Here is a 72,089-nt window from a genome sequence, read left to right as displayed (position 1 = left end):
GAGAACTTTCTCGATGTACTTCTCTTGAGACAGCCACAACTTTCTCTTTTTCCTGTCTCTGGAGATCTTCATTCCGAGTATCTGTTTTGCCGATCCCAAATCCTTCATGGCAAAGGATTTTCCAAGTTCCTTTTTCAAGCTCTCAATTTTCTTAGCATCTTGGCCCACAATAAGCATATCATCCACATATAACAAGAGAATAATAAAGTCGCCTTCTATGAACTTTTTCACAAATACACAGTGATCAGAAGTAGTTTTCTCATACCCGTGATTTACCATGAAAGAGTCAAACTTTTTGTACCATTGTCTTGGAGCTTGTTTGAGGCCATACAAGCTTTTCTGCAATTTACACACCAAGTGTTCTTTGCCTTTGACTCTGAACCCTTCTGGTTGCTCCATATAAATTTCCTCCTCTAAGTCACCATGGAGGAAAGCGGTCTTTACATCAAGTTGCTCGATCTCCAAATTCAGGCTAGCTGCTAAACCGAGCACAACTCTGATAGAAGACATCTTGACTACGGGTGAGAAAATTTCTTCAAAGTCAACTCCTTTCTTCTGACCGAATCCCTTCACAACCAGTCTCGCCTTGTACCTTGGCTGTGAGTTGTTCTGTTCAGTCTTCAACCTGAACACCCATTTGTTCTTCAATGCTTTCTTACCTTGAGGCAGTTTCACCAACTCATAAGTCTGGTTCTCATGTAAGGACTCCATCTCATCTTGCATGGCTTTCAGCCACTCATTCTTTTTACAATCTTCCATTGCCTCCTGGTAGTTCTCTGGTTCTCCCCCTTGAGTCAACAAGTCATATTCATTAGGAGAATATCTTTGGGAAGGTATCCTGCCTCTCGCAGATCTTCTCAATTGAGGCAGTTCTTCTATTGGAGCTGGTTCAGCATCATTCTGAACAGGTTCATCATCATCTTCTTCATCATTTTGTGGTTCTATATGAGGTTCTGCATCAAGACTAACAGGAAACTCATTGATAGACTTTGGCTTTTCATTTTTCTCAAAGTCTTCAATGGTTTGGTCTTCCAGGAATACTACATCTCTGCTTCTGATGAGCTTCTTTTCAACTGGATCCCATAATCTGTACCCAAAATCATCATTTCCATAACCCAAGAAGATACAATGTTTTGACTTCGAATCAAGCTTGGATCTTTCATCTTTTGGAACATGAGCAAAAGCCCTGCAGCCAAATATTCTAAGATGATCGTAAGAAATATTTTTCCTTGACCACACCTTTTCTGGAACATCTCCTTTGAGGGAGGTTGAAGGTGAAAGGTTGATCAAGTAAACTGCAGTATTCATTGCTTCAGCCCAAAAGGTTTTAGGAAGTTTAGCATGAGAGAGCATGCATCGAACCCTTTCAACAATGGTCCTGTTCATTCTCTCTGCAACTCCATTCTGCTGTGGAGTTTTGGGAACTGTCTTCTGAAGTCTGATGCCGTGTTCTGAGCAATACTTCACAAATGGACCTCTGTACTCACCACCATTATCAGCTCTAACACATTTTAGCTTTCTTCCCGTTTGTCTTTCAACACTGACATGAAAGACTTTAAACATATCCAGCACCTGGTCTTTTGACTTTATTGGGAAAGCCCACACCTTTCTAGAATGGTCATCAATAAAGCTAACATAATATAAGCAGCCACTCAAAGATTTGTCACCCATTGAGCAAACATCAGTGTGTACCAATTCTAGAATACCAGGTTTTCTAGATGGAGAAGGAGATCTTTGAAAGGAAACTCTATGTTGTTTACCAGACAAACAATCAGTGCATATTTTCAGAGGCAAACCTTTCAAAGATAGCATTTTCTTCTTAGTGAGAGTCTCCATTCCTTTCTCACTCAAATGCCCAAGTCGTTTGTGCCATAACTCAGCAGATGAATCTTCAACTGCATTCACTACTCCTGTGCAAACTTTAGCCTGGGTGTAGTAGAGGGAGTTGAACTTTCTTCCTCGACCGAACACCAAGTTGCCTTTGGAAAGCTTCCACGTTCTGTTGACAAACAGATTTGTATAGCCCAATTCATCTAGACAGTGAACTGAGATCAGATTGAAGTTTGCTGTAGGAGTGTATCTCACATCTTCCAACCAGAGATCATATCCAGCATTGGTTTTGATGCATACTGTTCCAATGCCGCAATTTTCCACATATGTGCCATTCAAAGTCTTGACATGGCCGTAATCTCCGAGGGTAAGTGATGAGAAATATTCCTTATTTGAAGAAATATGATAAGAACATGCAGAGTCAATAATCCATAAAGATTGTTGACTAGTGGAACACTCACTAAGACCAGCATGAGAAATCAGCGCACTACCATCACCAAGTGCGTCAGCATCAATAGCTACTGAAGCTACCTCCGTATCGTCTTTTTCTTCATCACTTTCTTTGGCTCGTTCCTTCTTCCACTTTCTACAATGCCTTTGGATGTGACCGGGCTTGCCACAATGATAGCAAGTGACACCTTTTCTTGACTTGGATCTTCTCCGTGAATTGTCACGTTTGTCTGGATTTTGGGGGTATCTTGTTCTGCTTCTCCCCCTCCTTTCTGTAACTGTAACGAGTGCATCTGAGTTGCTACTCGTAGCATTCTCCTTACGTCTGGTTTCTTCATTCAGAATGCTTTCCTTGACTGTGGTTAAGGTCAGATTCCCCTCCGACACATTACTGAGCGTAACAGTCAGTGTCTCCCAACTGTCTGGCAAGGAACTCAATAAGAATAGTGCCTGCACCTGGTCGTCAAACACTATCTTTGACGTCGTCAGTTGGTTCACTATTTCTTGAAATTTGCCCAAGTGATCTGAAGCACTTTCGCCATCTTTGTACTTTAGATTTACAAGCTTTTTAATTAAAAAGGCTTTGTTCTGGGCATTCTTCCGCTCGTACATGTCCTCCAACTTCTTCCAAATTGAATAGGCATCTTTCTCATGAGCGATATGATTTATGACGCTCATTTCAACAGACTGCCTAATAGTTGCGACTGCTTTTCTGTTAATTGACTTCCAATCGCTTTCATTTATTGAAGCTGGCCTGACCCCCTTCAACTCAATCGTTTCAAACAGATCTTTACAGCATAGAAGATCTTCCATTAATATCTTCCATACTGCATAGTTTGATGAGTTGAGTCTAACCATTGTGCCTGTTGTTCTGTCGTCCATTTTTAACTTGTGCAGAATATTATCACCAGCAAAAACCGTATACGTGAATAGTAGTATACGTGAATAGTGACCGTATAATTGAATAGTAACAGTATACGTAAACAGTACCTGTATGCGTGAATAGTAACTGTATATGTGAATAGTACTATGCGTGAATAGTGCTGGGCTTATTTGAAACGGACTTAGCAACAGTAACGCCAATAGTACTGTTCACCATCAACTTTGAGTTACTATTTTACTATTCATCACTAAGTCGATTCTGCAACGTCTTTTCGAACGGACTGCACTAATGGACTCGGCGTAATTTTCTCGTCGTCGTGGTATATTTATTTTTAAAATATATCCACGGATCTGGTAAACCTTCGGCTCTGATACCACTTGTTGGGTCCCGGCAATAAGATTACGAGAAAAATAACACAGCGGAAAAATAAAAATATGACACAGATATTTACGTGGTTCACCCTTTAACTGTTAGGGCTACGTCCACGGGACAAAAACCGAATAATTCTTCCACTATTAAAAATAGTAGGCTTACAAAGAGAGTAATACAAAATAGTGGCACTCACACAGTGTTTCCCAAATTATCCTCACTATTCTCTCGACCCGAGTTTTAGAACCCAATTCTAAAACTCAAATTCTCTCAAAAAAAAAAAAACTCTCTTCGCTCGTTTGGTCTGTGTGTTATGAAGCGTTGTGCCATCTCCTATTTATAGGAGGGATGGACGCGGGATTAGGAGAGGTGGACGCGTTAATTACGCGTCCACCGAAAAACGGATCACCTACCAAGAAGAAAATTCTTATTTTCTTATTTCCATTTTCAACTACGTGTGGGTCCTACCACGTTTTCTTTTTTTTTTTATTTGTTTCAAATGTGGGTCCCATTGAGTGGGCACCGCACAACATATTTGACTTGAAAATATTTTTAATTATGTTTTATAATATTCAATTAATACGTGTTAAACATAATCCTTATTCTAAGTTATGTTGCATTTTTGTTTCTTTCCTTCTTCAATAGCTTAATCAGTATTCAGTAATCAAGGTTTAGTGAATGAGCTCAGGCTCAGCTTAGCGCCGCTTAAAATAATAGGAATAATAATGCACATATATTAAGAAAATATGTAAAATTCGAAGTGGAGCACCTATAGGCTATAGAAACAGAGCGACGACGGAACATGCCAGACAACAATAGACCTGCTTCTAGAACCGAGGCAAAAATAATAAAGTGCCTAGTCAACGACAACGACAACGACATTGAGGTATGGCTTGTGGCCTTGTGCACGGGGACCAATGACCACAATTTGTGTATAGGGAATGCGAAACTCGACGAAACGACCACCCAACATCCAGACATCGTTTGGCATTATAAGTCACTGTTCCACGGCATGCAAAATCGTCGTTTCCGCTTGTCGTATGCACTATCTGGTAGACAAAACTGTCATTTTGTACTAGGCAAGTTGTGTTTGGTCGGCCTAATTAACAAGTATGAAGCCGACAGAGACAGCCAAAGGTTTTGGAACCAAATTCAAAACCAAATGGGGGATTCCATTTCGTCTAAATAATATTCCAGATTGTTGATAAGAAAGTTTAAAGAAAATTTTGGAATAAATGAGAATTAAAAATTTATTTACTTTTATTTTTTAAAATATATCGACAATATTAATTTAATATTATTTTATTCCTATTAGTCACTATTTGTATGAAACCATACAAAAATATACAAAATGAACATTAATTTTAATTATGAAACCAGGAATTTGCTTTTGATGATGACATATGTATTACAAGATATAAACTAGGGTAATGCATTGATGATGATATGTACAATGAGATAAAATTAAATCCGTGAGATAAATAATTGAGTAAGAGGTTAAGACCATGCTATGCTAGCAAGCTAGTAACATTTATATGTCCATCTAGAGGATGTTTGATTCAACTGATTCATGCAGTTCATAGCTGATTCGTACACAACAGCTATGTTGTTAGTGTTTGGTAAGCATTTTAATCAACATCAACTCTTAAACAACTATTTGATTCCATCATCTACATTGATAGTTGATTCGTATTTTTATCATATTAGTCGTTAACTCGAGTTTCACGTGTGAATATTTATATATTGTTTCAACAATTATTGTTTTTACAATGCATACTAAAAATAAGAATAAAAAATTGGGAAAATATTTAGAGAAAATCTCAAAAAATACATATCCCTGAATTCTAGTGTTATGCACAAATAATCATAAAAATTTATAATACTTTAATGAGAAAATAATATTACTTTATCTTTAGTGATTGTACATTGCTAGAAATACTAAATATAAAGTAAAATCAAATATAAAACATCTATTATCTTTACTATACTTTGAATTGTTCAAATAACATTCTATCAAGGGATAAACAAAAACAAAAATATAAAATATATATTTTCAATAAACCATTACAATTAAAACAAGTCTATTGAATAGTAAAAATTTGAGAAATTAAAAATTTCTAGTAAATACATTTGTTCAAGTAAATTCAAAAACCGAATATTGAAAAAGATAATTATGCAAATAAAATATTAATTTTTAAATAAATATTATTTAAATAAATTATTTGATAGTTAAATTATTTTATAATTTATAAATTAATGAAAAATAATATTTCAAAGAAAATAATGAAATATGTATATATTAATGAAAATAAAATCTGAAAATGAAAAAAGTAAACAAAATTTAAAGAAAACAACTATTTTTTTAATATTACCTTGCAACCAATTGATGATCTACTGATTCGATCATCTATTTTGAATTCCCTACACTTTCGTAGATAATAAAAAAGAAAAAACAAAAACAAAAACTTACATGATCAATGTAATAAAAAAAAAAGGAAAAGAAAAAAAAAAAAAAAACTAAACAAACCAATCTCTATTTACCTTCTTCTCAATGGTAATCCTGTTTCCTATATTTCCAAGGTCCATGGGCAGTTGCAATTTGTCTGAAATAGTTGTTTTTCTTAAATAGTTATATATTATTTAAAATTATTTGAATTATTTTTTTTTTTTATGGTTTTATGTCCAACCAATTCATAATTCAAAAGTTCACACATTTGATGAGTTTGATTGAATAAAAAATTATTGACTCATTAACATAAATTGAATATTTTAAATCAATAAATTTGATCCACGTATATCCCTAGATCGAAGCTTGCAAAGGACCGGGTATTTCAAAGTTTATTAAGCTGGTAGTTGTTTGACAAGGCTCTGTTTGACAATAATTTTTTAAGTGACTTTTAGCTTTTGACCGGTCAAAATGCTAAATATTAGTATTTTTTATAGTATTCGATAACATAATGTTTGAACTAGTTTTTAGATATCAATGTATCGTCTTATAAAAAATTAACTCATTTAATGTTTAGCTTTTAATATTTTATGAAAAATTAGTCAAATAGCGAACAGTTAACTCGAGACTGGACTCGGTAAAAGCTCGCTCGAGCTTATTCATAAACTTATTGAGCCGAGCTATTGACCTCCTTTAATAAACGAGCTGAGCTCAAGCTTGGGTCGCAGCTCGCAAGCCAGCTTTATCAAGCGAAGCTCACAAGCTATCCTTATCGAGCCGAGTCGAGCTCATGAGCTAGCTCAATAAGATAAAAATTAATTAAAACCTATATTAAAACGACGTGATTTTAGTTAATAGATTTCGAGCTCGAGCTCGAGCTTGGTTATTTTTAAACGAGCTGAGCTCAAGCTCTGATTTCTGAGCTCGCCAAAGCTCAACTCGATTTGGCTCGTTTACAGCACTATATATACACACACACACGCTGATTTTCAATGCAGATTGGCTAGCAAAGTGTGGAAGTGGTCTTGATGTGGTATAATTTCCCCCTTCTGATCTCTCGCTTTGGATGGATCATGTTATAGGTAGATGGACTAACTTTGAATCTTCTTTTTTTTTTTTTTTTTTTTTTTTTTTTTTTTACTACAAAAGGGAATAGGTGTAAAGTGTTCTATTTATTTTACTATTTACTCATTATCTGTTTGTTACCTCTTTTAGTTTTAGTCAATAACTCATCACTGACAGCTCATCAACCCACTTAGTTATCCTTCTATTTCAGCTTGTATAAATATAGAGCACTATGCACCGTTACAGCATCAATAGAATACAAGAGATTTTTCCAGATTTTCTTTTATTTTCTCTATCAATTGGTAGAACGGCTGAAACTCTTCAAGAGGGCATACCTTCTAAATACAGATTTTAGGGTAGGTTACTCCACATCCATTTATCTAATCTACAGGAAAATTAATCAAAATATGCACAAGGAAACATTAATCCATTCATCTAACTTTTAATTGATTTTGTTCTAACTAATCTTGCTTGTTTACTACGAGCCTTTGCTTTCCTTTCCTTTTGTACCAAAAATATACATACTAAATTATGATTAAACCATTTTAATGAAGTAAAGAATAGATTCATGTTATGTTACTGTATAGAGACATAATCAATTGCCTAACACTCTGTTTCGATGGAGGTATTTTTTTTTAAGGAATTAAAATACCTAGGAAAATAACTGTGAAAAGCAATTTTACCTTGAAAAAAAAAAAGAAAAAATAACGAAGGAAAAATTAATTTCTTTTCCTTCCCATCTCACAAAAATAGAATCTCTCTATTTACAGAGAAAATAATGGTGGAATGTTGAGGTTTTTCCAATTTTTACATAATTACCCAAATACCTAAACTACTTTTAACTAAATATTAAAATTCATATCGGTATTAACAATTTTTTTTCACTAAAATTTTGTCTTTTTTAAATAAAAAAAAATAAATTTATTTTCTTTCCTTCGTTATCTAAACACAATGGTGAAAAATAAAAATGAAAAAAAAATTAACAATTTATCATTATTTTTCTTCATTTCTTTCGAAATAAAGTGTAACAGTTCAAACTTAAGTTGTGTATTGTGGATTATAGGCGGTGAACAAGATAAGCAAGAGGTATTATGGATATGGGCTTAGTCAGGCTCTATAAACTGAGCTTCCATTGTCTACCAAAATGCAGGCTTTTCCAAGATCATATTATAACCAAGCCTGCATTTTGGTAGACAATAGAAGCTCACTTTTATACCAAGCCCATATCAAAGATTTACATACTATATCATAACATCAATTCGGTTATAAGATTTGCTATCCGCAGTATAGTTGAAGTTCAGTGGTTGATATCAGCTGATAGTTGACGACGGTTGCCGATAATTGGTGACTAATTATTGATAATAATCATTTGATGTATGTTCATGTTGGACAAAATTTGGGTAACAGTTACTGTAAAATATAAAATGACCATTAAGAACATAATCATTTATATATATTATAATGTATAACGTGTGTTGATATATATTTTTAATTTAAAGTGAATATATATATTATTTCTTATTTTAATGTATAATATAAATAAAAAATATTAATTAGAATTTTTAAAACAATATCTGATAAAATTTTTTTATTTTTAAATAATTATAATAAAATGATCATAAAAAAAATATTAATTGCAAAATAGTTTTATTAGCCATTATTATCTGAATCAAACCCTTACTCTTTATTTTAAATTCTTAATTCTTTTTTAGGAAATAAATAGTCTTATTTTTATTAAAATAGACTCCGTTTCTCGTTAAAAAATGAAAAATATTTATATTTGAAACAAGTAACATTAGGAAAAAATATACAAACTTTATGTTTAAAAAGAAATATGTCAATCAATCATCAGAAATTTATTTTAGAAGAACATCTCAATCAATAAAACAAAAGGAAATAAACACATGAAACATGAATCGTGCATGCATTTTATAGACTTGTTACATTCAATTTCCAAGTGAAAAATATTTTCACTATGGCATCCTATAATGAGATGATTTGAAGGCAAGTTTTGCATTTTTTTATTTTTTTTAAAAAACAAAAATTATCACTCTCTTGTCTTAATCAATTAATAGTATAAATGAAAAAAGGAAAAGAAGATGAAAATTGCAAACTCTCTATATATTATGCAGTATCTAGAAACTGACAATCAGAAGAAGTCATAGAAAATAATAGATGACAGTATTTTCGTTCCTTGCCGTGTTAGTTAGCGTTGAGAAATGAAAAGTATTTTCTTCAATTTAATTTAATTTAATTTATTATATTAAAATATCAATCAATATCAACCAAAGTTACCTTCACAAGCAATGAGCTTTTCTCTTCTCACATATTATTTAATTATTGATTAATCATATTTTATTAAAAGAAATATATATTTTTTAAAGGACAAAGATGGTGATATGCAACCAAATTCCGCTCCTAGGTATTCTTTAATTATTTTATAAATATACTGACATTAGATTTTAGTTGAAAATTACAAACCAGTCAAATGGGTTGAATCAATGTCTTCCTAAAAACATTTTGAGTCTTCAAAAGGAATTGTTATATTTACTGGTCAAATTAATTAATATCTGTCAAGCAAGCAAATGCCTTGATTGGATATGCTTCTTCTTCTTTTTTTTTTTTTTAACAATAAAATTTATATACATGAAAAAGAAAATTATCCTGGAATAAGAAATAAATTCGAGTAAGCTTGAATTATATATTCAAATTACAATATATGAAGTTAACATTAATACATTATAGTCATCCAGTGCATTGATTACATCATTATCCTTTTTATCATAATCCCATTTTATAATATTGGTACTTCGGAGATTTATACCACATTAATACTTTATTAAAATTAAATTAATAGTAATTTTAATTTAATTAATAATTTATACTAGTATAATAGTATAACTATTATACTACTACAATACTGTAGTAATTTTTTATATTAATAGTGTATTATAGTAGTAGTATATTTTTGATAATTGATATTTATAAAATATTACTACCTTCATTCTATAATACTTGTCAAATTTGAGAAAATAGTTTATTTCAAAATACTTGTCACATTTGTAATTTAAAGAGTAATAAATAATTTTTTTTGCATGTTTACTTCAATTTAATGGGTTTTTTAGAGAATGAATATTAAATTAAATGTAATATAGTCAATTTATTCAATAATTTATTGTAATTTAAACAAATTTAATGATTTACTTAAAAAACGTGAAATTTCAAATATAAGAAATATTATGTAACAGAATTAGTAATTATAGTAATAAATATAGTTTATACTTTATAGTTAGAAAGCTGAAGATTTTGAAACATCATCAATCATTCATTCATAAGCATCATTAATTATATTAAATTGTGTAATTTTTTTCTTTTGAAATATTAAATTATGTAACTTATTCCTTTAAAAAAAAATATGTAACTTATTTAATAATCCAATATAATATTCTTTCCTAAAAAAATGTCATATTTCCAAAAAAAGATATTCACATAATAGAATAAAGTTTGAAGATTGCATCGTTAAGCTTTTCACGGTTGATATCAACGTGCCAGTTAAATTAATTATTAATTAAATACAAATATACGTGTGATGTGAAACTTATAATATTAATTTACAAGTGCTAGTTGCACCAGCATTTGTCCTTATTTAATTTAATTTTTTGTTTGCCACTGTCCTTTTTTTTATATTTTAAAACCCACAAGTACTCTTCGTATGTATATATATACATATGCCGACACGTCTTCCCCAAAATTTAAATCAACTCAGTATATAAATTGATAACTGAATTTTACAAGAAAGATTAAATGATAATTTCAACTTTAAATTAAATGCTTAAATTTGTAAAATTATATACTCTTATTTGAAATAAATGAGTTCTATGAATTTTATAGAACTCATTTATAAATCTAAATTTTTGAATTTAGTATGAAAAAATGAATAACTAAATTTTACGATATTAATTTTATGGATTTAAATATAATAAAATCAAATTTTATATAAAAACATAATTTTTCAAATAAATTCTACAAACTTAAATAACTTAAAATTTTACGACAAAATTCTCCACCTCCTAGCCTTTTAAAATTATTATGCCAAAAGTATTTTAAGACTAAAATTAATGAATTTTTATTTTAAAATTTATTTCAAATATGAAAAATTCATTTAGAAATGAATTCTAGATAGAATTCATTTATAATTGAATTTTATATTTTGAGTTGATTTATATAAAATAGAGTTTAAAAATAAATTAAAAATATAAAATTATTAGATATTTTATTTATTGAGTAAAATATTATAGATATAACATTTTTTTTTTAATTAGAAAGGAGGGGATGATACCCAAGAAACTAATTGGCACGAGGCCAAGCCACACCAACTGAGTAAGCATAAAGCACCAGAGAGCAGGCAGCATGAGGATTATCAAATAAATGAAGGCCTCGCCCACCCACAATAGCAGATGTTGCAAGACAATCTGCTACACTGTTAGCTTTCGGAAAATCTTCACCAAATGCACATTCCATTGACAATCCAAGAGCGAAACACACGCTGCCACTAAGTTTCTGTACTTATTTTCCGACGATCATCTGTTTGAAAGCATATCCACAAGCGCATGCGAGTCCACCTGAAGTTGGAGCTTAACCCAACACTTTTCCCTAGCCAAAGACAAAGCATAGAAGACTGACCATAGCTCTGCCTCAAGAGCTGTACAAGTGCTCAATGGAGCAGCAAACCCCAGAATCCATTGCTCATCCGAAGACGGAAACACCAGCCATAGATATAACATTATTAAACAATGATCTATACATTTTGAATATTTCTTCAGCATCAGTATAAGTTTAAATATTTAATATGTAGAACCACAATAAATTAAAGTATTTAATAAGTATAATTTTATAAATTAAAAATTAATATATCAATATAAAAATGAAGGGTGTTATTAATTTTTTTTATATAAAATTCAGATATGAGTTTATACATTTTGCTCTTATAATTAGTAAGAGAGTTACATGGAAAGTTAACACATAAAAATCATCAACATTTTTGTATAATTTTCTACGAAACAATATTATGCTTCTTTATTAGGGAGATTTGAAACCTGATAGCTCCTAGGACTAGGAGATGGTTTGTCTTTATAGTGATAGTAACATATAAACATAATTTTCTATTTGTTTTTTTTCAAAGAAAAAAAATATTAGAATAAGAATTAAACATGTATAATGGTTGATTTCAACAATATTTGCTGTCATCTGTCATGTCACACACAGCAAATATCCTTTTTGTATCCCAATAATTAATTGATTAATTTCTTAACCTTCATTATCAACACTAAGTTGTTATTTTTTCCTTTGGAAGCCAGTTGGAATGAAAGACAATTTTTTCCGCTATATATCGGACAATTTTTCTATTATTTTTTTATGAAAATTAGAAATCCCAGTTTTCTTTATTTTTTTTTAATAACTCATGCAAGACGATGATTATTATTATTATTATTATTATTATTTTTTTTTTTTTTCATTAAGGGACCATTGGGCATAAGCTATATGAGTAATCAATTGCCAGCGATTAGAGGTTAGTTGTTAGAGAATAGGGGTGAGTTCTGAGAGTAATCAATGGTTATAAAACATTCAGTAACTCATAGGTGACGGTAGTGATTTTTTATTTCTGAAAATGACAAGCCAAAAATTATTTTTATATGTTATAGTACATTCTAACAAATAGGTATACTATTCAAAATAAGAAATAGTATTATTAACAAAAAAAAATGTCAATCAGATGTGGTCTGATTGGTTTTTTCACTTATGTGAGAAGTAAGAAGTCTCATCAGTTTAATGATACTCTGATGTTCATGAACCTGAATACAATAATTTTAATTTAAAAAAAAGATCATCTAAAAAGTATTTATAATTTTTACTAATATGTTTTATTAGTTTTTTTTAAACTAATATATTTTATTAGTTAGAAATATTAAAAATTATTGTTTTATTTTATTCTTTATAAAAATTTGTCTTTTTTGATCATTTTGTGCAAGTTCTAAGAGTAAAATAAACATTATTCCATTTATGTTTGCCTTGAGCAGCAAAATCGAAATTCTAATTATATAAAAAGTAAATTTTTCGGAAATCCTATTCTTCAAATTCTAGGGTAAATCGAACATTGTTTCTAAAAATAATTGAATATACAATTTTTATAACTAAAATTTTTTAATTATCTTTGATATATTATAATGATAATAAAAGTATAAAATTGTGTATATTCTTTTATATATATGATTAGTATTTTTATAATTTCGAGTTAGCTTTTTTCGCTGTACAAATACGTACAAATATTTAAATACAATTTAATTAATAACAATATGTTTTTTAGTTATTTTAAATTCTAAAAGTATTTATTTATTTACAAAAGCTAGCTTTTGAGCTCAAAAGCCAATGTTTAGTTTTATATTCCAAAACCTGAGATTTTTCAAATTTTCTTTACATAAAGCCTAAATTAGTTGGACATCTAAACTACTATCCTTCAAAAATCAAACCAAACAGACACTGGAGAAGATGCCGTCCCTTCTCCCTAATAGTAAATTCCAACAACTTGTTAAACTCTTCTTATCTATACTACTAGTAGACATTATCCGTGATTTCTTAATTTTTAGGCCCCTTCGTCTCCAAAAAATAATTTGCATTTAAAAATATTTTCCAATGATTGATTCTGCATTATTTGGTTGCAATATTAAAAATTAATTAAAAGATATTAAAATTTTTAATTCATGATAAGATTAGCAGCCAGCAATTCTCGGTTTCTAACCAAGAAAGACGAACTAAATTGACTCATTTCGATCAGATTCGGATAGTTTTAAAATTTTAATTACCAATGGGTTCAGGTACATAAAACTATTTGGTTTTCGATTTTTTGTTCGATTACTATATATATATAACTAATCGAATTTATTTTTAAGCTTAAAATAGCTAATTTAATTTAAAATAACCAAATCTAAACTAATTTAATTCGTTTTGGATCGGTTATTATACTATTTGATTTCAGATTTGGATAACATAAAAATATATTTGGATAAATCGAAATCGACGTAATTCAATTTAGTTAACTGAATGCTTACCCCTATATAACATAAAAACATTTATAATAATAGAAATTTTGTATTTTAAATTGTTAAATATGACAAAAAATGTAAAAACAAAGAAGTAAATTACGAGTCGGTAACAAGTAGTGGTAGCTGGTGGTAAACGGTTAGTGGTGGTGGTGGCTGGTGGAGGATGGTTATTAGTATTGGTGGCTATCGGTAAAAGTGTAAATGAGCCGAGCCGACTCGCTAATTGTTCTAATTGATTTCAGCTCGAAAAAAAGTTTGAAAAAATTCTGATCAAATCGAGCTCGAGCCTAGTGATATTCAGCTCGAAAACTCATCGAGCCCTATTAAATTTAAATATATATATATAATATTTAAATACATGCTTACCCCTATATAATAATATTATTCTGGGCATTGGACAACCTCCCAATAAATAAATATTTGTGTATGTACTATTGACAAGACAAGAAAGAATTTGATAAGTGTTTTCTCATTATTTGAAATTTTGCTAAAGATAACCTCTTTTGCTTTTGCCATTAATATGTTTATTCAAAACTTATAATTCATTAGAAAGAAGGGATACAATAATTTCATAATTTACTTTTATTGAAATTGATGATATTCAACTAAATATAGTACTGTGACTCTGAGGATATAGGTTTGTGTAAGAATCATTTATAGCAAAACAAGTGTATGGGAAATTTAGGCAAAATTACTTTACATAATTAAAATTTTCTTTACTGGTAAAGAAGTACATATAAATCGATAGATTTAACACTTTGAATATAAATCATAGATTTAAAAATATTTAAATGACTTTCTACTTTTGAAGCAAATTATATTCATTCGTTATTATTATTTTTGAAATTTAAAGAGACATCGATGCATTATATCAATTACTTTTTAATGAACAAATGAAGAATAAATTTATAGAAACTAATTAAAAACTTCAATATCCATATATAACTTTTTATTGTGTTTTTATTTAAATATTATTTTTTTGAAGAAGTATTTAAATATTAATTTTATGCATCTATTAAAAATTTTAATTAATTAAATCATTTAAAATAGTTTAAAATATAAATTCTTAATTCAAAACTAAATTTACTTTCAATTTATAAAAGAGTTGCATTATTCTAAAATTTCAATTATCAACTTTCTAAATCTCTCTTTATATATACATATTATATGTCTATATTTTTGTTTAATCTATACATTTTGTTAAAGTCCTAATTTTATGTTATTTACATTTAATTTTTCAATCATCTAGTTTGAAGTAAAACTGATTTTTATATTTTTATATGTTGTTATATAATTATAGAGTATTTCATAATCTTATTTTTAATATTGTGTATGATCTTTTTTTTTTTTTTTGAATAAAGAATAAATTTAGAACTATATTTCAGTCAAAAAAATATTAGAATATATATGTAGTCTTAAAGATAAATTAAAGGTATTCTAAAGTAACTGAAAGAAAAATTAATAACATAAAAAATTATTTTGTTTGGAAAAAAAAAAGAAAAGAAAAGAATAAAACACTGTTAATGGTAACTTGATATTACAAATTGATATGTTGATGTGTCACTTAAATAAAATTCTGCATCTTTACAGAATTTTAACCTCTGTACACTAGTAAAAGCCGGGAAATTTTACATGGAAATTTACAACAGCAAAAGCATTTTGAAATTCTAAAAAAAAAAAAAAAAAGAAACGGACTGATTATTAGTGATTTTAGTCAAATGGAAATGAAAATCAAGTGATTTTGTGAAATGTAATAATATAATTGCTGAAATCATGATAAGTGTGAAAGTGTTGACAAAATATGATGATTTTGAAATTGTCTATTTCCAGGCAGTATTGAAAAATATTCATCAACTCTATTGTAAAACCTGAGATGATTTTGACTGTTTAGGATTAAGTGTTTACAGCAAATATTTTTTTGGAGTATAAACAAATATTTACGATGGGGACACGGAAGCCAAGAATTCAAGGTTATGATAAGAAGCAAGCCATTGTTTTTGGCCCCCGAATTCCGCCGCTAACGGAATGTTTGAACGAGATGAAACAGATAGAAACGCGTTTCATGGTCAAGACTACTCAATCTTCTTCCTTTTGTTTTTTTTTTTTAAACTCATTATTTAATATATTTTGGCTTATGGAAAAAAAAAAATCTTGTGGAGCATGCAATCATAATTATCTTTTCTCTGTTTTTATTTTTTTATGAAATATTCTATATTTGCTCTCCAACTAATGGAAAAAAAATCCATCTCATTTTTAACTTTTTATTTGAGGTATTTTAGAACTTGTAATTTTAGGATGACGTTCAATTTTTTATTTTTTTGATTTAAGGATAACTTACTATTAGTCACTACATTTGGTTCTAATAATTACTTGGGCCTTATATTTTAACTGAATGATTAAATTGTCACTAATATTTAAATCTGTTAAACTATTTAATTCTTTTCATAAAAAAAAAAAAAAACTATTTTTAACGTTAAATCAGGGATTCCATTATAAGATTATATTAAATGTAAATGACTAAATAATCAAATATTATAAGATATTTAACATAAAAATGATACTACTTAAATTGAAGGACTAAATAGCTTAATAGATCAAAAAAGATGTAATAGCAAAAAAGTTTAAACTTTGACCTTTTTATCTATATTAATTAATTTGTATCAATTTAGCCTCTATTAGCCATCCCTCTAAATTAAGTTGATGTGTCTATTAACCTTGATGAGTGAACCTCATAAATGACGAATCAGTGCTGATTAAATAAAAGAACACGAAGGTGTTTGTTCCATACATTTTTCGTATAAATTACAAATTAACTATGAAGGTTATAAAGAAAAAAAAAGAAAGAAAATTTCTAAAAATATTAAAGATAATTAACGGACAAGTTAGTTTAATTGGAAGGGACAATTAACGGAGGCTAGAATTGATACAAATTAATTAGTACACGGTATCAATTCATAAAATTAAAAAAAAATTGACTAGAATGATAAAAAAAGTTAAAATTTTGGGTTTTTTTTTTCCTATAAGGTCATCTTAGTCAAAATACAGAAACCGAAAAATAATTAGGAATCAAACCTAAAGGATTAAATAGTAATTTACCCTTTATTTCAATCAAATAAATTCAATTTCACATAAAGTGAAAAGATTTACTTAAATGAACCAATTTCACATTTTCATATAGGCATGTAAATCATACTTAAATGAACCAAACAAGCAAAACAGTGCGAAAACCAATTCAAATCTCAAATTTACAAATCATGACAGCTTTAATGCAGTTGGAGTTGATTACAGATCGCCTGAATTCCAACTGATGTAAATCAAATTTTGCATGTTGAATCAAAATATACAATTTCTTAGATCTAAAAATAAATATTTACCAAAAACAATTAGACGAACATCTTTCTTTCCAATCCTTAAATATTAAATCTGATTTTTATACATGAACACTGCATATGATTTACAATAACAACAATCCAAGTAAAATCTTTTGCACCTAATTAGTTTTTCCCTTACTGTCGAAATGTAAAATAAATTGCATCAAGTTAATTACTTTTATTTATTTATTTATTTATTTTTTTGAAAAAGTTCTTTGTATCCACAAGACGACACATCGAAGCATATTATTATTATTTTTTTAAGTTTCAATTAATCGTAAATTCTGTGTATACAAGACATTTAAATGACATCACAAAAGAGAACGATTGCAAATTTGTTTATGCACATATTGCAGAGCCATCTAATCAGTCAACTTATGGTCAAACATACGTTTGCATTTAATTAATTCATACGTTTGTATTGTATTCATAAAATAATATTTATAGTATTCTTTTTATTCATAAAAATACATGGGCACATAATATTCTTTCCAAATTCAGAGAGGGAGGCTTTCTACCTCATATGAAATAATTAAATTAGTAGTCTATTAAGACTGATTTAAAATAATCAACCAAAATTTCATTTGCATATTCTGGGCGCCTAATTTTATACCCTTGAATGCTTCAATAAGAGAATATATACTACTTATGGAGGAAAAAAAAAAATTGGAGGTTGTTGGTGAATGTATGAGTTTCTATCTTGGCTATTTTGTCTCGTTTTGAGTTTCGTTGGATCTCGACGCATTGCAACCATACACGGAAGGATGGAGGGAGGGATGTCAAGGGTGGCCTCTGCCCCTAACTAAAATGTTTTTAAAAAAATTTATATAAAATGTTAAAATTTTAAATTTTATCTATACAAGAGTTAATTTTTCAATTTTATCCTCTTATATTTTGCAATTTTTTTTTACCTCTTTTATCTTTTATTTTTGGCTCCGTCGCTTGATACACCTCTCTCGGCAAAAGTTCATACGTTTAATTATAAATTACACCAAAAATAGAATACTATAGCCTAAATAATTTTTGTGGGTTATGCATACAGAGCCAAAGGAAGTGTCAATAATACAGCCTAAATACTTGCACATTTAAAGCATACTTGAGGTTTTCAAGGTGGATCTCTCCAATTCAGTGAGGCATAATCTGAGTTTGTCATTAAGCACATATACACTGCGCATAAGTTAGGGTTATAGGACCCACGCCAATGTATTTTCTATTTATACATTAATCCTTTCCTTTCCCCTTCCATAATTATTTAGTAAACCATAGCCTGGAAGAATAAAAATTTCAGGGATTTCTACTACTCCCGACAGATACGTTGTCGTACTTGAACATAGTTGCTAAAAAATATTCTAATGCTTGTTGCTATTTTTTTTTTTTTTTTTTGAACAGCAAAACACATTTGAATTGTTATTAAGAACTACAAATCCTCAACTCTAATGTTCTATATAACCCAAAAGATCTATAACAAATAAATTCTATACCCGATATGGACTACAAAATGTAATGAAAAAAAAACCAACATTTTATGCAAATTTTTAACAGTGTGTCAGACCATGCTACCAAATGTTTATGGTAGTGCCACCAATGACATTAGATTACGGTGCCAAGTTTAGCCGCATGGGTTTCTAGCCAAGTGGGATATTTCATCCTTTATGGTTGAATAACAATTATTACTCATATGAATTTAAATAACTCTATATTATAAATTTTATTTACTTAAGTGATATTAAATTTCTATATTTTAATAGCTTGTAGATTTTACTGTTAGAAGGAATGCTGTTTTGTAGTGTCAAATTTAACGTTAATTCAGTATTTAAAAAAAAAAAAAAAAAAAAAAAAAAAAAAAAAAAAAGAAACAAGCTACCTTAGCTTATATTACTAGAATCAAAAGAAAGAATTTGGTACAAATACTCGGGAGGGCATACTCCCATTCAAAATCAGGCATAGAAACAACTGCATGAGCTGACTGATTCGCCGAATATTTTGACAAATTCACACATAAGGCAAACTCAATAAACAAGACTTACAATCAGCTACCATCAAATTAAAATAAGACATGTCTAATTTATGGATAATATGTATTTTATACATGATTTGGATCATATCATGCAGTTCTAGTTTTCATTCCTAACTTATGGATAATGGAAAGCAGGAGATATTAGGTCCATAACATAGACTGAGAATAAACAGATTATGGACGAATATTTAATTCATTTCCGAAACATATATTTTCATTACAAGACTAATATTTAATTTGGTAGTCTTGTATATTTGTTGTAAGAGTGGAATTTATGTTGCATCAACTTGGTTTCAATATGGATAAATAGCATATACTAATAAATATTAAGATAAATGGTTCAGCACACTTTTCTCAAACGAGGTTAAGGGTTTGATCCTTTATAAATGTAATAAATACTTGTTGGGAATATTTTTTTTCTTAGTGGACCGACATCAAGAGTTGCTGCAGGTTTAATTTCACTTCAATTTGATATAGGGATAGAATTAAAACAAAATTATAAAATTGCCATAAAATAGAAGTTCATGATCCTGAATTGTCAAAAGCTTTAAATGGAAATCTAATTGGGGAAATCTGAATGTAACAGTGATAACATCACCTTTCTTTTCTTTTTCTTTTTTTTTTTTTTTTTGGGGGGGGGGGGGGGGGGTGGGGGTTTAATAAGCCTATTTTCTGAACATTTGATTTCGTTTACTAAATAGTAGACTGTGTTAGACCTACCATAGATAGATAGACCAAGAAGTAGTTACAGTAAGACAAATAAGGTAGGGTATCCACCAATATTCTCATACCTAAGTCCAAATCATTTTCCCTTTCTCTCTTTCACCTCTTCTTTTTAATCTCTCTATGCTTTTTTCTTCTTCATCTTCAATACTTATATGGAGCAAGCAAGGTGCTGGATGTTGACTAAGCGAAAACACAGTATGACTTCAAATCATCATCTTCAAAAATCAACTAATTCTCACCCTCCATACGAAGATTCATGGGAAGAACAAGCTTTTGCAGAAGATGCAGCTGCTTCTTTAGGCGGTTGCGTGTGGCCACCAAGATCTTATTCTTGCAGCTTTTGTAGAAGAGAATTTAGGTCTGCTCAAGCTTTGGGCGGTCATATGAATGTCCATAGAAGAGATAGAGCTAGACTAAAGCAATCTCCAGGCCCTAACAATGAACTTGTTAATCATCATCATGACCATCAAAATCATCACAATCTCTTTCAGAATCAATTTTCTTCTTTGGGTAATTATCAATATCCATCTCAGATTTGTACTCTGGTTTATAGCCCTAACCCTAATTCTAATCCTTCTGCTATCAATAATATTGCATCACCTCCTTCACCTACTCGTCAACTGAATTGCAATAATGAAAAGAATTTTTTCCCTCCTTTTTCTTCTTCTTGTAATATTAAACAAGTAGATGGAAGAAAATCCATACCTCCTAGATCTTCCCCTCCAATCTCCGTGACCGACGGATATTACTGTAAGTCAGATCCCAGAAGCAAAGCAGAGAAGAATTCAAGAATTGTAGGATCTACAGAATGTAGTGCTAAGGTAGATTGTGTGAAAACTGATTTGTCTGTGAGCTTGAATTTAGTGGTTCGACGAACATGCCCAACAATAACAGACAATAATGATGATGATGTAGAGGGGAAGGAGGCTATAGTTCGCAAAAGAAGGAAACATAACCATGTCCAGTCAGAGGTATTTGAAATTAGCCCTTGTTTTAGAGAGGAATTGGATCTTGAACTCAGGCTTGGTGACCGGCCGTCTAAGGTAAAGTAGTAGTTGCCGAAACCCTCAGGAACTACATATTGATATATTTAGTACTACTGGTTTTCTCTTGTTCATTTTTCTTTTTTCCCTTTGAGTTTGATCACTTCTACTGTCCTGAGTGCTTATGAATTCGCAAGATCATGTAATAATATAACAAAATATATACTATGACAGAAAAAAAAAAAATATATATATATATATATATATGAAATCTTCATCTATATATCTTGAAATATATATCCTAATCTATTATAAAGTAGTTAATTATCTGTTCCATCAATCATTACTAAGCTTACTTTCATAGGATCAAGCTAATAATGGTTATAAACACTGAGAATATTTATGCCTTGAATTCTATTTTTTTTTTCGTGTTTTTTTTTTCTGATTTATTCCATTTTCTTCTCAAAATTTATTCATGAAAATGTATCTTTCTAAATGAAACATTTATGCAATCAAGAAATAGGTTTGTTTCCATCTTAAACAAATTTTCATTTTAATATTATTTGTTACTCGTGAAAAAATTTCCCTGTAGCATGGATAATGCATGTGTTCCGGTTTAAGGCTAAACAAAAAGAAAATTACTTGTTTGTTTGTTGTTAAAAGAGCACGGTTGAGTCCAGCGGATGAGCTGTTAAGGTAGGGTTCGATCCATGGAAAAACAGTTATAGAGAGGGATAGTCACCCACCCAGGAACAAGATCAATGCCATAAGACGCTAGCATATTTTGGATTATTAGACTTCTCCTCAAAAGTATATAGTATAAGAAGTTAAAAGTTCGAATCATTACAGTTTTTTCTTGATTAACAGAAGTCCTTAATTTAGTCTAAGGTAGCAAGTCGGGTAGTGTTTGCATTTGAGGTAGATGAGATGTCAATTATGGCGGTTAAGAACAGAGAGTGATCGATGAGATTAGGGTATATGAGTCGGGTTTAAGAGGAAAAAGAAACTGACTAAAATTGCATGGAATAGAGTGAAGCACTATTTCCCATTGAGTACATGACTGACATTCCATCAGAAGCAAAACTAAACTAAACAAAAACCCGTAAAACACACACAGATAGGTTAATTTCAAAGGACACAAAAGTCAGATATATCAAAACATCGATTCCCTTTTCTCTTGTACTATTATCATCGTCATCAGATCTGTTTGATCAGTTTGAATATCTTCCTCATATAAGTCCATTTACTTGTGTTCTCTTCTATCACTTTTTATTATCTCTTTATTGTTCATAATCCTTCCAAATTCTCTACCTACTCCGGGAATCACTCCATTTAAGTATTGCACATGATATAGTATATTAATTATTATTATGTCTTTTATTTTTAATTAATTGCTAAGAGAATATTATCGCATCATGATGCATAGCCATTATCTATGCGTCTTTTTGTTTCTTCCTCTATATATAATTAGTTTATGTATATGTACATCCTCTTGATAACATAACCCTTGTGCCTAAATAATTACAGAATAAGATATATAATTCTATATATAGAAAACAAATTAGTTAAAGTATATATGAATTCTTGTAAACAAACTCTAACCCTCACGCTAGATAGGCTGAAGAAACGAAAAATGTCCAAGAATCAAATTAAGAAAAAATAAAGAAATGGGTTGTTTTTCTATGAATGGGACATTTAATAGAACAGGGCATTGACTTTAATGGAATTTCAGGGAAAGTCTGAGGGAGAGATGCAGAAGGAATTTAAGACATAGACAACAAATAACTTGTAGTAAAGAGTAGGAAGTGAGGTTGTTTTAATGATTTGAGGTGTTTTTTCATGTGGGTTATTTGTCTTGTACGATATACATATGGTAAAGAGGGAAACTGGGATTATTTGCATCGGTTTCTACGAAGGGATACAAATCTGTGTAAGAGAGTTTTAAAGTTGATTGGTTGGGATTTGTCTTGATTAGGGTTATGAGTTGGAAACAAACACAGCGAGCTAAGTTTCAAAGAAACAAAGTAAAGGAGGGAAGCAGTGAGAGAGCAGAAGTGCACATGGGCATGACATGTCGTTTTTCTGTTTCTTTAAAGACTTAAAAATGGAATTAAGTGACAAGTTATTCTCTGTTTTAGTTGCGTGGTTTTCTCTGTTAAAAAGGGTATTTTGTAATTCCAAATTATTGTTTAAAGAATATAATTTCAGTAGGTAGAAATAATTCCATTGCAAGTGGGTTGGTTGTTTGGGAGTAAATGTTTATTATTGTTTTGACAACTAAAGGGTATATTGCATGGGAACAAGTTCCGCTTCACGAGCTTACTTCACACTGTCATATATTGCAGCGTATATGCCCAAAAATAAATAAAAAAGAAATCTAAGTTTCAAAATATGAATTACTTATTCAAATTTAATTAGCTGGTGAGACAGAATTTGATGTTCTCAGGCTTAACCTAATCCAATTGGATTGATGTTCGCCAGAGCCCCCTAACTAGTGGCTATTCCCAAATAAACTAGGCTTGAGATCAATAGTTAAATATACCTCACTCAGGGACAAAGCTCTAGGCTTTAAGTATTGGGAGGTAAAAATTAAAAGTAAAATTGTGGGCTAATATGGATATTTTGAAAAAGTATATAACATGCACAGGGAAAAAGTCAATTTGACAAATTTTCAGAGAGTCAATATGAATAGTTTTTAAAATATATATAAATTTTAAAGGGAAAAGCTGAATTTTAAAATTTTGATTGGTAATGAGTATTGACTCTCCAATCAGATAACTCCACCCTCGATCAACTTAACTTGGATCGGATTGCTTGAAATAAGTATTAACATTTCAAAACACTTTTGTTTGAGAAAAATATTTCAAATACATTTCATTGAAAAGATAAAGATTATAATAAATTGAGTTGTTTTTCCTTATAACTTAAGATGATTTTAAAAGCATTCAAGAACATTAATATTCTTATAGTACTTCTCAGTAACTAAACTAATCCAATTGGATTCCGGTCAATATAGATCTCATAAACTATAATTGAACGCATGATACCCATGCTCAAATTGGGCAATTTTTCAAAATGAAGTAAAAATAATAATTCGTTCTAAATGGTGTGATTTTAAAATAAAAATACTTACCAAAAGAGTGAAAAGTTAGATTTTTCTAATGGCAAATGTTACGGTCAAAGTGTAACAAATTAAGGCATCATTTGGGTTCAAAATTCTCTATTTCAAGGAAAGTATACTTCCCACAAAATTATCTTACAGGAACTATAATTTGAGTATGTTTAGTATACAAATCAACATTCTAAAAAGTAAAATATTCGCTCATTACAAAAGATAATAATATCCATAATATAAATTTAAGTGTGTTTAGATAATATGACAAATTGGTAAATTTATTGCACTTAATTAGGGAAGTATAAACTTCTCTAATCATTTTTTAGAAAGTTACTTCCTCTGTGAAAGAGAAATTAGATGTTCTACTTCTCGAAAAGTAAAATTAGAAATGCAAACTAAATACAAGTATTTTACACGCTTTTCGGAAAATTATATATCTCTAATTTACTTACCCCAATCAAAAATCACATAAGATGTACTATTTGTTATGCTAAGACTTTGGTATTAATAAAAATAAATAAATAAAAATTCTACTCAAGAAACCGCCAGTTATATTGCTGAGCATTTTGATCTTATGAATTATGGCAATAGAAATTATAAAATAAAATAAGAAAAATTGTTTCTAAAAACTACCAATTGTTTTGGTGGTTTCTTAAGCGTTTCATAGTTCTACCTTGCAAAAACTGTAAAATAAAAATAATTAAAATTTTTGCTCAAGAAACTACCAACATTTAGGTTGGTAGTTTCTTGAGTATTATGATCTTTTGGCATAAAAATTATAAAAATAAAAAATCTTGCTACAGAAATGTGAATTCCTTTGGTCCTAAGCATTTTCAAATATGAAATTTTCTTTGCCCGTTAATAGAAAAATTAAAAATAAAATAAAATAAGCTCAAGAAACCGCCATTTGCCTTAGCGATTTCTTAAACATTTCGATTTTATGACATGAAAATTATTTTATATATATATATATAATTTTAGCTTAAGAAACCACCAATTTTTTCGGTAGTTTCTTGAGTACATTTTCAAAACTCCTTTTAAAATTAGCAAAAAATTGAAAAAATAAATATAATTAGCTCAAGAAACTGCTAGTTACTCTAGTTGTTTCTTAAGCATTTTTTTGATGTAATACAAATAATATAAAAGTTAATTTTTTGTTCTATTCTTAATATAATAAATAGTACCTCTTAATTTGTCACGCTTTGTCATTAAAAATTGAACTTTATACTCTTTTTTGGCAAATATTTTTGAAATCAAACAATTTAGGATTTTTTGTTTTGCTCCATTTTGACAAATTGCCGCTATAATTGACTGTATTACAGGACAAAAAAAATGTATTTTTAACAGTTTTTATCCAATGATTAAAATATTGATCAATATAAATTGAGAAATAAATTTAATTATAATTAAATTGACCTCTTTAATTGGAATAAGGAATTATTTTTCTACTTACAATATAGAACTTTACCTTAACTAGTTATTTTCATGAGAATATTGCGAGCTGCTACCGAGAAATCCAAAGAACGTAAACTCACGGCTCTACTAGTAATAGCCTCGGGGTCCATTAAGTCAAAGAAATTAAATGATATATAACGATTACTCTTTTCTTAGGTTCAGATCTGAATTTGAAACATACCAAATTGTCAAAAACTTCATCAATGAATAGGTTTACATAAAATAATATCAGACAACTGTCAAACCATATGTCTGTAGTTATTATTTCTTAGGTTAGTGGTTCGATACAAAATTATTGAGTGAAATAATGTTAAAAAGGGAACAAGCATCGCACTTAATTTGAGCGGATAATTTTTGTAAAGTCAAAGATTCAATATCTGAAAAATTAATTTATAAAAAGAGGTAATTACAAATTACAAAATGAGATTAGTCTCGTAAAAAAAATGTGAGAATAAATACGTAAAAGGAAAAGCAGTCTGACCTTATTATTATATATTCATATTGCTAAGGCTATTGGGCCTTAAATAAAATCTGAAAGGCTTAATCTATTTCTGGAACAATAACATAATCTGAAATATCCATTTAGATCTTCTTCTTTTTTTTTTCACATTTCAATAACCAAAATCTAATGAAGCCGGATTGAAAATGTTGCATGTAGTCCGAAATTGGGTCTGGAATGTATATCTTGAAAGCCCAATGAATTGCACTCCCATGGCCATGGCAAAACGGAAGCCCAATAAAAGCCCAAGTTTTTTTCCTTTATTTTCCTTTATTTGTTGAAAACGAATATATTTAATTTAAGTTTTTAGTACATTGGAAAGAGGAATAACACAATTTATCAATTATTATTTAAAGATAAAACCCAATTTATTCGAATATAAATAAATCAAAGGTTTTTTTTTTAAATCTCAAAGAAAATTTAAGTTCTTTGAGAAATAATATTAACGATAATAATAAAAATAAAAGATCGATAAGTAATAATATGAATATAATAATCAAATCAAATTTTAAGTGACTAATCAAACTTAAGAAGTTACATTTTGGCAAATGGATTCCATTTTCTAGCTTCATTTGAAATTATATGTGACCTTAACATTGTTTAATTATTGATAAGTATAGCTTTAATTAACAAAAATAAATAGTAAATAAGAGGTGAGTTCTCTCTCAATTGCGTGAGGTCTCTCCCAATTGCGTGAGGTCACATCACGTATATAAGGAGTTGTAACTTTCATTAGATAGCTTCGAATGAGGGACAAGGACAAGGTGTGCACTGTACATATACATTTTTTTGTGAAAAAAAAAATGTTTCTGTCGGTTAGTTGGGCACATCTTTTTTATCCACGTGTCTTAAATTCTTCACTTGACATTCGTATTTACTTTTATTATAAAATGATGATGAAACAGTCGGTTGCCACGTCATTGTATTGAATGGAAAGGACCTAGGTTCATGCACAGCAGGTCGTATGATCGGATGCCAAACATTTTATACCATGATTTTGGACGGCCGTTGATGGATATGTTGGACCACACAACTGTACTCTCAAGTATTTTCCTATCTATATATATCTCCGTTTTTTTAATTCAGCGGCTCAGTTTGTACGTACAATCGCTAACAGTGTAACAATCAGAATTTTGTGTTATACATTTGATGTATAATAATTAAAATTAAAAAAAAAGCATTTAAAATAATATTAGGTGAGATTTTAATATATAGTTTTAATTTTTAATATTTTTTATTAAAATCATTCATTAAAAAAAAATTTAAAGCAATTGGACTTGCAAATTCAACTTAAATCAACTCATTCTATATATCAATCAAATAATTCAAATCAAATTCAGCATTCATTTACTAAACTTATAATTATACTCGACTAATAGAAATTCAGTTTGATTCAACCGAATTGAAATTCTGAAAAAGTAAAAATACTTCTAATATTGAATTTTTCGAGAAAATATTGTTTATACTAATTAACTTATACAACATGCTAATAAATGAATATAATTTTTATTAAAAAATTATTTTTGATCAATAAAAAATAACAGTTTTTTATTTTACATATAATTAATATATTGACTAAACCCACAAGTATACATTATTTATAAATGAGAGAGAAAAATAATAGAGAAGAAGGTTGAACACATGTATTCACTCCTAAATTTTGTAATTTTTATTGCTCCAGTATACTGAATATTATAGATGATTTATCCAATATCTAAATTTGTAAATTTCGGTAATACTGCATATTTTTTCACAACAATAGTAGTTTTACGGTCTTTTGCTTTTATATGTAAAATATTTATCGATATATATATGTAGTTAGCATTAACTTTTGAAACAATATTCTTTACATTTTTCGACTATCTAATGAATATTTAATTTTGTTATTTGATATGTTCAATAAAATATTTTGCAAGTTAAAATAATTCTTATGTATGATTTTATAAATTTTAGTATTTGATAAGTTAAACTAAAAATTGAGGATGCAATAATATTAAAAGTAAAAAAGTTCAGAGGTGATTTATGTATCTGGCCAAAAAAGATAATAATAAGAAAAATAATGAAAAATTTTTTTTCTTAGTTATTTCTCCACTTTTATGTTTGGATGGAGAGAAAAAAAAGCCGAAGACAGAAGAAAATAAGTTATACTGTATTTCATATTACCTCAAACCAAATAAAAAATTTTGATAATCCCAAAAAATTTTCATTCTTTATTTTACATCTACCCAAACTTTACACCTATTCAATCAAAGGATAAGATTTAACTAAGACGCTTACCGAATTCAAGAAACCTTACTGGGGTTTAGTATTCCAAATATCGGCAGTACTGTAGCGAAGTGTCGTTATCAAACACATAACGTCATTGCATCAGGCGAGAATGCTTAGTGGGACCCATTGTCGCCACATCACGGAGCTGTTGAGCCCCACCTAAGTTCCAACGGACGGTGATGTCGGACGTAGAAAATTCGCTGTAATAAATATAAAAGTACCAGTAAAATGTCAATTGAAGTGTGACATCATCACACAGGTTCGATACTTTTTTAATGAATAATTACTTGATTTTATTTCCACGTTTCAAACTCTGCTGTAAGCATGTTAATGTAAATGTAAACGAGAATTAACTTATTTATTAAAAACTTCAAAAAAAAAAAAACTTATTTATTAAAAAAATATCAAGAAGACCCCCTTCAATATGAGATGGTAAGAATCTCTTCTCCTTTAATCAAAAGATATTGAGTTTGAGTTTTGAATATGGAGCCCTTTCAAATATTTGGAAGGAAGCATTTTCTCCTTTTTTGCCAGCCTATCTCGCGAATTCGGATTAATCGGACTAATTACTTTCAGACACCGGATGGTTAAGAAACCAAAAACAAAATATTAAGAAAATAACATTTTTGTTTAAAAATTATTTACATAACATTTTGGTTTGAAAAGGAGAGGGAGGAAAAATATTTAAAAAAAGGAAAATAATAGGAAATTGTCAATTTTCTTTCTATTATTATTTTTCACCCTTATTTTTGGATATAATGAAAAGAAAGAAAATCAATTTATTTTTCTTTTGTTTGGAAAGACAATATTTTAGAGCAAAGAAAATGTTATTATTAAAAATTGATAATAATATACTTACTTAAATAATTGGGTATTTTAAGAAATGATTAAATTTTGTTAATTAATTTGGGGTAATTGGATAATTTAATAAAAATGAGTAAAGTTCTCACTTTTTTTCTGTTATTTTCTCTATAGAAAATAAGTGAAATATTACTTTCTTCAATATTTTCCTCTTTTATTCCAAATAAGATAAAATACATTTACTAAATATTTTCTCAAATTATTTTCCTTCCTTTAAAAAAAAAAATACTCCCATCCAAACAAAAAGGCAAGTATCAGATGATAAAAAAAAACTGATAAGCTAAAAGCTATTATTGGATTAAACAAAGAAATTTATTAGGATATTTTTATTGTTGATTTGGAATGAAAGAGAGTTAGAAATTTACTCAAAATCTTAGAGTTTTGGAAGGAATTCTCTTATTTGCATAGAAGTAATATTTCTTAAAGTTATTTCTTATTTAGTATATGATTATTTCTTATGTAATGTAAAACTCTTATTTCAAACTTATTTTTAATTAAACATGAATCCATACTAAAGTATAGTTGAGGAAATCAACTCTATAAATAGGAGTACAGTAATAAAAGTTAGTTGTCTTTTACTCTTTTTTTTTTTTTTTTTAACCATTGGTGTCCAAACTTCATTATCAGGATCGCTTAATCTGGCTCAGGGCTTAGTCACAGTTCAGTCTCATCAATTGTCACAATCCAAAATCATGAGCCAAACCGGCGCTAGAGCCTAGGTAAGCTTAAGACTCCCAAGGCCCGTAGTAAGCCTAAACCACAAAATCCATACATGCCAAATGTGTTTCTAGGAACACTAAGTCCATATTATTATTTATATCAAGTAATCACACATTTTGGACCCAATCTCAAACATTTCAAATAAAACATAGTTTCGGACTATCTATAATACGCTACGTTCATAAGATGGGCTACTAGTTCATACATGCCTTAGATAAATAATTGAGACATTCACATATTCATAGATTAGTATATCTATTCTAAAATATGATTAGAGGTACATAAATCCTACAACTGCAAAGTTCAATAATATCTAGAATTAAAAAAGTTCTTATATATAATAATACATTATCTATATAAATTAGAAATTTACTTTTATAACCCTGCGAAAAATGATGCAGAGCTTTAGCCGAATCAATAGAACTTCTACTTCCTGAAAAGTTAAATAAGAGAGGAGTGAGTTTTGTAACTCAGTGAATAATAATAAATAATACATATACAGGTATTCACGCGAAATGCAACCTAATATACTAAAATAAGCACACAACCAATCAAGCATACGGCACAACATCAGCACCCACAAGTAATTACACCTTCAGGTAATTAAACAAGTGGAAATTAGTCAGCGGCGTCACCAAAAACCCAACGAGTCGTCCTCACACATGGTCCGCCCTCTCAAACATGTGCACCAGGAAGCCAATCCCCCATACATGGCCGACCGATCCTATCCTCACTTGACCAGCCCTCTCATTTTTTTTTATACTCTCTTTCTTTTCCATACCAATAGGCGTCCACCCTATGGTTTTCCATATCATATATCATCAGATGTATACAGAGGCACCGATCTCTCCATACATGGACGACGGTATCAAACACCGCCCTCATAAACGCACGGTGACTCACTTCATTCCAATTCCATACAAACAAGGCACAACAATTTTCGCAGCACAAGTAATCAAATAATTTATTCAATATAATGCACCAAAGCCATCCTTAATGCATAAACATAGTAGTATAATTATATAATAATAATAAAACAAAAATCATAGTATACATATAAAAATAAATACTAAGTTATCTCTTTTATATATATTTCTTGTAAAATAAATGATATGTGTATGCAATGATGATATGCACTATTTATTATTACTCAAAGTGGTAGAAAATAGAAGAAGCTCTAACTCAGATTTTGACTTGGACTAGTAGTAGACGATTCCGGATGATCTAAAGGATTTAAGAATGCAAACGAAAGAGATGAATCAGGCAAAAGATCAATTTAAACAAAGAATTAAGGAATTAATCTAATAGATTATCCATTAATTTAACTGTTATAACTAGACTAGATTCTGCAGAAATTTCGGCAACATCTCTGCTAAAAATTGGACTATCTACTTGCTCAAATATAAATAATTTCATTTAATATAAACTCAATCCGCACCGCCCATCCTTCGGGCAATCAATCAAGTCAAGTTCCCATCCTCCTTTAATAGTCATACAATCATATTTACAAACTAACATAACTCTCAATTGACAACTTAAAGTAATCTTCCAACTTGTTACAACAATATTATCAATCACTCTTGCCTTAAATCAATATTATCAATTCTTTAGTTAACTACTAGATAAATAAAATCTTTTATAAATATAAATATAAAAAAACCTTATACCAGTGCTCTTTATACGACACCTGCGCATTAAATATCTTAAGCTTAACCACTTCATATATGCTTATATAAATATATATGCTATAATGCATACATGCTTTACTTTCTCTAAACCAACATAAGAACCAATTTTTAGTAGCAGCTACCATTATACAAAACTTCGAGTTTTCCATTAAAACTCGTGTTTCACACTATAATCAATTCATTCTCAACATAATCATCTTTATGAAAAACCATTCCTTCTTAAATTAAAATAACTCACATAATTACGAAGTTATTTGCTACCGTAAATGAGAATCCTTTGATTTCTTCACAAAATTTTACAATGTATAAGTAAATAAACTAGATGTCTTTATACACAAAGAAAATTCAATTTTTACAAACCAATTAGATAGTACAGATCAAAATTTCATCAAGTGTTTAACATATATAATATATAACCTACTTAACTTAACTAAAACTCAATTCATAGTTCCTAATAATAATAATTATAACAAAATTCTAAATCAACCTACAGAATCAATAACTAGGGGTTCAATCTACAGGTAAGTTCAATCTATACTATAATCCCTTCAATTAAAATTTGAAACTTATGAATTCCACTTAAAAGAGTTAAAATTGGGTCAGCGCGACTCGCAGGTGGAGCTCGAATCGCGATTACACAGCCTCCTGCTTCTCTTTGACTTGCGCTGAAATCAAACGGAAAGAGGGAGAGAGAGAGAGGCTGGAGACGCGTGGTGAGGAGGCGATGGCAGCAAGGAGGTGGTGGCGGAGGGCGCTAGCTTCAAGTGACCAAAGAATGAAAAGGGGAGGGGGGAGGGGCTATGGCGTGATGGAGAGAGGAAGGAGAATGGGGATGGGGATTTTTCTTTTTGGTATTTTCTTATTTCTAGAACATTTTGATTGGTCTAAATCTGATTTGGTTCGATTCAGGATTTTTGCTTGGATTTCCTTTCAGTTTGTGGGCTTTCCAATTAGTTTAATTGACTCTTTAGGTTTAGTTTAACTATATAAAATATATATTTGCATTTAATTAGTTAAATAAATTCATAGGGTGTTAATTTATTCAATTTTAGATATAATAAATTCTATAATGCCATTGGTTTAGGATTAATAATTAAATTTTTAAATGAAATTTTTATTTTTGAAAGAGTAAAAATATCCATTCACTCAAGGAAAAAATTCCGAAGACAATCGGGGACACGGTCCCAAATCTGTGTACGAGCAAAACGATAAGACACTCTAGCAAGAGTATGAGCTTTAATGTTCGCCTGCCTATCGTTTTATCACCCTCCCTGCAGATGAGTTGTCTTTTACTTATTGAATGATGTGGGGCTGGATGAGAAAGAATTCTCACTTATTGATACATATATTTTCACAAGAGGTAGACAAAAATAGGGACGGAACTAGAAATAAAAAAAAAAAAAATAGAGGAAGTGAAAATAAAATTAAAACATAAGGGGGTGAAATTTAAAAAATCACTTCTTCCATTTCACTTTAATAACAAATAAAAGAACATTTTACTTTGTTTCACTTTAAGTGCTCATTAAGGATTTTGAGAGCAATATCAATATGTTTTTTTCTATTTTAATCATATTTATTAGGTTTAATTTATTTTTACGTTTACATTTATTTTTCTCTTTTTATTATTACTAGTCTTTTTATGACGTTTGTTGCACATTGACTGTACTCATTATTAATACTCGTTCAATTTGTTGTCACTTTTTACTTATTATTTATACTCATTTTTAATATTAAATATTGATTATAATTTTTATCTTATATTATTTAGACTTTTATAATGTTAAAATAAAATTTCATATAAGATTAATATGAATATAACGATTAATTAATAAAACAGCAGTATATATATATATATACACACAAATTTCAGTTAATTTATATTATCATTTATCTAAAATTTATTATAACTGCAATACCACCTAATAAACATGTTTCAATATATATAGATATATAGATATAACAATAAAAATATTACATATATTTTGAAAATTAAAATTTTCAACTGTTTGTCATTCTACATACACACATGTTCTTTTTATTTAAAAATAAATTTTAAAACGCTTAATTATGTATTTTCTATTTGAAATTTTGTTATAAAAAATATACTTTTTTTTCTTTTTCTATCTCTCTCCTAAATAGAATATTTTAAATTATATAAAAAATAGAATCAAATATTTAAAAAATAAATTTAGAAAATAAACTGTTAAAATCTTCGTCTCATTATTGTATGTATTTATTAAAAATAAATATGTTCATATAATTTTTCCTTTAAAAGAAAATATCATGTGTTACATTAAATATCCAACCACATTATATCTTTGAGAAAATAAATTTATTTTTGTATTAAAAACTCTTAAATTATTTTTTCACAGTTTTTTCTTATATATTCAAAATATTTATATTATTTTATATAATAATTTAGTTTACACAAATATTAAAAGAAAAAGTTAAAGACATACTCGGTATTGCAATAAACTAAATAATTACATGTATTATAGAAATTAAAGTTTAATCAAATATTCCTTAATACCATTAAAAAGAATTCAATTGATTAGTAATTTAATATCATAATTTATCAATTATTAAAAACTCATTAATAAACTCAAAATTATTATCAATTATCCAAAAGGAATTGATTATAGGTAATGTGTGTCTTTTTTCTCTAAGTGAATGCACGAGTACATTAATTAGCTGTAAATGGGTTAATAGGCTTGAGTGTGTTTTGAGCTTATGAATATTATATTGATTGATAGTGAACGAAAGCATGCTTGTGAAAGAAAAAGTTACTTATTGCAAATTCTAATGATATTATTTTAATGACTATTGAATCCTATTATTTTATTAATTAGTCATTAATGCAGAATTTGGATGCTATGAATTAACAAGCAAAAAACTGATTAGAGATCGAATGATAAATACAAATATATATAATGCCATGTAAATCTATCTGAAAAAATTATAAAAATATTCTTAAAAAATTATTATTTAATTTTTTTTATTTTTGATTACTTAATTTCAAGTTTTTCATCCACATAAAAAGAATAAAAGATTATACTAATAATGAAAAAGTGCAATCTTTTACTTTGTAATTTTTTTTTTTTTTTTTTTTTTTGCCATGACTATCTCTAAATTTTTTCAATATAAGATTAATTTCGTTTTTATTTTACTACTTAAATCATTCCCTATGAAACTATTTTTCTTTTTATTTATCTATACCCGGAAGCTGAAATTTCTTACAGTTAACACACGTTCTTTAATATTTTGTCATTAATTAAAGAAATGAAAGCGAGAGCAAACTCTCATCTTTTTGGTAAGGTTTATCGCAATATATATTACCAAAAAAATAAAAAAAAATAAAAAAAAGGACTAGGAAATTGTCAAAGGATCAAAATGGTTCAAGAAGAGCTACTTGGTTGTCAAATTAGTTATCCTGGCTTTATCTACATAGATCAATCCTTTGGACCAAGTACAAATTATAGGAAATAAAGAAATAAAGTTGTTTGTCTAGCCCCTTAAACTCGTCTCTCCTACTAGCTTTCTAGCTTGACGATAGCAACCTTTTAGTATTGCAGAGATAAACAAAGACTTAAGTAAATGATTAATCAATAGCTAATGGGCTGCTTCTGTCTCCACAAATGGCCAAGCTAAGGATAGTAAAATATTCAAGAAATTCAAAATAAAATTCTTAGGGTTTACAATGTCCTTTTTTTTATAATGTATATTACTTGCTCCCAGTGAAGAATAATAGAACTAATTGTTCTCTTGAATCCAAACATTAGCATCAAGCCAAGATGCTCCTATATATATTGCCTTCATATACATATATTAATTATTTATAAACTCTTCATATGCCTAAAAGATAAGTGCCTATTTTTACATTTTTCAAAACAATTAAGCTTTCTTGTCAGCATAGGATGCTGTTCTTATTCTTTATTTCTTGATAAATAAAAAGCATTTATTAATTTATTCAATCGTTTGATCAAGATTACAATTTTGTACATTAAGGTCTGCTATGGATAATCTAAGAAATAATTCTTTTCTGCCTTCTTATAAAGGTAAAGAAAGAACAATTTTAATTTTTAACATAGTATATTGGAGTATAATGATCTCCAAGAGTTACGTCCTTTTCTTTTCTTGAGTCTAAACCTTTATATGAATTTCTTACTTAATGAAATTCATCCAATTGCTAAGGGTAACAAATTTTATTTCTTATTATTTAGGTTTAATTTGATGCAATTAAAATGTTTTTCATGATTAATCTTTTTCAAAGCATTAGACTGGAGTGGTTCTTAAGATTGACCAAAAAAAGTTTTAGGCTATTTTTTTTTTCTCATAGAAGATTAATTTAGGCTATGATTCGTTGGGTGTAATGCAATATAATGTAATTAACATTTCATTACTATGTTTAGTAATATTGTTGAAAAAAAATTATGGAATGTGATTATCATTCCATTTTTATATTTATTTGTAAATATGTAATGTAATTAGAACTATCATAACTATTTTGAAAAATTATAAATATGTAATGTAAATACCATACCTTTTTGGAAAATTGCTCCATATAGACTCTGTTTGGCAAATTTACTTGTTTTGCTAACTGTTGAATGCTTTAATAGATTTTCATAAAACGTTAAAAGTTAAATATTACATAAGTTAACTTTTCACAAAACACTATATTAATCTCTAAAAGCTGATTCAAACATTACGTTACTGAATATTATAAAAAGTAGCGTTTAAAAACTACTTAAGAAGTTGTTCTCAAACACAGCCATCGTGACATTGATTATAGAGAGTAAATCATGTGCCAATATTTTCTAAAAGCTAGTAATTAGGAAACAAAAAAGCAATTGAACGATGCTTATCAATTGATGGTTGACCGAGACCAAATTTTCATATATATTTTTAGTTCAATGTTCAAATTTTTTTTTTTCTTTTGTATTATAATGATATGATGGTGGTGTAGCCGCAGTAATGGTGGTGTTGGAAGTGATAGTGAAATATAGAGTGTGAGGTTGAATTTAGCTAGGATTGGACTTTTGAGAGATTTAACTTAATTACAATTATATATGCTTTTCCGATGAAATAACTATTACTTTTGACCTTATATTATATTGTAAAAAAAAAAATTATATTTAGACCTGTTGTATATGGATATCCTCCCAAGAAATGAAATCTCACCATATATGAAATTTTTTCTGACATTATTTACCCATATTTGTCTAGGTAAAAACTTCTCTTTTTTATTATCGTTATTATTATTATTTAATAGAAGATTGATCTCCTAATATCCAATATATATTCTACATCAAATTATAATTAGACTTATAATTTAACAGTCAAATATTTAGTTACTGTGCAAGAGGTTAAAAACATTTCAAACTCTTGCATTTTATCACTTACGCATCTAAATATTTATTTTTTCACATTTAATTCACCTTATTTATTAATTATTTATATCAAAATCACTGTAATTATATTTACCAATTAGCCACACCTAACATTTTCTTGTCATATTTACTTCCGCATGCCATTACTGACTTGTTAAACAAAATATACTCTCTTAAGATTAAGACTGAGGGAATCTCCCCATTGATATACGTAATTAAGAAGTAATCCTGAAGGGCATTGTTGTCATTAAAACGAATACATCACGTAATTAATTCATTTAGTTTACGCCTGCCTGTCTATCTCTATATGAAAACCTCTCTTACAACCGACCAGTTGACCATCTCTCCTCTGTTCGCTATCTCTATCTCTATCTCTATCTCTGTCTCTCTCTGTCTCTCTCTTTAATGGAGATTAATCAGTCTAAACAAACGATATGGAGCTCAGGTGAGTTGCAGTCTGCAAGATCTTACAGCTGCTCTTTTTGCAAGAAAGGGTTTTCTAATGCACAAGCATTAGGAGGTCATATGAATGTCCATAGAAAAGATAGGGCAAAGCTTAGACAAGCTCCTGATGACGATGATGAGAATTTGCTCTCTCTGGATATTGCAAAGTCGAACCAACCTGACCATATTCTTTCCAAAGACAAAAATCTTTGTACAGAGGAAGAAGATGAAGCTGAAGCTGAAGATAAGAATAAGAAGAAGAAGATGCAGTTTAGCAGCCATGGATCTACGGCTGGCCGGATAGAAGTATTAGACTTGGAGCTTCGGTTAGGGCCTGATAAGCATCATCAAACTTCAACTGATAAGACTAAAAGACAATTCTTTTGAGATATTTTTGATGTAACTTCTAATATTAAGAGGTATTTCTCTTTTCTTCCTTTCTTTTAATTTTGATACTAAAAATTTATTTTGTTTTCAGTTTTTAGGATATAATTAAACTTAAATATTTACATACTATTTATTATTGTTGTATACATATTCACGTTCATCTGTATGTTTTTAACTTTGCTATTTAATTTGTACGTAGCTTTTTGCTGGCAAGAATATTGATTAAAACCATGTCTAAAGATTACATTATTTATTTAATTATTTGAAGGATTTTTTAAAAAAATTTGAAATTTGAACCAAAATCATGAAATTAATTTGTTTGATATAAATAAGATTAGAAAAAAGAAAATATATATTACGTATTTATTTCCTTGGCAATGAAGCAAAAAAGAAATAATAATAATTGGAATAAATTCAAATAAAATTCATGTAATATACAACTTTTAGATTAAATTCATATAAAATTTATTCATTGACAAATAAATTGTACAAAAACAATAACGAATTTATTTTAAATGTATAGTTTTTTCTCGTTTATGCTTAAAGTTTTTTTAATTTTAATAATTGCGTTATTGCTAATTTATATTTCTCCATTGATCAAGTTTAGAAAAATTTAGTTCAAATACAATGAATTCTATAAAATTAAAAATGCATATTTCAAATGAATTTTCATCTACACTGAACATATATAAACATATATAAAAAATAAGCATATTATGCATAAATTTCATAATTTTATATAATTCATTATTAGGCATACAAAAGAACCATGAAAATTTATCTTCTGTTAACTGCGACCCTAGGAAGCATTAATCTATTTCAAAGATGCATGATGGGTACAAAAATATGGTCACCAAACAAAAAAAAATGTTTAACTATTGACATTGTTTACCCCAAAAATTATTTTTCTTGGAATAGTAGGCCAATCTAGATCAAACCTAAGAGGCTTTTAATCTTTACAATAGATCTTATCATGATATAAAGTACTAAAAGAAATAAAAGAGTATAAGGGAAATTAATTAATTAGTAAGGTACAAATTCTAACAACTTACGTAGAAATTGCTTTAAGTTCAGGTAAAGAGTAAATATAAATTTAAGGGAAATTAAATGACATGAAAAAAAAAATAAAGGAAAAAAAAAAGTGCTAGAAAATAAGTGTAGGAAAGTAATGAAAGGTAAATATTACAAGTCTATTGACTATTTCCCATAAATTATTTTATTTTTATTTTAGAATAAGTCTTTGATGTTCTTAAATTAAAAGGGTCGTCTGAATTAAAACAAAGGGAAGAACTTTAAAGTGTAAGTAAATTTTGAGAAATTAAAATTTAGTAGGACAAATATAAATTTTCAATGGACATTGTGTCTAAAAAAGATAATGAAATACAATTTCTTTTCTTGACAACTTTTGGGCCAGCTTTTAATTGTATTATTCGATAACGTACTATTATAAATAGCTTTTAAAAATTGAGAGAGTTTTTTTATCAAACGTTAAATACCAGCTAACGGCTATAGAATATTTAACGGCTAACAATTATTAAAATAGTTACTATTACCGAACAAGCCTTTAGAATTCACATGCATCAAAGTTGACGTTGATAAGGAAAAGAAAAGAATGGAAGGAAATGAATGTGAATTTTTTTTTGAGTAGAAATATGTTTTCCTTCCTAAATATCTCACCTTATAAGTATGAGAAAAACTTATTTAAACTAGATCCGTAATCTCACCTATGGATTAAAGCAATGAAAATAGAAATTTTTATTGAGAGGAGAGTATTTTTAACTATATAAAGGATAAAAAAAGTATTATTTTTAAAAAATTTTTAATTTCATTGATTTGGTTCATAAATAGGGCCATGTACTCGGTCTAAACAAGTATTTTCCTAAGTATAACACACCATGTTGATTACTTTCCTCTTTTCCTAAGTGCATATATCCATTGTACATATACCTAGCTATAATTGATTGTCATTCAAAAAATTGTCACTTATTATTATTATTATTATTTTTTTTAAAACAACTTATTATTATTATTATTATTATTATTATTATGTATTTTTTCAATGAAAAGACATCCATTAATATCTTTATATGCCAATAGTGGTTTTACATTTACTGGGTATAAATATTCAATGTAAATAAGTCTTTTTCTTTTTCTTTTTCTTTTTCTTTTAGGTACGGAAGGGAGCAAAGCTCTAACATAAACTAGAAGCAATTTATGGGATATGAAACCCACTAATATCATACTATGTAATAAACTAATAAATTGAATTAAATTTCCAAACACTAATCTTTAGCTTCACTTTGGCTCGGGATTGTATCTCAGTGAGAAATAATTTCAATGGATCAGAACAGATTTGAAGTTAATAATTGTAGCAACTTGAGAATTTTTATCAATGAGAAAATGTGTTCTTTAAATTTTTATCAATTAGGTCAATTCAATTTTATTGTTACAATTTTATCCACCTTAATTATCTTTCCATTCAAATCGAGGATAAAGCTTAATTAAATAATTGGCATAAAAATTCAACTAAAAATAGTGGAACTCGAAGTAAAATTAGCTAAAATTCGACATATATAATTTATTTTTTTATTTTTTATTTATAGGGTGACTTAATGAATCGAAATAATGGTATTGACTATATATTGACTTATCAAATTAATGAAAACTCTTTTGAGAAGAAATCAAATCCAATATATCTTACCCATATTGGTGAGAAATTATTTTATTTTTATTCTTCTTTATAACTCCGTTTTTCTTTCATGATTAAACATTAGTAATAATGATTGTGCTTTGGTTTAAATGAGAAGCTAACTATTTAACAAATTATTTGAATGTATTAGGTTAATATATAAGAATGTCAAATGCGTTTTTAACATTGGTTCAGGGAAAAGACTTAATTTTAATATACGTAAACCCATTCGAGAATATCTCTTATTACAATTATTGAAAATAAAAAGATACAATTATATATATATATATATATATATATATATATATATATATATATATATATATAAATTAAAAAATATGAAACTTCATAATATTTTTTGGTCAATAGGACATAAAAATTTAAACTGATACAAATATACTGTACATTTCAATATAGCCTGCCACGGTTTTAGGTTCTGAAGTAGAGACAAAATAGTTTGAAATTGGGCTAATCAATCTAAACGGATCTGACTGCAATGAAAATGGTTTGAATCAAGTCACATTGGACCACTTTTTACCTTTTTTTTTTTTTTTTTTTTTCATTTTTGGCTGTGTTATTCCATATTGATTTGGAATAAGATTTTTATTCAAAATATAAGACTTGACCTATCCACTTCCTCATAAGTTAACTTTTGAAAAGTGAGTTAGATTCAATCTATTTTATAAAATGGTATTAGAACCTACCCTACTTCAGTGTTTCAATAAATTTTCTTTTTTTTCCATTGGTTATTTGAAATAACCCAAATTTTTATTTTTAAAGATTTTTCATTTAAATTTAATAAACTGACAGCGTGGAAAATGTATTTCAATATTTAAATGTGAATTAATAATTTGTACAGTGATAAACCGAATCGAAAACCAATTAAAAATCGAAAAAAATCAAACAAAAATCAAGATTTGGGCCGAATCGAATCGAAATCGAATCGAATCAGCCCAAACCACTTCTAGAAGCCTCTCCCCTCTATATCCAGCGCAAACTTCACCCTGCAGTCCACCATTTTCTGCGCCACCTGCAGTCCACCACCGTTACTGCCACCACCGCGCCACCTCCTCTCCTCTCTTCTTCTTCTTCTTCTTTCTTTCTTTCCTTTTTCTTTCTTTCTTTCCCTTTCTCCCTGCAACTGTGTCTGCGTCACTGCCAGCAGCTCCAGCAACATCAGTCGATCACCACCGCGTGCCAGTTGCAGTCGCACCGCCTCCTTCGCGCGCCAGCACGTCTCACAGCTCCTCCGCGCGCCACAGTCAGCCCTCTACCAGGCCTGTCACGCCTACAGCAGCAACACCAGCTTCAAGCCTCGCTGCCAGCCGCTCCTTCGCCAGATCGTGCGCCACAGCCGCCGATCGCCACTGTCTCCGCCTCTCTCCGCCACTGTCAGTTGGATCCGGCCACTGGCAGTTACTGCCCTTCGCTCTGGCACGCGTAAAAATTCCTGATCAAGCAAAAATTCGACAAAAATTATATTTTTGGGTAAAAATTTATTTTAATAATTTTAGTTACTTGAATTAATGTTATTGTTGTAGTTGATTAATTTTATTATTGTAGTTAATTAATTTAGTTAATTTAATTTAGTAATTGTGAGTAGTTAATAGATTTATAATATTAGTGTTGATTTAATTAATGAACCTTGATAATGATATATTAATAGAATTAAAGGGTAGATTAAGGTAGTTTAGGTATAATGTTATTGTAAATTTTAAATTTGATTGTGTGGGGATGTTGAGATTGAAGGAGGATAGGAAAAATTTTATTTGATTGATTGCCCGATGGATGGGCTGTGTGGTTTGGAGTTATTAGATAAATTGTTGATATTTTAACAGGTGGATATTAAGAATTTAAATGATCATGAATAGTAATTTTATGTTGTAAATAAATTGAAAATTTATGAACCGTTAGAAAGTTAAAAGATGCTTTAGAATAAGTAGTAAGAATATGTAGTTAGACACAAAAAAAGGTGAAATATTATTAAAGATAGAATGATGGAACATGTATAAAATTGAAGGTAGGAAAAATGGCTTTGAGGTTTAAAATAATTATCACTGTTGATAGTAATTCTAATAGAATATTAAACAAATAATGCTATAACCAAACTTATGAGTTGAGTTATTCGGGTCTTTGCGAGGTGAGTTTCGAGAATTTAGTATAAACAAATAGATAAATGATTCAAGGATTGTAATCCCGAAGGCGAAAGAACTCAGTACTTATATTCAGAAAGAAAGATAGATTTTCTACTTGAGAGAGAGATAAGAAAAATTCTGACTTCTATAACTTGATGGCATCTGGTTAGAAAATAGTTTTATGAGTTATATTAATTGAACTCATATATTGAGCTTATAAATGTATTATGTACAGGTGATAAGTGTTATTAATAGTAATGACTGGGAATAAGAGTTTTGATAAAAGATCATGGGACTTAGCTTGAGATGACAACGAATGTGAATAAATTTAATTTCTTGACGTAAAACAATTAAAATAAGGAATTTCTATTAATTAGTGCAACTTTTGCAAGTTACTTGTTTTATTGGATAAAGAAGAAAAGTTATATTTATGTCCTTAGTAGAACATGGATGTAATTAGAATATTTTATTTCATTAGTAAGCTAACTGAGTTTGAATTTACCATTTGTTTGGAACAGTGAAACTTGGTATAAGAATAAATAGGTGAATTTGGGATAGTTTAACAATTTTAGCGAGGAGAATACATGTTAGTATTTGAAGACTGAAAATATAAACTATAGGATTATTAGATGTGATAACGGTATGGTTTAAGATTATTGGATGCCAACTCATGGGTGTCGATCAGATCATTAATCAATTTAAATTGCTCATGGGACGATTGAGGTACCAATTAGCGCGAAAATTATTAATACATGATTTGGAGTCGATGAAAACCTATTCCGAATTTCTTAGTAATCGGTAGCAATTATGATTGAATGAATAGAATTGTGTTATGAATAGCAGTTTGCGAGTTATCTTATGGTTTAAGGGAATATTTAATTAGTTAGGTCCATTCGAGGACTGGTACATTGTAACTCTGATATTGAAGGATTCAATGAGGTATTAACCTTGTTTGGGGTAAAGAATGTAGAAGAACATAATTAAGGTTGAGGATATTCCTAGGTTGTATTAGGTATAAATTGTACAAATCTTGGAGGCGATAGAATTGGAGAAAGGAAATAACCCAGTGATATTATTATCTGAATATTCATAGGAATTCATGGAATTAAGAATAAAGATAAAACAAAGGACATAGTCTAATAAGGAGTTGAATTATGGGTTCAACGGCGCTACTTGTTTAGGACTCTTGATTTCTAGATACGTAAACTTAGATCTAAAAGATTGATTAAAGACAGAAGAAATAGTTTGGAGAATTTTACACTTTGATTAAGCTTGTTAAAAAAAAAAAAAAAAGTGTGTAGGCTGGATTTCTTTATGGGATTGAGTATAAAAGGATGTCGTTTGCATATTTTAGAACATGAATTAAGAATTATCTGCCATGACAACAGCTAACTTGGCTAGTTGCATAAATTCTTGTCACAATTAGTTAAGAAATGGTATGATATGACAAATTGGAAAGAGGAATAGAGAAGTTAATAACCAAAATAGGGACTTGATGGTGAATTGAAATTTGCTCTATATAGTTGATATACTACTTGTTTTTATGGGATTCTCATTAGTAGGATATGAAAGGAGATTGTATATCTATCTTTCGTTGGAAAATGGTTAAATTGATAAATAGGTGATGAGCTTGGGATAGAGGTTAGGATCTCCTATCAGTTGATAGCAATTAGCTAGTGAAATGTCATGATTTTGTTTGAAATAAGCTTGTAGTAGTGGCAAGAATTTGTTCTCTTTAATTGGAACTGATCAAATAGTACTTAATGGCAGCATTTGATCATAATCGAAAACCCCTTGAATTGGTAGCAACCATCTTATTTAATTGTAAACTCTTCCATGATTATTGGATCAATGCTATTAATATTTGGAATTGATGGAAAATGGATGAGTCAGCATGTAGGTTTTGAATTTTGCAATAAGGAGTCCAAATTGGGATAGTAGTAAATTTGATTGAATATGTGGATTCTTATATCCGTAAGATTAAATACTGGGTTGGTGTATGAGTTTCTTATGGAGTGATGATCATTGCCTATGATAGCTAGTGAGAGAATAAATGACGATACATCAATGTAAGGACACATGACATAAAGCTAATGAGATTAATAACCCTTACTTGAGCAGAGATTATAAGTGATTAGAATTTTTACGTGTAAAGGTAAATATTAGTGTCGAATCTGTGCTTTGGGTTATGAATATTTGACTTGACTTGACGACTTGTAGATATAGTACAACTCAAGTTTAAATTAACTATGGTAATAAGGTAGGTAACTTTGGGGCTAGATTCATCTCATAATCATCCTACCCTCCCTATAATTAAAGTTTCTTCCCATTGGTTTGTCTTCATAAATTTAATAAAAATTAGTTCCACTAGTCTGACTAACGAACTCAAAAATATTTATCTCATCTTCTTGATTCATCCTTTTAGCTGCTCAGCAGAACAAGTATTCTACTGAATGTGAATGTAATAACTTTTATCAATTGCGGCATTATGTGAGAAGCATAACCACCATTGTTTCTCACTTGTTACTTTTAAAATTCGAGGACAAATTTTTGTAAGGGGGGAAGACTGAAATAACCCAAATTTTTATTTTTAAAGATTTTTCATTTAAATTTAATAAACTGACAGCGTGGAAAATGTATTTCAATATTTAAATGTGAATTAATAATTTGTACAGTGATAAACCGAATCGAAAACCAATTAAAAATCGAAAAAAATCAAACAAAAATCAAGATTTGGGCCGAATCGAATCGCAATCGAATCGAATCAGCCCAAACCACTTCTAGAAGCCTCTCCCCTCTATATCCAGCGCAAACTTCACCCTGCAGTCCACCATTTTCTGCGCCACCTGCAGTCCACCACCGTTACTGCCACCACCGCGCCACCTCCTCTCCTCTCTTCTTCTTCTTCTTCTTTCTTTCTTTCCTTTTTCTTTCTTTCTTTCCCTTTCTCCCTGCAACTGTGTCTGCGTCACTGCCAGCAGCTCCAGCAACATCAGTCGATCACCACCGCGTGCCAGTTGCAGTCGCACCGCCTCCTTCGCGCGCCAGCACGTCTCACAGCTCCTCCGCGCGCCACAGTCAGCCCTCTACCAGGCCTGTCACGCCTACAGCAGCAACACCAGCTTCAAGCCTCGCTGCCAGCCGCTCCTTCGCCAGATCGTGCGCCACAGCCGCCGATCGCCACTGTCTCCGCCTATCTCCGCCACTGTCAGTTGGATCCGGCCACTGGCAGTTACTGCCCTTCGCTCTGGCACGCGTAAAAATTCCTGATCAAGCAAAAATTCGACAAAAATTATATTTTTGGGTAAAAATTTATTTTAATAATTTTAGTTATTTGAATTAATGTTATTGTTGTAGTTGATTAATTTTATTATTGTAGTTAATTAATTTAGTTAATTTAATTTAGTAATTGTGAGTAGTTAATAGATTTATAATATTAGTGTTGATTTAATTAATGAACCTTGATAATGATATATTAATAGAATTAAAGGGTAGATTAAGGTAGTTTAGGTATAATGTTATTGTAAATTTTAAATTTGATTGTGTGGGGATGTTGAGATTGAAGGAGGATGGGAAAAATTTTATTTGATTGATTGCCCGATGGATGGGCTGTGTGGTTTGGAGTTATTAGATAAATTGTTGATATTTTAACAGGTGGATAGTCCAATTTTTAGGGGAGATGCTGCCGAAATTTCGGTAGAAAATAAAATGAATTTCGGTAGCAAATAAAATTCGTTATAGAAATTTAATTATTTATAGAGAGTAAATTATTGATAGAAATTAAATAGGTTAAGATTAGTAGTGTGATGAATAAATATTTTATCTAATATAATTCTTTTTTTCCGATGTCATTCTCACTTTGCTTAGATCGCCCGGGTCCATCTAGTGCTCCTCCAGGACAGAATCGAAGCTAGAACTTCGCTCTCCATCACTGTGAGTAATAATAAATAATGCATATCAATACTGCATTTGCATAACATTTATTTATAAACATTATATTTTTATTTATATATTTACAATATATTATAAGTATTTTATCATATATATTATGTTACGATCACTATAATTATACTTATATATAATTGTGCATTTGGATGAAATTGGTGTTTATGATGAATGAATTGTCTGATTATTTGTGTTGTGGCTATGCTGTGATTTGTTTGTGTGGAATTGGGATGAAGTGGGTCACCATGGGTTTGGGAGAATGGTAAATGTGATATGGATCCTGAATATAATATGAAATTTGGCCCGGTAAACGGGAGATCGGTGCCCCCGTGTGCACCTATCGCTATGATTTGTGTGATATGAAAAATTACAAGTTGGCTTCTTTATTGGGCGCACCCGATAATCTAGATCTGATCGCAGCCCACAGGGTGGCCTCCTGTTGTGAGCGCTTGAAGATCTAGATTTGATGGAGACGACCGGGTTGCCTCCTGCTGGTATAAAAAAAAAAAAAAAAGAGAGAGATTATACTGAAATCACAGGTTGGCTTCTTTATTGGGCGCACCTGATAATCTAGATCTGATCGCAGCCCACAGGGTGGCCTCCTGTTGTGAGCGCCTGATGATCTAGATTTGATGGAGACGACCGGGTTGCCTCCTGTGAAAAAAAAAAAAAAAAGAAAAAAAAAAGAAGAAAAAGAAAAAGAAAAGAAAGAAAAGAGAGACTGGACAAAAAAAAAATAATAATGAGAGGACTGGTTGTGTGAGGATTAAACCGGTCGGCCAGAATGGGGGATTGGCTCCCTAGTGCACACGTGAGAGGATGGGCCATGTGGGAGGACGGCTCATCGGGGGTTTCGGTGACTCTACTGATTAATTTCCACGTGATGTGATTATTTGAAGGTGATATTGTTTGTGGGTGCTGATGTAATGTCATATGATTGACTGTTGTGTGTTCATTCAGCATACTAGGGTGCATTTTGCTTGACTGTATGTGGTGTGTATTATTTATTATTATTCACTGAGTTGCAAAACTCACCCCTTTCTCTCCAAACCTCCCAGGTACTAGGAAGCATCTGATTCGACTGAAGCTCTGCAATCTTCTCCGCAGAGTTATAAATGTAAACTTTATATTTCTATTATTTAATTTTGGATGTATAAGTTACTCTATTATTAGATTATTATTGAACTCCGCAGTTATAGGGTTGTGTATTACTATTGGACTTATTGTTAACACTACACTATAAATTAAATATTATGTAATTAGCTGCAGGTGAACCAGTAAGCCCATAATGTGATTATAATTTATTGTGAATAGGTCCTGGTTAGATATTATGTGTAGATTGAGGCTTACTGTTTTGATGAATTAAATGGGGCAAGATAGGTAGACAGATTGGATAATTTAGGCTTACTACGGGCCTAGGGGGCCTTAAGCTTACCTGGGCTCTAGTGCCGATCCGGCCCACGAAAACGGGTCGTGACATTATTAATAGTCACTTTCAACTAGTTCCACAAATTTTTTTTCTTTATTTTTTAAGTTTCAAACGGTTTTAATCTGTGCATGACCATATGTAAAATTAATAGTGGAAATTATAAATATTGGAACTAGTGAACTCTAAATTTTTCAATTAAATTATTATTCTGTTCGACTCATTTAACACCTAAATAATAGAAATCAAGCTAAAACACATATAAAAAACAAACACAAAGAAAACAAACAAAATACATATCACATGAAATATAATTAAAAACATAATTAGATATTTAGTAAGCCAGTCCTAAAATGTGTTCATGTACACATCACTTAATTTAATGGTTAATCAATACCTCATGAGTCTGTGGAAATGATTACGAGTCACCTTCAATTTGAACCAATTGGAACTGGTAGGTTTAATCTTGATTCTCAGAATTAGAGAATCGAAATTGACAAATTTTAATTTCAATTCGGTTCGATTTGACACAGTAGACGGGTCTGCGTTTCAATAGGGAAAAAATTGTAACACTTTTGCGGCCCAAAGCTCTAACTCAAGGAACTTGGAGAAACGCCATGCTTAAAAACATGGACCGGACATTAAACGCGCAAACGATGGACCTTACCCGTTCCACTAAATATTTTTGGAAATTATAATTACACATATATCTCATATGAACACGAGTTTGAACCCATATATATAAATTTAAAATTGCTGCAGTATTTTTCTTTTTGTTGCAAGGTATTGGGATGGAATTGCATGGATACCTGTGAATTTGAATTACCTATTTATATCCAGCGATTGAGTCAGAATTTTTTTATAAAAGGCGAAATTTCATTTGCGATTTTATGCTAAGTGTAAAGATTAAGAAATAAAACTTGATTAAAAAATATATAAAAATAATATAGTTATGAAACATCATATAATTACACAAACAAATATATATTACATATCGTCAATTTTTTTTTAATGAAAATAGTATATATAGCCATAAAATAATAAATATATTTAACATAGATAATAACTTTCCAAACAAACAGTAACTTCCTAAAATTTATTATCAGTGCCGCATACTTGTTTTTCTATATTAATACTAATTTTCGTTTATCATCTATCCAATTTGTATTGATGTGGCTATTATGTTATAAAAGTGGAGCCCATGAGATGCCGTGTTACTGCCAAGTCATATTTACATGTGAATTTAAAAGGAAAAAAAAAAAAAAAAAAACTTGAATGATGCAGTTTCAAATTAGGGGTGGATTTTTATTATTTTAATTTCTATTAACATCAAACGCAACCACTAAAAGAGGAACAGATGCCATTCATCGTGGTCAACAAAAGGAGCTTTTCAGTCACTAAACAATCGGTACAAGATGGCAAATGAATCCTCAGGCACAAGCTACGGTTACTGATTACGCCCCAAAGCAAGTTCGGAGACCATGTCTCGTCCCCTGTCGCCGCAGCAACGAAAACAACAGTCAAAACCCCACTCGTCCTTCTCAAGAACAAAAGGTTCATCCTTTTCATCAAGAGACACCATTTCGTACCCTTTAACTGCAACTAATCTTCTGATAGAGTTGTCTGATTTTGCAAGATCCTTCAAAACCATTACATCTCCAACTTTAACATACCTGTCAACAAATAATTAGCAGTTAGATATCATGACAGTTTGCATAAAAAGAATAGAAAATTGAGAAATGTTCAATTTTGCTAATGTCAAGGTTGTTATAAATAAATAAAAAATCTAAAAATATCCTAGTTTGTTTTCTTTTTATCTCCTTTTTTTTTTAGTTTGGAAATCCCAATTTCTCTTCCCATTATTGTTTCTTCTTCACTGGCAAGCATCCTCACACGACTTCAGCGTTTGATCTCGATGATGATAATTGAATGAATCGGACTGATAAAAACTAAATAAGGATATTATATTTGTTTGAAAGAAGAAAGGTTGATTGTTTCTGCAATTTTGTTTTGTAAATCTGAGTATTTAAATAGTTATGTGATATTGTTTTGTAAATTAGGATCCTGTAACGGTGGTAGATAAGAAGGTGGAGAAAACGGTTGAGGTGCTAGCAGCAGTCCCAGTGCCAGTAATGAAGAAGAAGTCATTGAAAAGGGCGCTTGCTTTTGGCTGTTGATAAACCCAGCTTTGTGCCTTTGCTTGCTTTTTTTTTTTTTTTTTTCTATGAGGTGTAATGTTTAGTCACCACTAATTCAGCACTTATGGGATCCACTCATCAAAAGTTAATGAACACACCAATTTAATTTGGACGGGTGGCTGAGAGAGAGGGGTTAGAATTGATACAAATTAATTAATATACGGTATTAATTGATAAAATTAAAAAAAATATATCATATTTGATAAAAATATTAAAGCTCAAGTTTGTTTTGTTTTTTGTCATTAGGCTTATATTTATTTATTTTCCTTTTGTTTTCAAGTGATGGTATAAAACCCCTTTAACCAATATTTCAATACAATATTCAATATAATCAAATGTTTTTATAATTCTATAATTCTTTACAAATCAAATATTTGTTAAATTATTTTTAAATCAAATAATGTATATTTTTATAATTATTATTATATTTTAAAATAATTTTTATTTTCTAATTTTAAAATTTTAAGTAATTTTTTATTAGTTAAAACCATAAAAAATGTTTTTTTTTTTAAAATTGGGTTGTTTGTTCTTTTGGTGCAAGTTGAAGAGGTAAATTGTACAAAAAGTTAATTTTTAAACAGATTGTATATTGTGTCTAAGTTTAAGAGACAGATTGAGCCATAATCCAAAATTATTTATGTACGCTTGAATTGAGGGATTGAGACTCTTTATATAAAGAAAAAATGGGAAATTTCTTATCAAAATTATGTTTTTATTGTAGTCTTCTATTAATAATTGTAACTGAAACAACCCGAATTTTTATTTTCAAAGATTTTCCAATTAAATTTAATAAACCGACAGCCTGAAAATTTATTTCAATATTTTAATGCGAACACTGTGAGAAACCGAACTGAAAACCGATTGAAAAAGCCGAAAACCAATCGAAAATCAAAGAATTGGGTCGAATCGAACCGAATCGAATCGGTTCGACCCAAACCATCTAGAAAATTGCCTTTCCTTTTTTTTATCTCCAGCGCTGCACCTCTACTCCTCACCATCAAAGCAGTGCCTCCTCTCTTCTTCTTCTTCTTCTTCTTCTTCTTCTTCTTCTTCTTTCTTTCTTTCTTTTCTTTTCTTTTCTTTTCTTTCTTTTTCTTTCTTTCTTTCTTTCCTGCACTTGCATTTGCATCACTACCCAGGAATTCCAGCCGCTCCAGCAGAGGCGATCGACCACCGAGAGCCACCGCACGCAGCTCGTCGCGCCATCGCCACCGCCTAGCCGCCGCTCCAGCACGCCTCCGACCACCAATAGCCACTGCTCTCCGATCCGACACGAGAAAATTTCCGATCTAGCAAAAATTCGACAAAAAATATATTTGGGATCGCCCGGGTCCATCTAGTGCTCCTCCAGGACAACATGAAAGCTAGAATTTCGCTCTCCATCACAGTGAGTAATAATAAATAATGCATGTCAACACTGCATTTGCATAACATTACATTTTTATATATTTACATATTGTATTTTCTCATATATATTATGTTATGATCACTATAATTATACTTATGCATAATTATGCATTTGGATGAAATTGGTGTATTTTGATAAATGAATTGTTTGATTATTTGTGCTGTGTATATACTGTGCTCTGTTTGTGTGGAGTTGGGATGAAGTGGGTCACCAGGGGTTTGTGAGGACGGTCGATAAATATGGATCCTGATGAACTGAAAATGGACCGTCGGCCGGGTAAATGGGAGATCGGCGCCCCCGTGTGCACCTGATGAATTGATGAAATGATGTTGATGATATGGAAAAGAAAAGAGAGAATGTAAAATAAAATATTGAGAGGACTGGTCAAGTGAGGATTAGACCGGTCGGCCAGATATGGGGGATTGGCTCCCCGGGTGCACATGTTTGAGAGGATGGGCTGTTTGAGAGGACGGCTCGTCGGGGGTTTAGGTGACACCACTAACTAATTTCCACGTGATGTGATTATTTGAAGGTGATATTGTTTGTGGGTGCTGATGTAATGTCATATGATTCACTGTTGTGTGTTCATTCAGTATATTAGGGTGCATTTAGCTTGACTGTATGTGGTGTGTATTATTTATTATTATTCACTGAGTTGCAAAACTCACCCCCCCAACAAACCTCCCAGGTACTAGGAAGCAGCTGATTCGACTGAAGCTCTGCAATCTTCTCCGCAGAGTTACAAATGTAAACTTTATATTCATGTTATTTAATTTTGGATGTATAAATTATTCTATTATCAGATTATTTTTGGACTCCGCAGTTATAGGGTTGTGTATTAATATTGGACTTATTGTTAGCACTACACTATAAATTAAATGTTAGGTAATTAGCTGCAGGTGAACCAGTAAGCCCATAACGTGATTATAATTTATTGTGAATAGGCCCTGGTTATACATTATGTGTTATTTGAGTTTGGGCCAGATGTTTGTATATGGGTTTACTGTTTTGATGAAATTGGAAAAGATAGGTAGACATATTGGATAATTTAGGCTTACTACAGGCCTCGGGGGCCTTAAGCTTACCTGGGCCCTAGTGCCGGTCCGGCCCATGGAAACGGGTCGTGACAGTAACCGAAATCTATACAGTCATGACTTGTTTTGTATTTAATTTATAGGAAAATAATTATTTCGTTTTTAAAATTTACCATAATTATCTAAATAGTCTAGACTTTTATAAAAATATTTATAATGTCCCTATAATTTTTCTCCCTCTATTATTTAGTTCTTCTGTAAAAATCATACTTTTTCCATTAATTTTAGAGTAAAAAGACAATTAATCTTTATCTACCCAAGTCCCTCATGGCATAGGAACTCAGATTCTCTTTACCAAACCCTCTCTCGATCACATCTACCTATCATTTGCTCCCCATTTCCAATTACCTCTCACCGATCTCAGGCAAGGAAGCCTCATCTGACCTCTAATTGCCAACGAGATGCCTTCCTCTTCCTTCCCGGTACTTAGGAAATTGCGAATGCAAGTTTTGTCGATTCACTATCGTCGTAGCAACAATCATTAAATTCCGATGAAGCTAAGCTTTTTCAGTGAAGGCTATCGATTAGGTAGGTCTCAAAACATCACTTTCTTCTCTAGACTTCATTTCCTCCTTCAATTTCTAGTTTCTTGTGGTGATTGGTGAGATTTGTGAAGTTAGGTTTGAAAATAGATTTTTTTTTTTTTTCTAAATTTCAGCTAAATCGATGTTGAACATTTAAAAAATAATCAAAAATCGAACCCTTTATGATTCGAATTTAAAAAATAATCAAAAATCGAACCCTTCATGAAATTTCAAATAATTTGATGTATAGGATTGATAGTTCTAGGTTGGTTCCATCTCCATGGTGGCTGACACTGCGATTCGATGAAGTTCCAGTGGGTCAGAGAAGTCAGTAACCTCCTTCTCTCCTGATTTTTACACATTTCCTCTTGTAATTAAAGCTTGTCGAACTCTACTGGATTGTAAGAAGGTACATTTCTCAATTCTAAAGAAGGGCTTTGAGTGGGATGTTTTTGTAGCTTCCTCCTTAATACATATGTATTCACATTCTGGGTTGGTAGGTGCTGCTCAAGAATTGTTTGATGAAATGTCAATTCAAGATAGTGGTTCATGGAATGCAATGATTTCTAGGTATTCTCAGAATGGGAATGTTGTAGAGGCATTAGATGTTGCAGGTAAGATGAGATTGGAAGAGGTAGCTATGGATCCTGATACAGTTGCCAGTATTCTTCCTATTTGTGCACAATTAAGTGACATTATAAGTGGGAAGTTGATCCATTTGTTGGTTATAAAATGTCGATTAGAACGTAAGTTGTTTGTGTCTAATGCATTGATTAATATTGTCGTAGCCCATTACCTTAGGTCGGATCGGTACTAGGACTTGGGTAGACTTAAAGCCACTGAAGCCCGTAGTAAGCCAAAAATATACCAAATAAAATTATATGTTTAACCGAATGGCCTTAGGCCAATATTATTAATAGACAGATATCATAAGTCTTCGGCTTGCTTGGCCCGTATCATCGTATTCACTAGTAAATTAATTTCTAAAGTTCTCTAGGCCCATATTAATATTTACATAATAGAAACTTTAATAATTAATACATCAATAATTTTCTAAATTCATTATACACAACTATTATAATTGCGGAATAATCTAAGAACTTTTAAGATTTTAAATATTTATCGAAGTATCTTCTAGACATCTCATGACAGAGGACAACGAGATATTGGAAGACTTGTAACCTAGAAAAAGAATATTAATGCAAGGCTGAGTGCCTAAACTCAGTGAATAGGATTAGATAACATTCTCACTCCACACAATTACACAATGCGTATTTAATTTAATCTAGTCATCTGACTAGTTATATAATCATACAGTCAATCATGCAAATGACATAGCAACAACAATCACAAATATTAACACCTTCACATAATTACATTAAGTGGAGATTGGTTAGTGGTGTCACCTAAATTCCCTACGAGCCGTCCTCACACATGACTCATCCTCTCATCACATGTGCATCAGGGAGCCGATCCCCCATATATAGTCGACCGGTCTCAACCTCACTTGACCGGCCCTTTCATTTTTTTATACTCTCTTTTCTTTTACATACCAAACAGGAGGCCACTCTGTGTTTTTCCATATTATAATTCATTAGATGCACACGGGAGCGCCGATCTCCTCATTTATGGCCGCCGGTATAGTAGACCGCCCTTACAAATCCAACGGCGACCTACTTCATCCCAATTCCACACAACCAACGCATACATATAGCACATCACAACTAATCAAGCAATACACAACAATAACAAGTGATGCAACACAAATAGCAGTTCTTTAAATAATGCATTTATACCTAGATGGCATTTATCTATCTTGTATGAATGCATAACATTTATATGTGTATGCATGTATGCATATGCAATGGGCAATAAGTTATCTAATACTACACACAGCTTTATGATTTAGCTGAAAGCTATGCTCCATATTTCAAGCGTTCAGCTATCCAACATTTGGTAACTCGGCACTCGTAATCGTATCTAGGGAAAGAATTAGAAATAAATTTTATTATTAATGGAGTTCACTTGCTATTAGCAAAAATCCCCTTATTTTAGCTTCTTAGTTTTAAGTGATCTATTCAAATCTTTCTTAATATTAATCATTAATATTTATTTCTTTTTTTTTTCTAATATAATTTTAATATAATACTTAATTATTAACTCTCTAATTCTATCACTTTACTTACTAACTAGATTCTCTAATTATAATAGCAATATTGATGGTATTGGTAATTAGTTCAACGCACTCTCTTCGTTCAACATTCCTATTTATCTTTTTTTACAGATTTTTGAGTTTTCTTTTCATTTTATTATAATTTGATTGGATTTTAATATTTTCTAAGGTCACTTTATCCATATAGAATTATTATCTACACTAACAATTTATGATTTGATTGGATTTTAATATTTTTCTAAGATCACTTTAATTATCCATAGGAATTATTATCTACACTAACAAATTATTTGAATTACAAAGTCTAGCTAAAACTTAGCTTTCGGATTTAACTCCTACTATCTATTAATAATAAAATTAACTCAACATAAAAAACATTCATGGCGATGGATTGGATGCTAATGATCTATATATCTCTCTACGTTCCTCAATCTTCCACTTACAGGTGAATAAAAAATCTTTTCTTTGGTGAGCAATTATTTTGATATATATGAAGTGCATGTAGCTTTTTAAAAATATTTTTTTCCATTAATTTGGTTAAGTGATGATGAATATTCTGTTTGGATTGGAATAATTTTGTTGTCTCTTGCCAACTGATTCCATATATATAATGAAATCAAGTAATTAATTACTAAACATTCTCAAATTGTTGAATATTCTACTAATTAATAAATTGATTATTTCTGTTTAAGGACTCTTCGAATAAACAACAGCATATAGAAAACAAAATGGAAGGCTTTTTTTATTCCATCTTGATCTGAATGCAATTCGCATGAATATTGACTTAATTGAAAAAATTTATATGCATTCTTTTTCCACTAATTAATTTGTTAATGCTATCTTATAAGGTACTCTCTCAGTTGCTGTATTATTTATTATTAATTATCAAATAAATTAATTATAAGTTTTTAAATTGTTAGCTCATATTTTTATTTTTTTCATTTATGTTCTTGGCCTTCACTAGCTTTTTTGGGAAGATTTTCATCTCATCTAGGCATTTCTTTGGAAGGTAGTCCATGAAACATTAGGTTGTTGAAATCAAGAACCACAAATCATGGGAGGTGTTGAATATCTGCTATTATTTTGACCCTAAAGAATTTTATTGTATCTTTTTGCCAAAGGAAAAAGCATTCTTGCTTCCTGTAACTTTTAATTTGGTAAAAGCCTAATTAATATTAATAAATAATTAAATTATATTTTACTGTTAAATATTTAATTATAAAATAAATAATATATCCATCTATATATCATCCATTTGAATTGAAAAACTTTATTTGTATAGAATTATTTATGATAAGATAAATTGTTTGAATTATAAACTTTAACTAAAACCTTTATAAACTTTAACTAAAGCCTAAACATTTAATTGAATTGTATAATTCTTTACAATAAATTAGTGGCACTACAATTTCTATAATTTAATAATTTTACAAATAAGATGATATTTAATAAAGGAGCTTGCGGAAAAAAATAGATTTTTTAATAATATATTAAATACAACTTAATAAATACAATATACAACAATAAAAAAAAATTCATAAGGAAAATGAGTCTTTGATATGTATTTATAAATTATAAACAACCCGCGCAAAGTAGAGGCCTTCGCCTAGTTTGTATTATATGAGTCAATCTTTATTAACTAAATCAACTAAAATAAAGTTTAACTAAACTAACTTAATAACTCTAATTAAATGTAGCGAGGAAACATGATATAAAGACCTACAGCTCACCAAATTAAAATCGGATTGCAAAACCATGATCATCATGAGAAGGAGGAAATTCTGCCTCTAAAGGTATCGCTGGCCAGTCACCGGACTGCCACCGCCGACCGTCGTGCATGGTGGCCAGAAACATGGTGGAATAATGATTTATAAACTATGAAGCTCACCAAATTTATGGAGCTCCCTTAATTTATAATTTATAAACCGTGGAATAATGATTTTCATATTTTCGATCATATTCCATAAGTGTTCAATAATTATAAACTATGGAATAATGATTTTCATATTTTTGGTAAAACAATTACATTTATTGTTAATCCTATTATGTTATTAATTTCTCATTATTTTTCAATTCACAATAGTAAAGGAATTATTTTTAATAATTTTTAATTTGATGGTTATAAATAAAATTAAAACATATATTATAATAATTAGTAAAAGCTATCTTATTGCACATGAATAATTATATTTGTTATAACAAATAGATTTTTACATTGACATATTAAATAAATCCTATTATAATGAATATTAATTAAATTATAAAAATTTCCTTTCAAAAAAAATAATTATAAGAACTTTCTTATTGCATAAGAAGTTTTAAAATATTTTTTGTACATATATGCACCGCTTCAAAAATTTTATTTTGTATTTATGTGTTTGCTTTGTATCTTTATATATTACTTTATCTTCTAAGTTTTTTTTTATTTTTTATTTTTGTGATTTATATTATATTATTTTATTTTTTAATTTTCAGAAAAATTCTGATTTACTTGTCTACATATTAAAAGCTTTCAAAAGATTGAGTTTATATAATTTAGATTTATTTTATTTCATTTATAATATATTGATAATTATAACTATTAAGTCTATATATATAAACATAATAATAACAAGTGTAACATTACAATGGACAAAAAAAATAATTAAATCTAACAATGATAAATTGCCCTCTATTTTGGTTGGCTCATAAGTAAAATAAAAAAATTACTATTTATAAAAAATCTTTAATTTGATTGGTTATATTGATTTCTTACTTAAATCCAAAATAAAAGACTAATATTTATTATTAATATTTTAACTAAACTAGAATTAATATTTATTATGTCAAATTAATATTTTTGCTTTCTAATATTAATTAGTAAACTATATATCGTTTTCTAGAAGATATTAGAAAACTATCTTATTGCATAAAAGTTAATTAATTATTTTATATTAACTTAAGTCACTAAAAATCGTTCAAATTAAACTATCAATAAAATAATGAAATAATAAAATAATAAATGATAAATTGATATTATAGCCGGCATATATCAACTAACTTTTATAGGAGATAATTTAAAAATAATAATAAAAATAATTCAATTAAAAAAATCAGTACTTATTATTTAATTTTATTGATGCACTTTTTTTTTTAAGATATATTGATGCACTTCCTTTAATAGAATATATGACTTTAATGAGAAATATCTAAATCTTGAATGATTTAGAAATTAAAATCATAATTCAACTAAAAATATTTCAATTACCATTTTATTACATATTACCAATATATATATAAAATTCGTATAGGAAAAAAATACCATAAATTTTTTTTTCCTTTGGCTATAAGATAATTATTGTTTTTGTGTGCCATTTCCATAATTTTTATTTATAATACTCGTTCATTTTGCTTACATATATATTATAATTTTTATAATAAAATATGAAATAAAAACAATAAATTCTAATATATATATATATATATATAAGAATAGAATAGAGAAAATCACATATATTACCTTTTATGGAAATGGCGAAAATTATAATATGAGAGAAATGAAAAAGGAAATTGAAACCAGAGAGAATATTGTTAGAAGATTTGTTAGGTATATTCTTATAAATTTTGACGAATTAGTCCCCGCATATAGCGGTTAAATACTTACTTCTCATTTGTATAGAAAAAGCCGAAATTTTTCTTTCAGTTAAAGCCACAAGACATCGATTTTTCCTTCTGCTGATAAAAACTAGAGCTGTTGCTCTTCTTCTTTCCACTTTACAGAATTCAAAGAGTCTCTCTTTCTCTTTCTCTATCACTGCAAAATCATTTCCTTCTCTTTCCTTTCCTTTCCTTTATCAAAAGCAAGAACGAAAGATGTCTTCTCCTCGACAAACTATTCACGACCCTTTCAAAGCGTGGAAATTCCTGGTTTTCCCTACCGTCAAAGCCACTGATATCTTCTCCTTACTCGTAAAAGCAACTCTTCTTATTTTCACTGTCGTTTCAATCTCTTTTATTTCCTACTCTGCTTTCTCTGCCCAATCTCGATATCTATCTTGTGCTGAATGCGATCGCGTTTCACTCTCCGGTCACCGGAAGGTAACCAAGAATAGTAATTATAATTATTCTATGGGCGATGTAGAAAAGACAAATATATCTCATATTTTATTCGGTATTGGAGGCTCTGCAAAAACATGGAATGACCGGCGACGATACTGTGAACTATGGTGGAAGCCCAATGTAACCAGAGGATATGTTTGGCTTGAAGAGAAGCCATCGGAGACGGAAACGTGGCCGGAAACCTCTCCGGCTTATAAAGTATCGGAGGATACTTCAAGGTTTAAGTACAGTTGCTCTTATGGTTCTCGCTCTGCATTACACATTGCACGGATTGTCAAGGAGAGCTTTGAATTGGGATTGGATAACGTAAGGTGGTTCGTTATGGGAGATGATGATACAGTATTTTTCCTGGAGAATTTAGTAATGATTTTAGGAAAATATGATCATAATCAGATGTATTATATTGGTGGAAATTCAGAGAGTGTGGAGCAAAATGTGATTCATTCGTATACAATGGCTTATGGTGGTGGTGGTTTTGCTATTTCTTATCCTTTAGCAGAAGAACTTGTTAAGATTTTGGATGGTTGTCTTGATAGATATGATACATTTTATGGCTCTGATCAGAAAGTCCAAGCTTGTATTAGTGAAATTGGAGTTCCTCTTACCAAAGAGCTTGGCTTCCACCAGGTCCCTTCTTTACACTTTTCTTATTTTTGTAATATAATTAATATCGAGAGCGATTATATTAAAAGCTTTCTTCAAGATATGAACTCCACAACTTGACCCTGTGATTATTTTTTTTTCTTCTAATTGTTATAAAATGGATATAGAAGTGAAGATTGTGTTGGGATACAAGTAGTCAATTAGTTAGTAGAATCTTTGAATGTTGGCTTTCGTTTTTAGTAAAATCTAAAGCTTTCCACTTTTATTGTTATTAGTTACAGATCTTTTTTTCTTTTTGTTTCTTTTGACATGTAAGAGTGGTTCTTGAATTTCAGGTTGATATAAGAGGGAGCCCATACGGTTTACTTGCAGCGCATCCACTCGCGCCATTAATCTCGCTCCACCACCTTGACTACGTGCAGCCAATATTTCCGGGCATGACGCAGATCGACTCTCTCAAAAAATTAGTAAAACCATATGAAATGGATCCGGGTCGGACCCTACAACACAGTTTCTGTCACGATTTCAACCGTAACTGGTCAGTATCCGTGTCATGGGGCTATACTATACAACTGTATCCATCACTAGTAATGGCGAAGCAGCTGGAGATGGCGTTTAGAACGTTTCAGACATGGCGGACTTGGAGCAATGAGCCTTACACGTTTAACACCCGACCCATAAGTCAAGACCCGTGTGAGAGACCGGTTGTGTATTTCTTGGATCGGATAGAGAGGGTTGGGCGGAGCAAGACTTTGACTGTGTATCGAAGACACGTGGAGCCGGCAGATATGAGTTGTGACCGACCCGAATATGGTGTTATTGAGGCCGTCCAGTTTGTCAATGTGACAAGTTCTACATTGAAGCCTGACATTTGGAATATGGTGAGCTAACTTTTGCTTCGTTTTGTCTCTTTTTCCACTAATTTTCTTCTAAACTCTGACGAAAATGTCAAATATCAAATGGACTTTGCAACTTTAGCGTAGTGAATTAGCAAATCCAAATGGTAGTTTTCTCCCAAAAGAAAAAGATTCGTTGGACCCATGCAGCCACATAGTAGGTTGAAAAATTAAAAAAAAAAAAAGAAAAAACTTATCCAACTAAAAATTTTATAAAAATTATTCCCATTGAATTTTTTTTAATAGACATCATTTCTAAAAAAAAATTCATTGATTTGATCTATAAACCACTTTAAATAAGTCATTCTCACCTCAAAATTAGACTTACAATTTTTTTAAATGTACCAAATTCTACCTATAAAATTCAAAATTTATTCTAATTCTATATCTAAATTAATACGAAGTAAATTTTATTAAGAATTTAAAATTTAGAGTCGTTAGTATTAAAAGATTTTTACTTAAATATTATTTCCGATTCACCAGCACTAAGGGAAAATTTTCTGAATACCATGCTGGTCTAAAAGTGTGAATTAATTTCCATAAACATATAATTTCTAATTTTTTTATGTTAGTATAGAAATTCCCTTTTCGGGATTGTTGGTATGATTATTTGTCCGACGTGCATGGCTGGCTTTGGTTGCCTGTCCATGAATCATTAACTTTGACCTTCTGAAAGTCAAGAAATAAGAACGTGGACAATGGTGTTCAGCCACGAAGCCATATTGGCAGGATTTATAATTTTCTGTTTCATACAAACAGTTTTATGCGCAATTTGTGCCCTGATAAGGTTTTGAATATAATACTTGCCTGCTGTTAGAATATAAGAAAATATTGTAATTTGAAGTGTTGGTGATTAATTAGTGGCCTAACACTTTTGGAAAATTTAATGATCGAATGAACAGGCGCCACGTAGACAGTGTTGTGAGATAATCAACAGAGAAAATGAAGTGGTAGAGGTCAAGATTAGAGGCTGCAACCCATTTGAAAGCGTCACCCCTCCATAGAACTTGTTCAATACATTTATTTTCGTAAGTTTTTCCAACCTATAATTGGTTAGGACCTTTCCATGTAAATATTCATTTTTAGTTTTATTTTTCTTTTTCTTTTGCTTCTCTTACATATGGCTTCTTCTTTTTTTTTTTTTTTCTTTTTTTTTTTTCCTTTTTTGCTTTGAGACTTCTTGCTTTTTCCTTTTCCTGGGAACTTGAAAAATAACTAATTTGACTATAATATTCATCACACCGTGTAATGATAAAATTATGAATATTTTTCTTCTTGTTTATGAACTTCTTTTTTAAAAAATAATTAAATGTATTTGGCATGTATGTGATGATGAGAATAAATCATTTTCTTAAAGACAATATATTAAAATTCCATTGACCAATTCTATACTAGTACAAATAACACAAGGAGGATCTTAAAAACTAGACAAGGAATAAATTGTGCAAATAAAATATAACAAGTAGATATTCAAAACAGAGATCATCATGCTATTTCTATCAGATATTTGCTTATATTACATCGAATTAGATTCAAGTTCGAATCAAATTTTATAACTAATCGAATCGAGTTCAAGTAGATTGAGATCGGATTAATATAGATATATACCTGCTCCATCTTCAAAAGATTTGAATTTTACCCTTTCTGAATATGATCAAATTGGGTCACTTAACTGTAAAATTTTGTATCGTATTCGGTAATATAGCATTTGAATTAATTTTTAGAAGTTAATTTAGCATTTTATAAAAAAATTAATTTATATAACGTTTAGCTTTTACCGTATTATGAGAAACTACTCAAACATCTAATAGTTAATTTTGTCGAACGGATCCTAAATCATTTAGGTACTTAAAATTGGGGAAATTTAAGTTGGCCTTAAAAAAATTAAGCTTCACTCCAGCTTATCCTAAAAAAGGCTCGAGAAAATAAGCCTGTACAATTGAGGTGGCTTTAGTTAGGCCTGAAGTTTTGTTTTCATGGGCAACATGAATCCCTACTTGAAACCCAATGAGTTGTTCCTGGTTCGGCCGAGGGCTCATCCTTACGAAATGATATTGTGATTTCTGTTTAAATTGACTGAATTTTTATCAATAAATTATGCTCCCTCTTTCAAAAATAAAAATAAATAGAATTTTTTTTCCTTGTTCATTATTAAAATCATTTTCAAATCAACTTAGCGTGTATTCAAACAATTCTTTTCTGACAATTAGATTAAAGAAAAATCATACAAACTAAAAATATTTATCAGTCGGGTTGAGGCTAATACTCTAAAATCAATCAATTCAAATTAAATCATTATTTTAATTTGGTTTAGTATAATTTTTTTTTAAAAAAATTGGTTTACTTTTAGAAAAAAAATTAGGTCCGCACACTGCGTTGATTGTTTTATTGATATATATTATATTTTATAGTTTATAATTTATTTATAATTTATAAATTATTTTTAATGCATCTATATTATTTCATAATCTATATAACTTTTAACAATTAATATTTTGAATTACAAAAATGTCAATTTAATTCCACGTTTAAAAAAGTTTATAACTTTAAATATTAAAATATCAATAAATTAAAGAGGTAATTATTTGAATTTCAATGATAATCCTAAAAATTAAATGTACAAATATTATATTTTATTGGTCAGTTTTATATTATTGTTATCACGATAATTTATATTGGGATTTAACTACTCTATTAGCTATCGATATAGATAATATATCATATAACGAACAAAGTTTAAATTTTATTTTACACTAAATGATAATGGTGTCTAAAAAATAAAATATGCAATTCAATAATAATTCTACCAGTTGTAGAAATAAATACATAAAAGAAAAAATAAAAATCAAAAATAGTGTCTAAAAAATAAAATATACTATTCAACAATAAGTCTACCAATTGTACAAATAAATATTATAAGAGATAAAAAAAATAAAAATCTAATGGTTGTTGATCTATACGGAGTCATTCTTCTATAAGATTTTGGTACAAAGATTTTTAAAAACCAACCGAATTAAACATTCACTCAAAAGTTTAAGTTTCCCTGTGAAACCCTTTACAGATTTAGTTGATTTATGTGAAACCCTTTACAAATTTAGTTGATTTATGAATAACTTATATTCTAATAATAATATAAATTGAATCCTTGATAAAAATAAAAAAAAGAAGTACAAGAGCATTAAATACAGAAAAAAGCAAGAAAGAAGTATCTGAATACAATACAGAGAATTAAGTATACATAGTCTATAAAAATCAAAAGGAGAATAGTTGATTGATAATAAGGAATAAGATTAAATTTCAAAATTAAATTTAACTTAGATTTCAAAATTGATTTAACTTAGATTTTATCTACTTAATATTAGATTAAATTTGTAAAAGAAAAAAGAAAACATTCAAAAAGTTATTAAAATATCAGAAAACTTAGCTTTATAGAGTTTTTTTTTTTTTTTTTTTTTTTTGTGCTTTAGGGATATATATATATATATATATATATATATATATATATAGATTAGATTTTTTTTTTTGGTAATTTCATTCAATTTTCAAAAAAATTCAAAATTAAATTCATTTAGTCTAAAAGTTAAATCACATTGATTGGTTTGATTCAATTCGACTTAATGCAAAATAAAATTGTTCAATTTCAAATTTAATTAAGTATTAATTTTTTTTATTTGATTCAATTTTTAAATAAAAAAGGTTCTATCTTGGACATTATAAAAATCTAAATACCTATTTTATCTGTCAGAGTATAACACGTCCAAATTTTACTGTTTTAATTTTTGAAATTATTCTATTTTATTAACTCTTTGATATTTGATTTAGTGATTAGTGACATATGTAAATAATTGGTGAAATCTGATAATCATTTGATTGAATGCAGTTGAACAGACGTTTTGGTGATTTAGTATAAATTGATCATCAGTTCCTTCACATTTCATATTGAAAGCCTACAAAAATATTTCTATTATTTATAGCTTACTTTGAGAGCTACTTTTGCATATTGAAAAATGTGAGGGGGAACAACTTCCAAGTCTCAAAAATAATAAAACTTGAGGTCTCTAATCCCAAAGCATCAAGCATTACAGCAAAGAAGAACGCACAAAGTTTAGCTTAGTTTGTTAAGCTCATTTTAAATGTAATGTTTTATTTTTGACCGTTGTATTAAATTCTCTCTCACAAAAGGCCAAAAGCAACGGTTACCTCCTCTCTCTCTCTCTCTCTCTCTTTTTTTTTTTTTTTTTTGTTTTTGTTCTTTCTCTTGGCTTTCGCTCATTTTCTCTCGCTTTCTACGTTAGTTCTTGTTGATTTCATACTGATTTGGGCATAATTGAGTTGATTTCATCCTATTGTGATGGCTGGTTCAAGTTACAGTAAAGATTGCTCATCCTTTTTCCTCTGGTAATTGTTTTTCTTCCCTCGTAATGTGGTTTCTTCTTCGATTTATAATCTTAGGTCAAAATTTGGGGATTTGTGGTAGCTGTTCTTTATAATCATCTTCTCTTGCCATTATATTTGCTTTAAAAGCATAGTTCGTTTTTTTCATCCTAAAATCAGTTCCTATTCTTTTTCTTCTAGGGTTCATTTTGGGATTTTCATGTTTAGTTGAGTTAATTGTGCTCAGTTTCGAGTCAGATTGTCAGTTTCGTTGTTTGTTCTATTTTTTTTTTCTCAAAATTCACATTCTAGGATTTCTATCAAATGACTAATCCTTTGAATTCTTTGAATCGTTCTACTCCTTTTAATCCGATGTACTATGCGTCTTCTCCCTATTTTCTTCATCCACCTTCTTAAGTATGCTGGCTGGATTTTCTAAGCCTTCTGCAGGTCAGATCCTCTGTAACGGTCATGATGTGACAGAATCTGGAGTTTTTCACCAATATAAGCATCAACGTAATTGGCTCTCCTTGAAAGATGCATCAAAGAAAAGTTTATAATTGGCTCTCCTTGAAAGATGCCATCAAATAAAAGTTTACTGTCCTTGACAATGTTCAATGGTTTGAGATTCTTGAAGGCAAGCAAGGAAATTCTATGCCTGCTATTGAGTTGATGGGGCTCGTAAGATTGGCAAAAGAGAAGGCAAGAATGCTGTCAATGGGCCAACGGGAGAGGCTGCAACTTGGAAGACTACTGGCCATTGACCGACCAATTTGGTTACTGGATGAGCCTTCTGTCGCATTAGATGAAGAAGGGGTAATGCTCGAATACATTATTGCAGAGCATAGAAAGAAGGGAGGGATTGTGTTTGTTGCAACGCCTTTGCCAATTGAGATGCTATGTATTTGAGACTGCCTCCGAGGTTCCCTAGAAGGATGACTTTGGTAGATGTGCTTGCTCCAGCCGACATCTCATAAAATTCCATCACTGCAGGTTAGGCTAATTAAGTTGTTCTGGTTCAACTGGTTGAGCTTGCATTAGTTGTAACGGAACAGTTTGCTGCCTTGATGTGAAGCCATAGGAATGAATAAAGGATTTTGATTCTGAATGAAATGGATTGTGTAACTATTTCCTGATTCTGAACTTCTATTTTTATTTTTTATTTATTATTTGTTTTACCAGGGAATTGGATGAGAAGCTATGTCGTTTATATATATATATATATATATATATATATATATATATATATATTTGAACTTGGCATTGTTATGCTTATGATGTGAGTGATAGGAGGAGAACCCTTCACAAACGCCGTTTGTCTGTGTGTGTATATATATAGATAGATACATAGATCGTCATCATCATTCTCTGCTTTTGCTGGCTTTCTTTCTTTCGTCTTATAAAGAGGCTGTGACGATTTTTGGGTTTTAGAGTGCAAAAGGAAGACATTAAGGAATAGCTTGATCGTTGGCGGGGCAGTACGGAGATTTTATTTGAGAAAGACCTTTTTTCTTTTTTCAAATAGAGAGCTCCATCTTTTGCAGTCATGATCTTTTTGTTCCTTTTCTTGTCTGATTAAAGGTGAATCTGAGCCTCCATCCTCTACGATCTCTGGCCCTTCATTTTCTTTGATTTTTGTTTTGTCATTTTTTTTCTAAAATAAAAAATTCGCAATTGCTTTTGCGTAAAATATGTTTACCTTAAGATTGCTGTGTGAATGTTTTAAGTACGAGGCTTTGCTCTCAGTGAGGGGCAGTTGGTTTCAGGGTGGTTCACTCGGAACTCTCTGATAGGTAGCGGAGCCTGTGACTACTGATTACGTTTCTTATGTGTCAAACAGCTCTTATACCATATCTCTGCTCTCTTCCTGGTGTGTGTGAGTCGCTATCTGGTGACTGGCGAGGCTATGACGATTCAGCGAGCCTGAAAAGTCAGACATGAGGAGAAATACTCAATTTTTCGGGGAGGCAACCTTTTGTTGTTGCAGCCCTGGTGTTGTGGTGTTTCTGTGCTGTCCGATTTGAAAGCATATCTGATCTGAGCTTCTCTTTCTACAGATTTCTCTGCTCTGTTTGGGCCTCCATCCTCTACAATCTCTCGCTCTTCATTTTCTTCTATTTTGGTTCTGTTATTTTTTTTTTCTAAAATAAAAAATTCGCAATTGCTTTTGCATGAAATATGTTTACCATAAGATTGCTTGTGTGAATGGTTTAAGTACCAGGCTTTGCTCTAAGTGAGAGGCAGTTGTTTTGAGGGTGTTTCACTCAGTCCTCTCTGATAGGTAGCGGAGCCGGTGACTGCTGATTACGTTTCTTCTGTTGCCAACAACCCTTATACCAATATATCTGTTCTCTTCCTCGTGTGTGTGAGTGGCTGTCTGGCAACTGGGGAGGCTATGATGATTCAGTGAGCCTGAAAAGTCAGATTCGAAGAGAAATACTCAATGTCTTGGCGAGGCAACCTTTTGATGTTGCAGCTCTGGTGTTGTGGTGTTTCTGTCCTGTTCTATTTGAAGGCTTATCTGATATGAGCTTCACTTTCTACAGATTTCTCTGTTTCTATTTGGGCCTCTATCCTCTACAATCTCTTGCTCTTCATTTTCTTACAATTTTGTTCTGTTATTTTTTTTTTCTAAAATAAAATTCGCAATTGTTTTTGTATGAAATATGTTTACCTTAAGATTTTTGAGCGAACGGTTTAAGTACGAGGCTTTGCTCTCAGTGAGAGGGGGATGGTTTCAGGGTGGTTGACTCAGTCCTCTCTGGTAGGTAGCGGAGCCGGTGACTACTGATGCGTTTCTTATGTTGCCAACAGCCCTTATGCCAATATATCTGCTGTCTTCCTCGTGCGTGTGAGTGGCTGTCTGGCGATTGCTGAGGCTATGATGATAAATTCAGTGAGTCTGAAAAGTCAGACTCAGGGAGAAATACTCAATTTTTTGGTGTTGCAGCCCTGGTGTTGTGGTGTTTCTGTCCTGTCCGATTTGAAGGCATACCTGATCTGAGCCATCTCTTTCAACAGATTTCTCTGTTTCTGTTTGTTCCTCTATCCCCTATAATCTCTTGCTCTTCATTTTCTTCGATTTTTGTTCTGTTATTTTTTTTTAAATAATAAATTCGCAATTGCTTTTGCATGGAATATGTTTATGTGAATGGGGCTTTGCTCTCAGTGAGAGACAGATGGTTTCAGTGTGGTTGACTCAGCCCTCTCTGATAGGTAGCGGAGCCGGTGACTACTGATTGCGTTTCTTATGTTGGCAACAGCCCTTATACCAGTATATCTTCTTTCTTTCTAGTGTGTGTGAGAGTGGCTGTCTGGTACTGGCGAGGCTATGATGATATATCCAGTGAGCCTGAAAAGTCAGACTCGAGGAGAAATACTCAATTTCTTGGCGGGGCAACCTTTTGGTGTTGCAGCCCTGGTGTTGTGGTGTTTCTGTCCTGTCCGATTTGAAGGCATACCTGATCTGAGCCATCTCTTTCAACAGATTTCTCTGTTTCTGTTTGTTCCTCTATCCCCTATAATCTCTTGCTCTTCATTTTCTTCGATTTTTGTTCTGTTATTTTTTTTTTTAAATAATAAATTCGCAATTGCTTTTGCATGGAATATGTTTATGTGAATGGGGCTTTGCTCTCAGTGAGAGACAGATGGTTTCAGTGTGGTTGACTCAGTCCTCTCTGATAGGTAGCGGAGCCGGTGACTACTAATTACGTTTCTTATGTTGGCAACAGCCCTTATACCAGTATATCTTCTTTCTTTCTAGTGTGTGTGAGAGTGGCTGTCTGGTACTGGCGAGGCTATGATGATATATCCAGTGAGCCTGAAAAGTCAGACTCGAAGAGAAATACTCAACTTTTTGGCGAGGCAACCTTTTGTTGTTGCAGCCCTGGGGTTGTGTCCCATTTGAAGACATATCTGATCTGAGCCATCTCTTTCTATAGATTTCTCTGTTTCTGTTTGGGCCTCTATCCTCTACAGTCTCTCGCTCTTCGTTTTCTTACAGTTTTGTTATGTTGTTTTTTTTTTTTTTCTAAAATAAAAAATTCGCAATTGCTTTTGCATGAAATATGTTTACCTTAATATTGCTGTGTGAATGTTTTAAGTACGAGGCTTTGCTCTCAGTGAGGGGCAATTGGTTTCAGGGTGGTTCACTCGGAACTCTCTGATAGGTAGCGGAGCCTGTGACTACTGATTACGTTTCTTATGTATCAAACAGCTCTTATACCATATCTCTGCTCTCTTCCTGGTGTGTGTGAGTAGCTATCTGGCGACTGGCGAGGCTATGACGATTCAGCGAGCCTGAAAAGTCAGACATGAGGAGAAATACTCAATTTTTCGGGGAGGCAACCTTTTGTTGTTGCAGCCCTGGTGTTGTGTGTTTCTGTGCTGTCCGATTTGAAAGCATATCTGATCTGAGCTTCTCTTTCTACAGATTTCTCTGCTCTGTTTGGGCCTCCATCCTCTACAATCTCTCGCTCTTCATTTTCTTCTATTTTGGTTCTGTTATTTTTTTTTTCTAAAATAAAAAATTCGCAATTGCTTTTGCATGAAATATGTTTACCATAAGATTGCTTGTGTGAATGGTTCAAGTACCAGCAGGCTTTGCTCTCAGTGAGAGGCAGTTGTTTTGAGGGTGGTTCACTCAGTCCTCTCTGATAGGTAGCAGAGCCGGTGACTACTGATTACGTTTCTTCTGTTGCCAACAAACCTTATACCAATATGTCTGTTCTCTTCCTCGTGTGTGTGAGTGGCTGTATGGCGACTGGGGAGGCTATGATGATTCAGTTGTTTTGAGGGTGGTTCACTCAGTCCTCTCTGATAGGTAGCAGAGCCGGTGACTACTGATTACGTTTCTTCTGTTGCCAACAAACCTTATACCAATATGTCTGTTCTCTTCCTCGTGTGTGTGAGTGGCTGTATGGCGACTGGGGAGGCTATGATGATTCAGTGAGCCTGAAAAGTCAGACTCGAGGAGAAATACTCAATGTCTTGGCTAGGCAACCTTTTGATGTTGCAGCTCTGGTGTTGTGGTGTTTCTGTCCTGTTCGATTTGAAGGCTTATCTGATCTGAGCTTCACTTTCTACAGATTTCTCTGTTTCTGTTTGGGCCTCCATACTCTACAATCTCTCGCTCTTCATTTTCTTACATTTTTTTTTTCTGTTATTTTTTTTTCTAAAATAAAATTCGCAATTGTTTTTGCATGAAATATGTTTACCTTAAGATTTTTGAGCGAACGGTTAAGTACGAGGCTTTGCTCTCACTGAGAGGCGGTTGGTTTCAGGGTGGTTGACTCAGTCCTCTCTGGTAGGTAGCGGAGCCGGTGACTACTGATTGCGTTTCTTATGTTGCCAACAGCCCTTATACCAATATATCTGCTGTCTTCCTCGTGCGTGTGAGTGGCTGTCTGGCGACTGCCGAGGCTATGATGATATATTCAGTGAGCCTAAAAAGTCAGACTCAGGGAGAAATACTCAATTTCTTGGCGGGGCAACCTTTTGGTGTTGCAGCCCTGGTGTTGTGGTGTTTCTGTCCTGTCCGATTTGAAGGCATACCTGATCTGAGCCATCTCTTTCAACAGATTTCTCTGTTTCTGTTTGTTCCTCTATCCCTTATAATCTCTTGCTCTTCATTTTCTTCGATTTTTGTTCTGTTATTTTTTTTTTAAATAATAAATTCGCAATTGCTTTTGCATGGAATATGTTTATGTGAATGGGGCTTTGCTCTCAGTGAGAGACAGATGGTTTCAGTGTGGTTGACTCAGTCCTCTCTGATAGGTAGCGGAGCCGGTGACTACTAATTACGTTTCTTATGTTGGCAACAGCCCTTATACCAGTATATCTTCTTTCTTTCTAGTGTGTGTGAGTGGCTGTCTGGTACTGGCGAGGCTATGATGATATATCCAGTGAGCCTGAAAAGTCAGACTCGAGGAGAAATACTCAACTTTTTGGCGAGGCAACCTTTTGTTGTTGCAGCCCTGGGGTTGTGTCCGATTTGAAGGCATATCTGATCTGGGCCATCTCTTTCTATAGATTTCTCTGTTTCTGTTTGGGCCTCTATCCTCTACAGTCTCTCGCTCTTCGTTTTCTTACAGTTTTGTTATGTTGTTTTTTTTTTTTTCTAAAATAAAAAATTCGGAATTGCTTTTGCATGAAATATGTTTACCTTAATATTGCTGTGTGAATGTTTTAAGTACGAGGCTTTGCTCTCAGTGAGGGGCAGTTGGTTTCAGGGTGGTTCACTCAGAACTCTCTGATAGGTAGCGGAGCCTGTGACTACTGATTACGTTTCTTATGTGTCAAACAGCTCTTATACCATATCTCTGCTCTCTTCCTGGTGTGTGTGGGTCGCTATCTGGCGACTGGCGAGGCTATGACGATTCAGCGAGCCTGAAAAGTCAGACATGAGGAGAAATACTCAATTTTTCGGGGAGGCAACCTTTTGTTGTTGCAGTCCTGGTGTTG

At 30.6% G+C, this 72,089-nt stretch overlaps 3 protein-coding genes and 4 long non-coding RNA genes across 8 annotated transcripts; all 7 read left to right on the top strand.

Annotated features, from left to right (window-relative positions):
- The first annotated feature begins 20,307 nt into the window (after nt 1–20,307).
- On the top strand, nt 20,308–21,451 carry ZFP10 (zinc-finger protein 10). The gene has a single exon (XM_012219599.4). The coding sequence runs from the start codon at nt 20,410–20,412 to the stop codon at nt 21,307–21,309; it is 900 nt and encodes a 299-aa protein (XP_012074989.1). The 5' UTR covers nt 20,308–20,409; the 3' UTR covers nt 21,310–21,451.
- A 16,187-nt stretch (nt 21,452–37,638) lies between these two features.
- Nucleotides 37,639–38,064, top strand: LOC105636382 (transcriptional regulator TAC1). The gene has a single exon (XM_012219641.4). The coding sequence runs from the start codon at nt 37,639–37,641 to the stop codon at nt 38,062–38,064; it is 426 nt and encodes a 141-aa protein (XP_012075031.1).
- A 3,471-nt stretch (nt 38,065–41,535) lies between these two features.
- On the top strand, nt 41,536–48,144 carry LOC149498469 (uncharacterized). The gene is made up of 3 exons (XR_016319538.1): nt 41,536–46,192; nt 46,756–46,821; nt 47,892–48,144. It is a non-coding gene; the product is annotated as an uncharacterized LOC149498469 (long non-coding RNA).
- A 3,350-nt stretch (nt 48,145–51,494) lies between these two features.
- Nucleotides 51,495–52,912, top strand: LOC149498468 (uncharacterized). Its single transcript, XR_016319691.1, has 2 exons — nt 51,495–51,844; nt 52,554–52,912. It is a non-coding gene; the product is annotated as an uncharacterized LOC149498468 (long non-coding RNA).
- Nucleotides 52,913–53,176: 264 nt separating this feature from the next.
- LOC110009732 (uncharacterized) lies at nt 53,177–54,439 on the top strand. Its single transcript, XR_002284605.3, has 2 exons — nt 53,177–53,487; nt 53,734–54,439. It is a non-coding gene; the product is annotated as an uncharacterized LOC110009732 (long non-coding RNA).
- A 4,894-nt stretch (nt 54,440–59,333) lies between these two features.
- LOC105636336 (glycosyltransferase (DUF604)) lies at nt 59,334–62,372 on the top strand. Its single transcript, XM_012219598.4, has 3 exons — nt 59,334–60,381; nt 60,693–61,238; nt 62,156–62,372. Exons 1-3 carry the CDS (start codon nt 59,509–59,511, stop codon nt 62,255–62,257), a joined length of 1,521 nt encoding a protein of 506 aa, XP_012074988.1. The 5' UTR covers nt 59,334–59,508; the 3' UTR covers nt 62,258–62,372.
- A 2,837-nt stretch (nt 62,373–65,209) lies between these two features.
- Nucleotides 65,210–66,763, top strand: LOC110009718 (uncharacterized). 2 transcript variants are annotated; one of them, XR_002284600.3, is made up of 2 exons: nt 65,210–65,651; nt 66,078–66,763. It is a non-coding gene; the product is annotated as an uncharacterized LOC110009718 (long non-coding RNA). The 2 variants fall into 2 exon arrangements; XR_002284599.3 differs by having other exon boundaries at nt 66,068–66,763.
- Nucleotides 66,764–72,089: the final 5,326 nt, after the last annotated feature.

Source organism: Jatropha curcas, chromosome 2, assembly GCF_041381405.1.
Source record: "Jatropha curcas cultivar XTBG-Jc1 chromosome 2, XTBG_Jcur_1.0, whole genome shotgun sequence".
Lineage (NCBI taxonomy): Eukaryota > Viridiplantae > Streptophyta > Magnoliopsida > Malpighiales > Euphorbiaceae > Jatropha > Jatropha curcas.
The sequence above is the reverse complement of the archived record's forward strand: the minus strand, read 5'-3'. Positions and strand labels throughout refer to the sequence as shown.

What these genes read in the sequence shown, in the direction of transcription:
- ZFP10 (XM_012219599.4), top strand. Translation starts at nt 20,410, where the DNA reads ATGGAGCAAGCAAGGTGCTGGATGTTGACTAAGCGAAAACACAGTATG.
- LOC105636336 (XM_012219598.4), top strand. Translation starts at nt 59,509, where the DNA reads ATGTCTTCTCCTCGACAAACTATTCACGACCCTTTCAAAGCGTGGAAA. An exon ending in AAGAGCTTGGCTTCCACCAG is followed by an intron (nt 60,382 to 60,692) that starts GTCCCTTCTTTA and finishes CTTGAATTTCAG; the next exon opens with GTTGATATAAGAGGGAGCCC. An exon ending in AGCCTGACATTTGGAATATG is followed by an intron (nt 61,239 to 62,155) that starts GTGAGCTAACTT and finishes TCGAATGAACAG; the next exon opens with GCGCCACGTAGACAGTGTTG.
- LOC105636382 (XM_012219641.4), top strand. Translation starts at nt 37,639, where the DNA reads ATGGAGATTAATCAGTCTAAACAAACGATATGGAGCTCAGGTGAGTTG.